Source organism: Cyprinus carpio, chromosome B13 (genome assembly GCF_018340385.1).
Source record: "Cyprinus carpio isolate SPL01 chromosome B13, ASM1834038v1, whole genome shotgun sequence".
Classification (NCBI taxonomy): domain Eukaryota; kingdom Metazoa; phylum Chordata; class Actinopteri; order Cypriniformes; family Cyprinidae; genus Cyprinus; species Cyprinus carpio.
The window spans coordinates 11,620,720-11,681,218 of NC_056609.1; the positions used below are offsets into that span (position 1 = coordinate 11,620,720).

A 60,499-nucleotide genomic window follows, 5' to 3' on the forward strand; every position below is an offset into this window, starting at 1 on the left:
ATAGACATATTACTTTCAATAAAAAAAGAATGATTTCTAAATGTATTACTGTATGATTTGTCAGCTTATAATGAAGGTTTTAGACAAAGCACTGTATATATATTTCTATCTACCTCATCTAACCGCATTAAAGCATGTCTGCAGTCTCTCATAATGTTTAAATAAGACGTCTGTGCATTTTAGTGTAATCCTACACTGCACTGACCCGGATATCTCCCTCAATGATGTGAAAAGCACTAACACAGAACAGGAAGTCCAAGGGAGGCAGTTCCTGCATAGATGTAGTCACCCTGGTGCAGGGTCACTGGAAGCAGCAGGAGTCCTTTAACATGCCAGCATTCACCTAAGAAACTTCTAATACATGCTACCTTTGAAGTTGGATTTTACAAGGCATTCGGAAGGCTGACTGTTCCTTGCGGCAGTTATTTTTTAAAACAATTCTTCATTAAAGCAAATGGAAGTCAATGACCGGACACTAGTTATGAGGTGACAGATGACACGACACAGAAATCTGAGTCTTACATGATATGAGATAAAACTTTTCCATCATCTCAAACATTCAATACATTATGTATACCCATAATAACAGACGTTATTAGATGCACCTGCAGTGGAGCCTATGTGTGTTCCTGTCTTGCTGTACACCCTACAATTACTCTAGCGCTTGGGTTCAAACTCTCACTCTACTGTGAACATCACCATGCTCAGGAATATGTTTGTATAACAGTTCCTCACAGTTGGGAAGAATTTTGTGCAGCACTGGACTACTTTCTGTATCTTACAACACATACATCTGTGGAGTCTCTGAGCTAAATTTATCTTGACATAATAATAAAATATTGAGTAACACTTTATTATAAGGTGTCCTTGTTACATGTCACATGTATTAATTATTATAATAACAATAAATTACATGCAAGTAACAGTAAGGCAAACCCTAATCCTAACTCTAACCATGTAGTAAGTAGATGCAGTTAATGAATATTACTCAGTACTTAAATGTATAATTACACTGTAACAAGGACACCTTAAAATAAAGTGCAACCAAATATTGTAATAAAATATACTGATTTATATTGAATCATTTTTCAATATCTTGCATGTCACATAAACATATTGACTGACACTGTCTTTTTTATTACTAAAATAACTGACCTACAGCCATACCAAGATGTATTTTGAAAACGCTTATTCAACCCCAGATCCTGTAGACTAGACTGTTTATTGTCCAGTAAAAATAAAATATAGCATTCTGAACATAACACAAGTGTTTTTTTTTTCATAACAGAAAATCACACACACATGCACAAAAATAAATGTGCTCAGTCAAAACCTCATTTTGATGAAACACTCTACATTGATTTCTCTCTGACGTCTAACGGACTTCTTAACTGCCTTTATACATCAGATCACACCATAAAGTTTTAACAGGAAGAAGTGAAGAGTGTCTTTGATCTGGTTTACTGCAGGAGGGTACATGTGCACTCATAATGAAAGAGTAATGAAGGAGACATGTTTCAGTTTGAAAAAAATTACTTGAAAATTACTGTCAAAGCCAAGTAAATGGACAAAACATGGCTCTAAGAACTTTATTTTTCCAATTTGTAAATGTTCTAACATTGCACTATAGGCTATACTAAGATTTTCAAGTGTGTGTGTGTGTGTGTGTGTGTGTTTTAAATAATAGACCAACAATACTCACCAGTCCATTAGCTCTAATGGTAATTTACTCTATTTCAACCCCCTGTGGACATCCAAACGTAACTAAAAACTAAAATCCTTCTGTAAAGATAATGAGAACATCTGTGAAGACAGAAAAACTTCTGGTGTTTGGAATATATGAAGAGGTAATTTGCAAAAACAGATTACTCCGTTTTAAAAAAAATATATAATAACATAATAAAAAACATGTTATCTGTTTTTGCAAATAAACTCTTCATATATTTAACACACACACACACACACACAAATCCCAAATGCATTATGAAATATATGCTTTCTCTAAAACAGTATGTTGATTCTGGTTCTGCTGAATTCTTTGTCGGACCATAAAAGCTTTGAATCAAACTGACCTTGGAGAAACTGGATATATACAAAGAGAATGACCAATCCTGTGTGGTTGTGGTCAGAACAGATGCTTTGACTCATGTTAAAGCAGAGGACTGAACATGAGGTCTTTAAATGCGTTGTATGGCAAACTTCCAAAGAGTGTGCGGTCATGCACGTCTACCTTTAACATGATTTATGGTGGGAAGAAGGGATGTATTCTTTACATACACCGAGGAAACACTATATCCTGTTCCACTACCTCCGCTCGCCCTATGGTCATACATACATTTCAGCCACCTTTTGATCTGTCTGTCATATGTTAGTCCTTCAGGTTTGATTTCAGTCATCTAATATATTTTCAGATGTCAAAATTATTTATTGAATTTGCACAAAAAATGGTTACATAATTCATTATATCTCAGTCTCAGTATTCATGCTTCTTTACACAGCACATTACTGATGATAGGGTGATACAGAAGATGTAGGAGAGAATGGAGCAAGTTGTCACATGAGGAAATTAACCTAACTATGTATAAATAGATTATTAAAAATAAAGGTGCTTTATTGGCATTGGTGGTTCCTATGGAACAATTCAAATGTATAAAAGGATCTTTATAGTGGAAAAAGGTTCTTCAGATTATTAAAATGTTCTTCACACTAAGATAAAAAAAATATTTTATTTTAAGAACTGTTCACTGAAAGGTTCTTTGGGAACAAAAATTGTTTTGAAAAATTTAAATATTTAGTTGTTTTATGTTTATATTTTAATCACTAATCTATAATAGTGTGTTTACTGGCAGGTTCCATTGGGACAACTTTCTCCATACTGTGGCCTACTGTGACATTTTTGGCACATAATTGTGGAAATATTTAAGCATTTTGTGTAACCAAAATGTAAGACAAACTGCCTTGAATTATTCACTGGAATAAAAAAATAAAAATAGCTTCACTGTAAAATGTAAGATGGATAAATAGAATAATATTTTGTTCATTTGCTGCTGAAACAGAAGCAGAATCGTTTGATCGTCACGCTTAGGCTACTTGATGTTGTGGTGTAACGACAAAAAATCTCTGCATAAAGCGCCCCATTAAACACCTATTTTCCCTGCACTGTTTGTTTACTGTAGATTATTTTCAATGGCAGTCCAGACGCGAACACGCCCATATAATTAAAGAAGAGTTCTGATTGGTGCGCTGCTGCGCGCCTCCCCTGCGTCAGTTCGTCAGCAGCGGCGGTTGCCTTGGGAGCGTAGACACCAAAGTACACACATGCGGAGTCGAGGCGTCCTGCTCCCCAGAAGTGTGACACATTACAGTCGCTGGATTACGCAGACCGAAGGATGAGGCTATATTCCTGAGACTACATGCAGAAGAGATTCATTTGAAGGCAGAAATGTCTGTACAGCAGCGCTTGGTCCAGCTGTCAGCCGCGTCGCTCGCTGTTGTTCTCTGCCGCGACGAGCACAGCAAACACAGCGCGAGCAGCACCAGCGGACAGGATGTGTTCGCGGACTTTAAATCGCAAAATTCGCGGAGCTTCTGGAATAAAAGACTCGTGAATGCGGTGTCGGAAGTTTCCTTCCAGGGATGGCTGGAGAACTCCGTGCTTCTCGTCCAGGGCAATGCCAATAACCTGGAGGTGTTGAGGGAAGCGTGGATGCGCAGGGCGCTGAGGTCGCCCAAAGGATACACGATCAGAGCAGTGGGTAGGTGATCAGCGTTCGGCTGTCTGCAGGGGTGTTGTGAGATGTGGAAGCACTCGATACTGTAAAGGCTTTGTCTACAGCCCATGGTCACTCTGCAGATTTAACTAAACTTGATCAGAACCAGTGCGTTACAGAAGTGAGTCCCACGAGAGCGAAATCTGAGGAGGGCTTGGGGTTTAACATTTGTTGATGAATGACATGGTAAAATTTGGGCCATGCTGGATGAGGAAACATGCACGGTTGACACTTTTTTCTGATCCTGAATATCCTGAAAATTATTGTCAAATATTGTGACAATTTGTTTTTGTGTCCGGATCTATTAAGTTGTTATCGTTTAAGGCACAATCTTTAGTAATTTTTTTTTTAAGATAACTAGTGAGGCTTTATTTAAAATATGAAAATTTCTATTTGAAAAAAAAAAAATATATAAATGCATATATTTATAAAATAAATAAATAGATAGACAGTTAGACAGGCAGGCCCCCATAAGACCCTCATTACTGTGTATCAAAGTCATGTGTAAAAAAATCACGTATTTTGTTCAAGTCCAATGGAGTTACCCTAAAGTTTATTCATATGGATTCATCAAAAGAGTTTTATCTGTTTGAAAACCTTTTTGAAAGATAATGATTAATTTGCATTCAAAAGTACAGACAATATCTGAGTATATTTTACATGAAGGTTACACCATTTGACAGTTTTAGAGTCAAAGTAGAAAATGACAAATGTTCTCAGAAATGAAAACAACATGAATTTCTTCGAACTTGGCATGTGCTTTAAACTAGATTTTTAAATGATTTCTCCTTTTTTATCATCTCAAAGATCCTTACTAATGTTGACAGATTTCATTAGGAAATCAAAATATAACCTTCTGTGGTGTACATGGATATTTTCCCAGCGGATCTCTATAGGGATCCACATACTTCACTGTCCTTATGAATGCCTCTTCCTCCTCTGTCTTTCTAAAAAGATCCCCAGGTTGTTTTTCCCAAGCTATAATAGAAAACCACATAATTTCCGTTCACTCTAGAAGGTAGCCTCTTAACCTAACCTGACCAACAATTCCCTTTGAGACCTCAACATGCTTTAGGCGTAACTGTGTGCGTGCAACATAAGTGCATTATTTCCAGATGACAGGAAATATGATTTCTGGGGAGCTGTGTAACCCCACTCTCTCCCTCTGACTCAATTCTCACGGCTCAGTTTCAGCCGAAGTGGTTAACTACCAAGAAGATGGGGCATCTTGATTTGGTGTGGCCACAAAATTCATGTTGGTTGTGATTGTGTTTTGATTGGGGATGAAATTGTTTTCGTTGGTCACATGTTGAGGTGACAGACCTTTTGTGACAGTGTGGACTTGTGTTGCCTCAGGTGTCGCTACTTCTGGGAGGCATCTGGTTTGGCTACTGCAAACACGAAGCAGATTGTAAGAACCGCCATTTGCTCTTGCTGTCACAAGCGATGAAGGTGCATGTTAACACACTGGGTATAGTGTGTAACTAAGGCTTTTTTTAAGCTTGGACCACACAATTGTATGGGTCTGGGAGAAGAAGGAGCCAAAACCCACAGCTTTTTTTCACTTGTTTCATTTTCAGTCGGAAATTGGAAGCACACTCTCACACATATAAAAAAAAATGTTAAGACCTCAGGTCAGGTTGGCCGCTGTGGTGACATAGGCCCAGACCCAGTGTCTTTTGTAATTTATTACCTATTCACTAAAGCCCATAGCGCTGAGTTATGTCCTGTCCAGTTTGTCCACCAGCCGGGTTTATAGCTTGGTCACTGGATCCAATGTCCCTTGTTTCATTCTCAGGGTGGTACCATAGAGATGTTTTATTGTTGTCTGGAGACAGCGCCAGGATATTGTGTTGGCAATGATTTAGGTATGGTTTTATGAAACTATTGAATTGATATATAACTGTAAATAAGTTAATAAGGTCATTGGGAAGTAGCACCTCCAAGAGCTTTTTTTTAAACATCATTTTATAAGTACTTTCGGTACTTTGAATACTTTCAGTGTTTTTCTAGGCCTGTGTTTAGTCAGCAGGAAAGGGTTAGTGGCTGTGATTAGCCATCAGCAGATGGGATGATGAATGAGCCTGCCTCCCGCTCTGTCCTCTTGATTATCCGTATACATTAAGTGAAAAGACGGATTGTTCATGGGGTCTGCTGTGCTTTTTTAACCTCTTGCTCATGATACTCATTGACCTTTTCAGCTCAAATTTTTAGGCTTGTGTCTTTTGTGTGCTCTTTAAAATGTAATAAATACATTTATATTGATTTAGACCGCTATTTTCATGACTTATTAGTTAAAAAAAGATAAATCTGTCGTCATTTGCCCACCTTCATGTCTTTCCAAACCCACATCCTCTTATTGTATAATTATAAATGGAGCACAAAATATTCACCTACAAAGTTTTTATGTAGCCTGCATCTGCATGCAGATCCAAAAATACCATGTTGTTTAAGCCAAAACTGCAATAGAAGGTAACAGTTTCTGGATGCAGGTATGGTTAATTTGTTATGTCAAAGCTATTTTATGACTAAAATGTTTTTGGAATATAGTGTACAGGTCAAATGAACTTCTTTTATGATTTTTTTAAATTATTTATTACTTTTATGATATTTTTATGAGTTTTTATTTTATTTTTGATGTTTGTGTCTTTTTTGACAGCCTCTGATTACTATGAACTGCCTTTTTTTTGGGAAGAGGAGCATAAAGATGGCATGTTCCATGGAAATAATAACAGTATACGGGGTCGGGTTGGGAATGGCAAAAGGATGAGAAAATCTTGAAACAATTGTCTTTTTTTTGGCAAACTGTCCCTTTAAGTTTTGAAGAAACTTCAAGAAAATTAAATGTGTGGAGACGGCTCAGACACTTCTGTCTCTGGCCGGTGGCCTTGATCTACAGAGAAATCTTCTTGCGTCATTGATCAGTGAAGCTGATTAGAACTGGAGGCGTAGGAATAATGTGCACTGACCTACAGAAGTTTAGGATGATGACTGTAAAAATCATTTGCAGAAACAAGAAATTCAAGGCTGCCTTACCCTTGTCTGTCTGTCTGTTGAAATCCAAGTTGCTTACAATGGCTGTCTGAAGTCTCTGCATTATTGAGGAGCTGTGGATCATGCCGTCATACTCAGAGGTGTATAACATCTAAGTTCTAATGAGGTGTTCAGTGATGTTGAGCACAATTAACCTCACTTATTTTTACAAAAACATACTATGCCATCTGGTTTAACTTAAGTTTTTATCAGCGGAACCATGTTTGTTAGTGCACATTTATGCTATCTTCATACCTAACTGTGAAAATATACATGTGCCTCTACCAAAGTAGCCTGATTTGTTGGAGGTTTCTCTTCAGATCTCAGCTCATTAGCCGTGACATGGCGTCGTGCTGGACTCTTTTATCCTGAGGTCAACACCCCTTGGTTCTCATGCATTGAAAGGTGCCCTCTTGGTTAACAAGACACCAGAGGTCATTGCTCCCTAGCGCTTTTCTCAAAGATGTCATTGCTGACCACAACACTTCCAGGTGTGCACCGTAAACAGAGGAGGCACAGTTCAGCCAACATGTGTTTGTAAAAGAACAAAAGCTTTCTTATTCACATGAAAGCATATCTTTCTTTAACTTGAGGAAAAACCTAATAAAAGGGAGAAAGAAATTTGCTTACACATAAAAAAACTATTGTAGATTATGATATCATCACAAGAAGATACTCAAGGATAAATAATAAGTAATAGAATAATCCATGTGTGTAGTTATACAGAAAACTATTATAATGTAATAAATTACATAAAAAGTGGCAAGCAGTATCATCACAAGCAGAGAATACAAGATAAACATTTGAGTTATTTATTTTTTTAATAGACACATAAAGAGCTACTGTAATGTTGGACTTTATTTAATTTAACTTTCATCACATCCAGAGATTCCAGGATAAACATGTCAGGTATGTTTATTTATTTAAAAGCTTTTTTAAAGCAAATTATCTAATCTGTGTGGCCAGAATAGAAGAGAGACATGTGCTGTGTACATGCCCAGTTCTGGAAGATAAAGGTGGAGCTGGATCAGGTTTCTAAGAAAGCAACCAATGGAATGTTTTCCAAGATAACCAAACACCCAAACCAAAGACTGCCATGAGCAGCCATGTGTATTTCTTTCAGACTTCTCCATTTTTCACCCGTTGAAATTGTGTATCCTTTATCCATCAGTGTAGTTAAACAGCCCTGACATAACGCTCTTTTCCTAAAACACTCTCCCTCTTAGAGCTCTTCTCTGTCCTCCTGTCTGCTGAAACTAATTTCACGTTGAAAAAATGCATCTCTTCCTGTGACTCCAATTATCTCAATTTCCAAAAATTCAAGCTGCCCATCCAAATGCTGTCCAAATACCACACAAGACTTCTTATTTTCAGCTTGAGAACTCACTATTTGTTTTAAACACATGTGAGTGTGTGTTGGCATGTGTATGTGCCTGTCTGTGTGTTTTTTCTACACTGTAAAACACGATAAGTTCAGAAAACTCAAATATTTTGTGGACACCGATTACCTAATAAAATTTAAAAGTAAGCCAACTCAATTTTTTAAAGTTAACATCAATTATAAATAACAATTAAATTTAATTTGTTTTTGCTTAATGTTTAAGTGCAGTGTACTTAAAATTATTGTTTATCATACGTAATGTTTTTTTTTTATTTACCAATTATTTTGATGCAGTGGTGCTAAATTAAATACAAATACTAACACAAAAAATACACTTATGCATAAAAAACACAGGCACAACTGTGGCTATACAATTCAGGATTTTTTATTGAGCTTTTTTTAAACCGTGTGAACTGTGTATTTTTGAATGTCAAACACTGTAAGATCATCTCATCACAACCGCAGTGCTTGCAGGACTTGTAGTGGTTTCCTTGTCCATGATAACAAAATCAGCAGGAGAGGTGTTTGTGTCAGTGATGTCTGGCTTGCGCAATTCCTCCTGGAATAAGCACAGAGGGTAGAATTTTAACTTCAGAGACTAAAAGTAGACATTTACATGTACTGCCAATAGTGTGGGGGAACTATAACATCAGTACCCGGAAGACTAATTCGCCGTGGGTTCCTTCTAGATATTCCTATCACAGGCAAATCGGTGCTCGTTCACGCGAGTGACAATCACGCAGTGTGAATGAGCAAAGACGGGATCTGAGAGAATCGCCGACGAGTCGCCGATGTTTGTGAGATATTTGGCATGCTAAATATCTGGATCTGTCGGCGATTCAAAATCCTGCTGTGTGAAAAGTGTTCTGACTGAAAACTACATCAGCGATGACCGACAGCCAATGAGAGAGCAAGATCCAGAGCAGCGGGGAGTTCGGGGAGGAGTTATAGACCACAATATCAGCAAGCATGGCTTCTTTTCTTTTTCTTGTTTTCGCTGCAAATCAGCGTACAGGCAATTCGTAATGCAAGCTTCTTGCTGGCTACCATTTTTAATAATAATCCCAGTCTCACGTGAGAACTCCGGTCTTGCACGCCTGATATCGCGTCGTTTCCTGTCACATCTCACGTGTGTTTGGTTGTGAAATGTAGTTTGCATGCCAGACAGAGTTGTCGGCGATTCTTTCTATTGTAAAGTCATGCAGTGTGAAACCTTCTGTCGCCGATCCATTGTGCAGTGTGAACACAGCAGCGACTAAATGCTGGCCAAGATAGTCATGCAGTGTGAAAAGAACAGTGACCCGACTACTTTGAAAATCGTGCAGTCTGAACTCGGCTTTAGATGATCGTAGAAACATCTGCCACCAAATGGTCTCAACAATCGACTTAACGTTAGCTCACGATGCTTTTGAGAAACGCAGCCCTAAACATCGCAGTTAACAGCAGCGACATTCAAAACGTACGTTAGGACTGCGTTTACTGAAAAATACCGGCTAACGTTAACATTATACTATAAGCAGTAAAATAGCATTCAAAATGCGCATTCAAAGGCACTAGGGAAATGCCGCTTTACAGCGCTGTGTAAAAACAGCGTTTCGTTGTTTTGATTTACTTATAAGTTGTTCCATTAAGTCTCCGCCATGTTGAATGGATTCTTCTCCGAAATGTCGGTTAGAGCAACTCAGTAAACTTAAAAATAATAATTTAATTAGAAGAGTTTACTCTCAAAAATGTTGAGTTACACAAAAATAAAACTAAATTCCTCGTTCAGAAAATGTAATTGTTATAAGTTGCATCAACGATTTAACAGACTTTAATTGCAGTGTTCTTATTCTTTATAAGTTAGTAGTACTGTTCGGGTTTACAGTGTATGTGCATGAGTTGTCCAGAGATATTTCGTCATGTCTCCTTGAACATAGCTGACATGGATTTCCCTTATCCGTCCTAATAGGAAGGCATTATATCACATATTTGAGAATCTGACATTTGTCTTAAAGTATATATACTGTTTGCAGCATCCTTTTTCCGTTACACAGGAAGTGAATCCTTGATGAAGTCTGAGCTGGATGACATATTTACAGTATGTGGTTCACAGCCAGGTGGAGATCTAGGCCAGTACAAACAAATGAAAAGGTTATCCTGCTCTCCTTAAGCATTGCAGCTAATGTGTTTGCAATTAGAGGACAGGTCTTCCCTCATATGTCCATTCCTCTCACTAAATAATGCATTTCCTTTCCAAAATGATGTAAAGGGTGTATTTTTGAGTAGACCTGACCTGACTAATCCATTTCCATGCCATGGTCAGAGGAAATAGTTCTCATCTGGTGGAAATTACAAGCATGGAACTTGATTAGCGGTGTAAGAATGCAGTAAATTGTGGCTCCTATAACTTCTAGTAGGAATAGTAGAGACTAGTATTAAACACCTTATCTCATCAAGCTTATAATAAAACTGAATCCTGGACATTCCTTGAGGAATAACAAAGAGTTTATAATAGACACAGACCATCAAGATGATTTTTGGCAGTAGATTTAGCATTTAATTTTACTTGATTATGTATTATATATTATTATGTGTAATTATACTTGATTATGTATTTTAATTAATCACAAATTTGCATGTTTTTGAAGGAATATACACTACTGTTTAAAAGTTTGGGGTCAGGTAGTTTTTTTCTTAATGTTTTTGAAATAAATCTTTTAAGCTCACCAAGGCTGCTTTTATTTAATCAAAAATACAGTAATACTGAGAAATATTATTACAATTATAATGATTGTTTTCTATTTTTATATATTTAAAAATGTAATTTATTCCTGTGATGGCAAAGCTGAATTTTTAGCAGTCATTAATCCTAATATCCTGATTTGGTGCTCAGTAAATATTTATTATTATCAGTACTGAAAAGACTTGCTTAATATTTTTGTGGAAATCGTAATAGAGTTTTTCTGGATTCTCTGATGAATAGAAAGTTCAAAAGAACACGATTTATTTGAAATATTAATCTTTTATTTTGTAGCATTTAAACACTTTTGTAACACAAACTTTACTGCCAATTTTGATTAATTTAGGCTAATCCTTGCTCAGTAAAAATATTCAGTTCAAAAACAAAATCATACTTGCCTTCAAACTTTTGAATGGTAGTGTAGACATTGTTATTCTGAAAACATCACTTTTCATGCTATATGATATTTGTTACTCTTGCTCTATAGACCAAAGGTGTAAGAACATTTGCTTTTCCTCTGGCAGGTAACATGGCCTATTTTTGTATGAACTTCAAAAGGGTTCCTTGTCTTTTGGCTTGAAACCTGAGAGATGCTGCCAACTGCTAATGACCTCCTTTCAGGAGACCTGATACAACATGCTATGTACAAAACATTATTCTCTTCAATACAGGACAGCGAGCTGGTGGGGCTTTCAGAACATGTTTATATGATGTTCTTTGTGACTTCTCACAAAGTCAAAATATTGGTTTAGTCACTTATTTACGTTACACGTTGTGAGTTTGTCAGTGTCCATCACTGAAATGGCTGTATGATGATAAAGTACATACTAATCACATACCATTTGTTCAGAATGACAGCATAAACATGGAGACGTATTACGTCAGCATTGTTATCAGCATGAAGCAGTTTCTTCTGCTTCTTTTAATGAGTACACAAGTCCACAGAGTATCATGAAGAATGTAAACATTGTAAAATGGCTTTTTAATCTGTGTGGGAGGATTGGTTGAAGCACTTCATTTTCCCCTTGGAACATTGGTTAACATTTAAGACAGGTGTTTCATTTCAAAACTACACCAGACACATTCTGTGAGAGGTGTGTTAACTATCAAGAATGTTTGTGAGTGGCTGAAAGGGATACATGTTTAGGGCCTCTTTGGATTTATGGGCCTTTTTAACTTGTGACGTGGCAGGCAAAGCATTGTAAAACCTTCATAGTAAAAATTGTGACCAGGAACCGTACAGCTACTAATGACAGCACAAAAACTTTTTCACTAGTCCACCAACAACATGCAAAACTGAAAAAGCAAAGGCTGAAATGAAAGTGTGCAACATATGACTCTGCTCACTTCATTGTTTCCGTGTTAATAGAGTGTCCCTGCATCAGGGCCAGTGACTGCATGATCTGAATGGAGGTCTGAAGACATGAAAGCTTACTGGGATTAATGTTTCAGTTCCCAGTGGAAGAATTCAAGGAGAACTCAACCATCTCCACAGAAGCGTTAACTGTTATGTATCTGAGGCATATGCATCGCCCTGTTTTTAACTTCTGTGTGAAAATGTAATCATTCATGCATAATTTTTTTGGTGGTAAAATTGATGTTATGATAGTGTATAGTGTTTCAGATGCATTTTAAGAGGGCGTTTTAGGAGGTTGGGGCTCAGTCTTTTAAAGTACCTCATAACTTTCTGGTGGCTATGGGGCATGTCTGGAGATCTGAAAGACAGCTTGGGGCATGGATGTGCATGATTCTCTTTGCAAATTGCTTTTAAGAGTCAAAGTTTTAATGTGAAGAACTTGTGTATTTTTTATGTGAATAAGGCATATCTTTTTCTAAATCAAACATATACTCATTTCCATTAAGAAGTCTACTAAAGTCAAAGTGTGCTTGAAGTCTGTACCATTAGCTCAATCCAGTTTCCTTGAACCATGAACTTGAATGTCTTAAAAAATGCCTCTTGACTTTTTAAGGTCACTGAGCAAAGGCCACAAAAATGTCCAAATAATTGGGCTTTCAAAACTTGTAATATATTGTTTCCACCATATGTTACAGGTTAACCATAGATAACCCATAATGCAGGACTTTCTTTAGTGTTGAGATGGCTTTGTTAAAGGCATGCTTTATAGTAAACTAGTAAAAAAAATAGAAATCAGTTTAATTTTCCTTGATTTTGTCAATATGTCATGTGGGGTCAAAATGTTTAAAACCTAATTAAATCTTCAGTATACTTTTATTAATTTGGCATTTCAGCACTTTTAATGTGTGACACCTAGAAAAGCATATGATTTCAGCCACCTATGAAGCACAGAATTCCTCAGAGGCAGGAAGTTGCCTACAGGGGGTTAAACAACATGTGTGGCATTATCAAGTTACCTTTAATCCATTTTCCCGCCTTCTTTCACTTCAGTCCACTGTGTATTTTTGTTGTTTCAGCCACTTAAGGTGGTTCAGAGAGGATAATGTAATGATGGTTACAGCTGTGACAAGGAATGAACCGTACCACTTTCAAGTCTTGTATTTATTAGTACAAGCACATGGGCACTGAAGAGCACCTTATATGTGGTGTATATGTGTGTTGCTTGAATCAACAGAGCACTTCCACGTTAATTACCTCTGTGGTTTTGACTGTGAAGTTTGACGCCCATAGCTGAACAGGTTGTTTTTAACATAATCTCAAACTATAATTAAGTTGTTTTGGTTAACCTGTCTGCTTCATGACATGAAAAGGCACAGTTTTATTTAATTCCTTTTTTGTATGTAAAATTTGTAAACACAAACCAGTTATCAAAACTGAAATAAAAATATAAAAATGCAATTATTGGTATTTTACTAAAAGAGTTTATAAACTCCTAAAAAATTAACAACTTTGATAATCAGCATTTAAAGTTGATTATCAAATATCTGTGTGGATAGATTATATAGATTTTCCCATTAAACAATAATGCAATATTATTAAATATAGCTATAAAGGATGAAGATATTGCAGTATTTTGTGGATCTTGTAGATCACATGACTGTAGAAATCGTAATGTCTGAAAAATTAAATATATTTTTATTTCAAATTATGTTTTGTTTTCCATATTTTATGTCTAATTTATGATTTTGTGTGGTCAAGTGATCTCATGGCCTTGTTTGTCATTTCAGTATCATGAAAGTGGCCTGCTATGACCTGTGTGATGAGCAGCAAGAGCTGTAGGGTAATGTGATAAAGACAAAATGAGTATTTGAATAGCCATGCACAAGACATTCACATGAGATTTTCAAATCTTGTTTACTCTAATTAATTTATGCTTAAATGTCAACCACTGGTTATTTTTTATATTCATTTGTAATTTGTAAATTAAGAAACTTTTCCTACTCCCTTTCTACATCTTCCTTGCCGCTGTTTGCAGTGTGACACGGCTGCCATGGTATCTGGTGAGGTATTCCTGTGACAAAAGTCTTAATGTTGTCAGAACAGCTTCATGATACAATGAGCCCGGAGTGTTTCCCTGGTGAGATTAATTAAGGGTACATGTGTCCTTAGTAACAACCACATGCCCACATCAGCTCAATTGATTCTGGAACTCTCAATTGTTGTGCAAAACGTTTCCCGCTTTCTCTCTGAAAAGAATATTTGAACTCACTTACTCCTAAAAAGATGTTATTGTAAAATTCAAGAGGGATTTTAGCATTTCTAGCATTGCTTCTGCAGTTAAAGCATCTGAACAATTATATACATTCAAGTGTGTTCTGTTCCCACGTTTACACCACTTCCCTGAAAATTTCAGTGCATGCATCGTCTTTCCTCTTTTTTCACTTCTCAAACTACATGTGGTCAGAGACCTTAGACAGGATGTTTCCTGTTTGAGACCCTGGACAGGATGTTTTTCCCGTGGAAAACAGTGTCAAAAGTGGAAGGCGATGTTTCAGCTTACTATTATTACTGGGCTCCTCCCAAACAAAGGCGAATGGATTAGTTGCTTAGCACGCAGAAAGTCAGACATTTGATGTGAACTAGCAGAGGAATGAAGCTAAAAGTGCAGGTCAGGAATAGAAGGGGCTACTTGTAAAACTGACTATGCCTCTTTCATTTACTTTTGCATATATAAAACTAGTAATGCAGTAAAGTATATTTTGTTTTACAAACATATTTTACATTTGATTTTTTTGTGTATATGTGTGTGTAAAAAGAAATCCTATAGCCAATAGACACTGGCAAAAACAAGTGGTCCAAGTATGTGAGGGTCACAATTGTTTACAATAGTGCCTGCAGTAAGCAAAAAGAGGCACATAAAAAAGGCCTCTGGCAGTAGATATATGGCAAAAAAGATGAACATGAAGGATTGAACATTCACTGACTCGCCATAAGTGATGTTTTTCACCTAGATGTTCTTACTACAGTATGTGTAATGACAAATTATGATGAGCTGTATATGAATCAACCAATAACATTTCCAGGTTTGAGTGCGTTTGGCCCTTTAGTTACTGATGAACTCTATGGTGGGAGTAAGTTTTACCTGGGCTTTGGCTAATTAATCAACAACAGAATGGAAAGTCAGTGCTGGCAAGTGTCCAACATGTAATGCAGTCATCCCTTGTTAATAATCTATACTTAGGCTCTATCTATGGTCACAGATAACTGAACTTCTGATCAGTGGTTAAAACAGAAAAGTTTGAAAATGCATTAGATGTTGACAATGAAGTAAACAGATTTGACATAAATACTTGACCACTTATATGTTGTTTGTTCCAAAATATTTCCACAATCAGCAAGTTTTAATGTTTAATCAGTACTTACCTACTTGTGGAAATACCGTGAAACAAGCAACTTATGCTTTAGGACACATAAGCGTGAGTTCACATAGATTTCTTCATTAACGTAGACACTAGGATTTGTTGTTTTCTATCAATCTCATGGTATATTTAAGAGCTGCTTTATCAATTAAAGAATATTTTATAATCTATTATGTGTAAAAATGTATATAAAATACATATTTAAATGACACTGACTTCAACTGACCATGCTCTATTTTTTTTTTCACAGGTGATCTGTCCCCTGTGCAGATGTCACCAATTTCCCAGTCTCAGTATATTCCACTGTCTGAAATACTGTGCTCTGTCATATCGGACATGAATGCCTCCAATGTGGTTGTTAATCAGGAAGCATTGATCAATCACATGATGAAAGCACACCCAGGTAACACAATATTACGCTGTTTCACTTTACTGTGCTTACTTGTGCTTACCTTATTACATTTTTGTTTTAATACATATACATTATAAAACAGCTATATTCACACAAATATTCACACATATTTCAGGAATGACCATTCCCACTCAAGACATCCTGTACAGTGCTCTGGGGGCTCTTATCAAGGAGAGGAAGATCTATCACACTGGTGAGGGCTACTTTGTAGTCACCCCTCAAACATACTTCATTACCAACAACATGGTGAAAGAGAGGAATTGGTTGAGTGCTGGCGACAATGACCTGCCATCACCACCTCCGATCACGTACCTGGTGAGCAATGAGAGCTGCATGGACACCTCTACTGAGGTTCCTGTCATGGCCCACTGTAAGTCCTGTAGCTGCTTCACCTCTCCATCCATTATACCTCCATCTGTCCAAGATCACCAATCCATCGGCATTAGTGAGTGCACTGGAAAAAGCCTGAAGTGGCCCAAAGAACACAAACCTTCCATTCAGAACCAGTCCACGTCTACCACAGCAGACTACCAGGCCAGTGAGATTAGTAAATCCACCAACACAAGCCGCAAGGACAAGGAGAAAGCTGGACGCAAATTTGGGCTTAACCTCTTCCGACGAAACACGGGGAAGAAGGAGAACAAGTTGAAGAAAGAATATGCCACGTTCTCTGGACAATTCCCACCGGAGGAATGGCCTGTCAGGGATGAGGATGACTTAAACAACCTCCCCAGAGATCTAGAACATGCCATCATCAGACGGATCAACCCAGATCTGACAGTAGACAATCTAGTAAAACACACGGTTCTTATGAAGAAGCTTGAGGAGAAATCTGAGAGAGCAATGGAGAAAGCTGTGGACAAGGGCATTTCCACTGAAGGTCTTCTGTCTAAGCAGAGGCATCATACCTCAAAGCCTGTGGGGAAGAAATCAGCCCCTAGAGCTACTCGCAACAGGAGAAGAGTACCTACATCCAAAGAGAAACAAAGGGCAAAGTGTAAAACCTTGCAATGTGCTGAAGATTTAGAGGCAGATGATCAAATTCTACCTCACCACAGACCAGAGTTTGCTTTGGATGAACCTAACAATCAGGAAGAAAGTACCAGTCTGAATCCAAAATGTGTTCACAAGAAACGGATAGACAACCCGTTTCTGGGATTGCCAGGAAGAGATGTGGAAACAAACATCAGCCATAAAGAACAAAGGAGGAGAGAAGCCAAGATTCCAACCTCTGGACACCGGGAAAGACCAGGTCACAGGTCAAAGTCCTGGGACCCTCACCGGGCCAAAGCAATCGCTGACAGCGTGGAGAAATCTCACACACTGAAGGACGCAGCCTGTGAACCACTCCATGAATGTGCACCGACTGTAGACTCCACCCTGGATGTTCAACCAGTTCAAGAGCTTTGTGGAGATTACAGCTCGGCATACCCTGAGAGCAGCACTTTGAGGATAGAGGACAAAATTAGGCTGAGAGAGAATAAAGTCCGAAGCAGGGAGTTCAGAAATGGCAGAGTAAGAGAAATTAAACGTCAGGGTGGAGACTTGAGACATGTTCCTGACCAAAAGAACATTGTCGATCATGCTACACATTGTGATACAACAGAAGTACCCCTCTCATGGCCTAAACCTACAATCCAACGTAGACTTTCCCTACATCTACTTAACAGTAAAGAAGAGTCTCATCACCGTCCTGATCTGCTGTCCTCACACCAGCAAATTGGCAATATTACTAGCCATCAGCTGTCAGATGGTCAAACATTGGACAGAAACACAAGCCAGACAGAGAGTGAAGTTTATACAGATGATGAATATCGCATCTATCAAAAGACAGTGGAGGACGAGGATGGATGTAGCTCTGTCTGCCTGAATGAGGAATGCGTTCTTGACCGCGAGATATCACAGACCGGCACAGCTCGATGCAATGAGCCTGTCTGTGCAGATAGTGGTTGGGATAAACATTTTGTAGAGGAACATGCTCATCGAAAACCCACCAGAACCACATACAGGTCGCATGAGTACAGGTGGCAGTCTTCTAATCATCAGATCCAGCAGAAAGGTGCTAACTCCAAACAAGACATCCAGGGTCTGAGGAAAAGACCACAAGAATCCAGTTTGGCAGATGATGAACATACCGAAGCCCTGGAAAGCAGCATTTTTGATTACTGTCAGACAAGTGAAGTGGAGTCCAATTCTGAGACCATACATAAATCTGCAGATGAAGCAGAAGCTGGGAAATCTAACCACTGGATCTGTCACCCAGAATTAAAAAACTGCCATCAGAGAACAAATGAGACATCTGAGGATGCTGGCAACATCATTGCAAGCCTAAATGACCCTGCAGGGGCCTGTGCAGGAGAAACCACAGAGAGTCAGAGTTACACAGCTGATAGTGGGATTGACTCTCCAAGGTTAGTCTGAGGTCACTCATGTGCATTTGATACATAAATGTAATCACTTAAAGGGATAGTTCACCCAAAAATGAAAATTGTCAATAATTACTCGCTCTTTTGTCATTCCAAACCCGTAAGATCTTCGTTCATTTTCGGAACACAAACACTGGCTCCAGTGTCAGCAGCACCAAACGCATGTGTCGTTTACTCTAGTAAACGAGCGTCAAAGATTGACACAGAAGAGAAGAAATTGTTGAATTATTTTCTTTGCGCACAAAAAGCATTCTCGAAGTTTCATAACTTTACAGTTGAACCACTGATGTCACATGGACTGTTTTAACGATGTCCTTACTGCTTTTCTGGGCCTTGAACATTTTAAATGCGTTGCTGTATATGGAGGGTGATAAAGCTCTCAAATTTCATCAAAAATATCTTAATTTGTGTTCCAAGATGAACAAAGGTTTTACGGGTTTGGAACGACATAAAGGTGAGCAATTAATTACAGAATTTTCATTTTTGGGAGAACTATGTTTGCTACAATTGAAGGATCTACTTAAAGCTGCAGTCTGTAAGTTTTGCCTATTTGTCGCCATCTCTGTTTGAAAACCTGCAATTACATGGTATGTGTGCCATTCAGTCACCGCATCGGTGTGGATATTCACTGTACTTCGCAATCACAGATTCTAGCCTACATCTTGGAAGTATGACCTAAATAAGAATTTTCACCATCTATTGTCATCTGAACAAGCAAGTAACAAGTCTGCCATGTTTGTTCTGACCAACTAAGGAAAAAAACATTACAATAAATTTTGCTACAAGAGGTGATTTAATCTAAAGATTGGTTAGCTCATATCACATCCACCGTGCAAATTATTATTATTGTTATACTTTATTCTCAAATTATTCATGTTAACAACGTCAGTATTGCGTGACTATGAGTATAGTGTGTATTAGTGTGTAGATTTCAATTTCAGTACCGTCTAATCTTTAATTGTCATACCATTCGAATTTCATAGTAAGACTTTTTTTTTTACCTAAAAAGCAAACTATGCTCCCCCCCTCGAACTGGTTGTCTTTAAATTACAAATCTTGTGTAATCTCAGGCTATCTGTAATCAGAAGCACATTTAAAAGTATAATTATAATTTGATTATAATTTACACTTAAATACACTTGATTATAATTTAATTTCATTCACATGTGTTTCATAAACACATAATCCCTTCTGGTTAACAATCCGCCATAAAAATTATACATTTAATTATTCTAGCTACTGTGAGAAAAGGCTATAAACGATCCGCCACCTACAGGATCCTCACATGTGATAGCATAGTTGCCATAAAGCAGTTAACTTCTTTATGTTTACAGACATGACGCAATTACAAAATTTTGAATTTCAGATGTCTAATCTCCCGTGAAAACCTACCCGTACCACTCGAATTAGCAAATTTGAGTTATTATTAAGTTTAGTTATTATTGAGTTATAGTTATTATTATAAGCTAACCATTGTGAATTGGGCTAAAGGCGATAGTTTTGAACACTGGCTGGTTATGTTCTTGCTCAAATATTGATTTCGGGTAATTTTTAACCAAAAAAAGTTATGGAGTGCAGCTTTAATTATTTCTACTGCGAACAAAACCAAGCTCTAAGTACAGCTCAAGGGTTCATGGTTGCCAGTAACACTTGCCATTTATTTACATTTGGAGATGCATATTTGGAAGTTTTGTGGATTTCATCCAAGATTAAATATTTTGCTTTTTCATTGATTATTTGCAGGACACATATGAGTGTAACCTCCAGTAACTCAGCAATACTTAAAGGACTGAAGGATCGTGGTTTCCTTCAGAACCTTGAAAACCTCCACTCCAATGGCATTCACCCTCAGAGTTCACTCCTCAAACTTACGCCTGTCATGAATGTTTAAGCAAATTAAAATGTAGCTCAGCATCTGGGTATAGTTATATGATGTAAAAAATGTATATAATCCAACAAATGTAAATATACCACCCCACCCCCCATGAAAAAAACTAGGAACTGAATGTGGGTAGTGCATTTATATAGTTAATTTGTTACAGTTTTACATTTATATTAACATATTAATAATGTTAATGTTTTTTTTTTCCTGAAAACATCTTTTTGTACATGGATCCTTTGTTGTTTAGAGAGAAAGTCTGAATATTACGAGAAATAATCCTCTATGATCTATGCAGTGCTTGAAGTGGACAAAAAGAAGTGCCGGTACCCCACCCCCTCAAAAAATACTTAAATACATTTTCATAATTCCCAATGTATGTGTATAATGCCGAAAGAAAACTGTTTAGAGCATTTTAAATAAAAATAAAAAATGGAACAGTTTAAGCTGCGATACCAAACAGGACCACAGGGAGACGCTAGAAGACCACTAAACCTGCTGCCTTAAAGGAATATTCCACCCCAAAATGAAAATTTTGTCATTAATCACGTACCCCCATGACGTTCCAACCCCGTAAAAGTTTTGGTCGTCTTCGGAACACAATTTAAGATATTTTGGATGAAAACCGGGAGGCTTGTGACTGTCCCATAGACTGCCAAATAAATAACACTGTCAAGATCCAGAAAAGTATGAAAAGCATCATCAGAATAGTCCATCTGCCATCAGTGGTTCAACCGTAACCGCCACAAGGATGCACTGTTTTCTTTCAAATCAAAGAGTAAATACACATAGAAAGAATATCCTTGTGGCGCGGCTGACACAGAAGAGCGTACGCTGCCTGCTTTCAGCTCATATTCTCCAAAATGGCGCTATGGTGATACGGAGAGACAGAGGAGATGAATTGTTGAATAAAGTCGTTATTTTTGTTTCCTTTTCGTACAAAAAGTATTATTGTCACTTCATGACGTTACGGTTGAATCACTGATGGCAGTTGGACTATTCTGACGATGCTTTTCATACTTTCCTGGGCCTTAACTTGACTGTACAGTAGATGCTACTATACGGATCCATTCAGAATAACTAAACCACTGACCAGTGCATAATCTAAAACACCTTCAGCCGGCATTCATTATAAAACACCCAGACACTGATGCTTTGACTGTCAGAAATGCCGGTACGCACAAAAAATTGCCAGTACGCTAATGACTAAAATATTGAAGTGCCGTTACTGCGTACCGGTGCATACCGGCCCACTTCAAGCACTGGATCTATGTACAAATGGTAGGTAATTTGCAGAAATAAAATGTTGATTAATGGTGTCAATCTCTTTTTTTTCTTGTTGTTAGATATTCTTCTAGCCTCGAATAAACAATGTACACAAATGGGTCAAACCTGAATTATATTTTGCAGGGGAACAGACATGGCCTCGAAAAAATATCTGAACAAGACTGTTAGCATGAGAAATAAGGCATACGTTTTTGTATTTTAACATGAAAATAACATTCCTCAACTGCTTAATGTGTTTTCTAAATCAAGCGATGTTTAAGAATATATATTTAATCATACTATAATGTAACTCATACCACTCAAGACATACTGCAGTGTGTAATCTAAATATGATAATTTCTAATAAACTAATCTGAGCCTGAAGCACACATACAGGTTTTTACATCTAGTTCCTCACATTATCTTGACATTATATTTTTCATCTGTACCTCTACGAATGAACAGATTGGCATCCAGTACAGTTGAATGTTTGTAAATACGCTGCATTCATCAAAATGTTGTTTGTGGTCTTTGTTGACTTATTACAACAAAGCTTGCCTTTACAATGGCACTGCCATTGACGGTCATGAAAAATTCACGATCGGCCTGCAGTTAATCCAACATTCACACTGACAAAGGCAAGCAGAGGTAGCCGTTACAAGCCGTTGTAAGATGTGTGAAACACAGACATTATATGGCACTGAAAAGAAATTGGGATGGGACATGGGACATGCACCCATCTATTTTAGATTCACTTCTAAGCCAAACACAGTTGGATTCCAGCACTTTTGAGGTGAGAGGCTCTACAGGTTCAGGCAGGAGCTCAGCAGATGGGGTTGCTGAATGACAGGTATTGAATGATGGCTGACTGTGTCATGTTTCATTCAGCCTCACTGGCAGAGAACAAAGGCTAAATCCTTCCTGTGTTCATAAAAGACAGCACAAGCATACTGTAGACTAAAAACCACTGTTATTTATGAGCTCAGTGACATTAAATCTGCATGATGTAGCCAGCACTCTAGATTTCTAAATTGACAAATAATAGCACAAATACACAAGCTTGTTTTAAGGTGTTGTGTTTCTCTTTTAAATAACATACCAACACTGTATTTCTCTTTACCCTTTCCCTCAGAAATGGTCAACAAGCATTGGTTCTTGTGTTTCTCAAACGTTTTAAGGAAAAGGGCGCACCCTAGTGCTCCCTGATCACAGTGGGAACAGTCTGTGTTTCAGGAAGTCAAACTTTGCTCATGCCCACAGCATATCCACTCATCCTTTTAATGTTAGGGTTAATGTTTACTCCTCCCTCACATGATTTCAGCCATGGTGGCAACACATCCTGACAGTTATTTCTAGCATGAAAAGATCACATTAAAAAAAAAAAAGTGGTTTCACATGTTTTTTTTTCTGTAAGATTAGCTATGCATGAAAAAGATTAGAGTTTAAAATGCTGATAGCTCATTTTGAGCAGGCAGGTCAGATCAAGAAGACTGACCTTTATGGCTCACAAAGTCAGTGTTTTGTCAACGTTTTAATTTATTTTGAGTTGCTGAATGTAGGCCACAGTATACTTTTATATGGAAATCATTTAAGTATCAGCCAAAGTTGACTTAGAATAAGGTAAGCAATGCATTGCTATTTTGGTAACGCTTTAAACAGGTTCAATTTATTACTAATGCATTAGATACAAACAAACAATTAGCATTTAATCATAACATCTAGATTCAAGTATTGTTTAGGTCAGTTCATAATTACATTCATGTTAGATTATACAGCTTCAAATTTTTAAAAAAGAAATTAATATTAACCAAGTTTAATAAAAGCCTTAATAGTATTATTCATTGTTAGCCCATGATTTCTCATGCAATAACAAAGCGAATCCTATACTGGAAACTGGTTCAGTCATTTAGTCGGGTCTGAAGGCGAATATGCATTCCTCCAGGACGATAGGGGGCGATCGAGCCCTTTTTTCCCCTCACCGCTTTGTTGTTTTTTTGTGCTCATGCGCTCCAACATAGTTGGCGCCAGATGATCCGCAGCGCCATCCCGCTACGTCCGCACGGAGGAGGGAGAGAGAGAGAGTGACAGAGTGCACACCGCAACCAGGCAGTACAGACGCGACCGAGCGAAGATCTTCAGGCCGCGGACTACGCCTCGACGACCAGCAGCGCATCTCGCAATAGAGCCTTTAAAGGGCAAAGAGGTCGGAAATGTTTACACAAATACGTTAATATATGCCCGTTTATTGTGTATGTGCGTCAGGGTTTTTAGATTACCTCTGCTAGTTAACTTAGCTGGCTAACTAGCGTGCTATAATACGATACATGGTTGTTATTTAATTAACGTTATGTCATCCGTCGTGGCGAATACTGTATCTTGACACAGTTTATGAGCTCGTTGCGATTAGTGGCGCTACCGATTAATTGCGGACGTCACGAAGTTCGGCGGTGTTGTGTAGCAATGGCGGCGGGGGCAGCTAGTGTTCCGCTAGCTGTGCAGCTTAGCAGGAAGACGGGCCATGTTTGTTTCACGCAGCTAAAAATGGGCTAGGAGTGTAGCATGATGAGCGCAGCTTACAACAACGCTATGCTCGTTTCAAATGATTCGGGCAATTTCAGAATGGCGTATAGCCTCCAGAGACGTTGGGAACATGGTATTTTGTTTTTGATTCGACGCCACCAAACAAAAACACGTTATGTAAGAAGGGGGCGCCTTTCCCGGGCTTTCGCGAATAGCGTACATCTGTGATTAGCCATTAACTCGAGCTGTTTGGCTTGTTTATATCCCGATATCTTGACTTTTTTGGAGCTTTGACAGCACAGCTTCCCCGCGAGCGATACAACGAGTCGACTAACATGACCTAGTTTATTTGCATTTGCTCACGTCGTGTGCTGCCTCTGCGTGCTTACAGGAGGGGCGGAAGCTAGGCGCGGCGGCCATCTTACAGCTAGTTAGCTGATCCAACCTCTGGCGCACAAGATGCCCCCCGTTTAACGCCTTGTGTTTTCTCCAAGCTCTCCTATCAGACTCTACATGGCTTGAACGCAACTAAGACGTGTATGTATGACTGAGAAATGATGAGTAAGCGTTACAGTTTAAGGCGGGCTGTCAGCTTACTTACCAATTCAATATTTTGTGATCTAGCTGTAGTGCTAGTTAGCCAGCTAGTTAGCTGATAATGCATGCTCAAGGAAGCTAAATAGCAGCTATTTAGCCAGCTAACCTAGCCAACAGCGACAAACCAGCTGTGTGAAAGGTGTAAAGATGTGTTTAAGTATAATCTAAATTGATGGCATGTTTAAAGGTTTCTTTGTTGATCAGTGTTCATTTGGCATGAGGCATTTGAGTATCTGAGCTGTAGATTCATGTATACCTAGCCTGTCAAGTTAGCCAAATATAAACCGCACATAGGCTAACCTTAGCCGGTTTGTAGCCAAAGATATTTCTGCTAACTAGCTTTTAGGTTGTTTCTAGAGCAGCCTCATATTTTGTTTACAATTTGTAATCAAATGTTCTTGCAAGCTGTGCTGCATATAGCCCAGGTCCCAGTTCTGCTGGTCTATGCAGCCCTTTTATCTACCTAAAAGAATGTTGTTTGTTGTGTTTGTGTAAGCCTTGTAACATGTGTAGGGTTCAAGCTTATGTCAGAATGTATAATTTGCCCATTGTTCATTGACGGGGGTGTCAAACTCAGTTCCTGGAGGGCTGCAGCCCTGCAGAGTTTAGTTCCAACCCTGCTGCAACAAACAAACCACACCATGTAGTTTTCAAATAACCTTCAAGGACTTTATTAGCTGGATCTGGTGCATTTAATTAGGGTTGAATCTAAACTCTGAGACACTGAGTTTGACACCCCTGATTTATTTAAAGCTGTTTATTTGTCACATGAAATAGCAGAACTTCACTTAATGTAATGGTTTTATTTAATTTATAAAAAAAAGTAGTTAGACCTTTACTTAAATTTTTTCTCAAGCAGTGAAGTCTGTCGTTAGATGTTTTGAGCTGAAATATTTCATTGTGATTATGCAGTTGAGTTTAAATAATTGCTGTCTTCCGACAGGCAGGACTGATCCTGACTCGAGAACTGACTGAGCCTGCAACGGGCGACCTTTCACGTTTCTTTGCGGGAAAGCGGGGCTCGTAGAGCAACGCTAAGTTTCACTTAACCGGGAAGACGGAAGTCGTCAGGCTGGAGTGCGTCCTGATGGCTGAGTCAGAGACTGACTGTGACACACCAGGTCTCGATACGTTGGGATCTGAGTGTGTCATCGCCCATACACAAGTCGGTGACTTGCATTATGGAGCGGAGACTGAGATTATGACTCAAGAGGACAAAAGACTTGACCTAGAGGCTATTCACGGTGATTTAGGGGCAGTGACATGCGTGGATGTGGTAACGGAGACAGACCATGACTATATTAAATCTGAAATACACCACGATCATCATCATTACTTCAGCAGCGCAGAAATCAAAGGCAATGAGCATTTGCTCGGTGAAGTGCTGTTAAAGACTGAGATAGGTGGTGGAGAACACATTGTAAAGGTGGAGTCTGACCATGGAGGGGAGCTTACAGTGGAGTCAGAGAATGGCGTTATCATCCACGAAGCCCATGGCCTGCAATGCAGTGAGTGTGGGGAGATTTTTGGCTGTATGTCTGATCTGCACGAACACTTTGAAATCCACAAAGCTACTCATCCCTACATTTGCATCCACTGTGGTGAGAGCTTCGCTGTTGAGGCTAGCCTAAGAAGTCACATGAGGATTCACATGAAAGAGAAAAGTTATACCACTGGACTTGAGATGGTTGGTAAAGGAGTCATTGATGCGTTCAACTTGAAACCCCACCAGATGATGCACTCTCCTGAAAAGCCGCACAGATGTTCAGAGTGTGGCAAAAGCTTCGCTGCTGCCATCACTCTCCGGGAACACATGAAAATGCATTCGGATGACAAACCTTACAAATGCACCCAATGCCGAAAAAGCTTTGTGCGCAGACGCCATCTGAAAAAACACCAAGAGCTGCATGCCCATGACAAGCCGTTTACCTGTCTTCAGTGTGGTAAAGGCTTTACGACGGCTTCCAATCTCAAACAGCACCAGAAGACTCACGCTGGTGAGAAGCCGCACAGATGCACCCAGTGTGGAAAGTGTTTTGCGGCAGCAGCCACGTTAAGAGAGCATCAGAGAATCCACTCGGGGGAGAAGCCCTACAAGTGCACCCAGTGTCGGAAGAGCTTCGTCAGGAAACGCCACCTCAAGAAGCATCAGCTGGTCCATCAGGGTGGAAAGCCCTACCGCTGCTCTCAGTGCGACAAGGGTTTCAACCATTCCTCCTCCTTGTCACGACACCACAAGGTCCACCTGGAGGCCAAGATGTACGCCCAGGCGGATAAGGATTTCCCCTTCGATACTACGCTGAAGAGGGGAATGCACACGGGTGAAAAGCCATACAGCTGCAACCATTGTGAGAAGAGCTTCAATCACTCGTCATCGCTATCCAGGCATCAGAGGACTCATTCTGATGGAAAGTCCTACACCTGTGCTCAGTGTGGGAAGAGGTTCAATCATCCCTCCTCTCTCGCAAGGCACCAACGGGTTCATTTGGAGGATAAGTCAACTTACAGTGCTATTGCAACAGGAAAGGGATTCCCCCACACTACTATCTTGAAACAGAGAATCCTTCAGAGTGAGAAACCATATAGGTGTGCTCAGTGTGGAAAGGGTTTCAATCATTCGTCTTCTCTGTCTAGGCATCACAGAATTCATATTGATCAGTAAGCCTGCTTTCCTCTCCCACAAGTGGTGCGCTACCATTCATCCCATGATTCAGGCCAGCTTGTAATGTTAGAGTTTGGCAAAAGATGCAAGAAAATCCAGAAAGTCGGCTTGGACCTGCTCTGAGGGAACTTAGAAAATCAAGTCCTTTGACTTTTTAAAAGCAAAGAATTTCAATTTGGTATGATTGACACTGAAATCCCCTGTGTAATGTGCACATGACTAGATGCATACACATCATTCTGGAACATGGTGTGTGATTAAAACTGTAGACACAACTTCCATCATCACTGATTTGTGCTTTAAGCTGGAAGTTTATTGAAGCCTGGCACAATCTTGAACTGAGTATTAGGTCAAGTTGGTTTTGAATGGTAGATAATTAAGCAAATAGGTCTAGACACAACTATTCACTCCCCTAGTTTGTATCTTTTACCCATCTCTGTGTCATTAATGGATGGATAAACTGATATCACGTGTAAATATATGTTGATTTCCTTTTATATAGATATATAGGTGAGTAGTGTGCTGTTCTTTTCTGAAAAGAAAAAAAAAAAAGAGCATTTTTGATGTATGGTCCTGTAAGTCTTATCCATCTCTTGTAGGTGAAGTGGGATGGTGCTTTTAGGGGATGACACTAGTTTTGAACAAGCTGTCCAATATAAAGGCTTTATTAATTATCATAAACCCTTTATGATACAAACCAACAGAGTCTGCATCCTAAAACAGCTTATTAACTTGACTAACCCCTGGAAATTCGCTCAAGAGATCAGCACAAAAAGCGAGGGGCACAAAATGTTGTTTTGACATTAAGTCAAGTTGAGAAAAGTAGATCTTGATCATAAAAGATCAAACCAACAAGATCAGATATTTTGTTGGGAGATTCGGTTTTTCAACACAACTGAATTGCACAGCTGATTTTTATATTATGCAGACTTGGTACAGCCTAAGCATTCCCCTAAATGTCTAAAGTGCTTCTCCCTGCAATGACCAACTGCGCATTGAAGATTTTCCCAGTCATTGCTCAAGTCAGACAGCAAAGTATAGCATTTAGTTGTATTCTGGATACATTTTGCAGAGTATCAACATTTAATAATAATAATAGATTGTGTATACTTTAATGCAAATACAAAATATAGCTTGCTTTTTTGAAAATTGATTTGTTCCCCCACCAACCCCTTTAATTCCATGGTTTTTGTTTCTATTTACAGTTCTGTGTATGGAGAAAATCTTTTACAAACGGATGTATTTTTTTAATAAGGTTTGGGTAATTGAAAGGGAAATGAAAGGAATAGTGTTTTTATGGGAGTGAATGTTGTATCAGAACTATTCTCTTTCTTTTCCATTGGATAACAATTGTGCTTTATCACGTAGCATAGGTTTATTCATTGTGTTAGTTAGGTGCCTTATTGCATGCCATGTAGAAATGTATGCTGAGCTGTAATAGAAAAAAAATAAGGTTCTGGCTCCTGCTCCCTTTTTGTTTCTTCACATACTAATCAATGTTTTAATTGGACTTTTTTTTGTTTTGCTTCTCTGTACATGAATGTTTACACTGTTACTTCTCTTTTAATTTACTTGTCTGTCAACAAGCCTCTTTGTAGAACAGAGGTTAAAGATAGTTGCAATGCCATTGATCCATATGTTGATTGCCCTCTATAGTGATCAGTTCTTGTCCTATTTGTCTATTCCCCCATCTTTGAGTGGCTCACATATATGGATAAATAAAGGTTGTTGACTATCAACAAGTTCATACAGTGTTCTTATAGTACCTTTCTGTTTTTGTCAAGGTTTGCTGTGTAGTGTATTTATTAACATTGGAAAGTTTTTTTTATTTATCATGTTGATGAAGACGCATTATTGGTGATTTAATATTTTAAATTTAATCTACAGGATTGTTTTTAAAATCTGAATGTCAGATTATATTAAAAGTGTAATAGCTGAGTTACCCTTGTAGCAAAGTGAACAGGATATTGAAGTTTCTGACTGAAGTGACCTTGTGTTAGATGTGTGTGCAGGGCCATCTGCTGGTAGCTCATGTTTATCATTCTACTGTGGGCCCTTTTTTTTTTTTTTTTTTTTTTTTTTTTTTTTCTTTTTTTTTTATAAAGGATTAAACATTTTGTTTCCAGTAGTTGATTGGAAGATTACATTTGTAGATATTTTTCTAACCATTACAGTGGACTTGCTTTTCACATTAGGGCCAGTAGATTATTTTTCAGTCAAGGTCCTGAGCAGTCAGTTACATGTTGACGATGTTGTTGGTGATTGTGTTATAATGGTTACTGGATATTTAGTAATGTAAATGTCAGTTTCAACAGTTCATGTTAGATTATGAATTACAGAGGTAATTATTTTCTTTATGAAACTTTTTTTTTTGTTCTTTTAAATTGATTTTCAATTATTTTTAAATGTTTCTTTTTTTTTTTTTATTCATTTGGGATGTTTAGGAAATGAATGACTTGTTCATTACTTCTCTATGTATTTTCAGCCAAAATCCCTTATTGTTTAAAACCACAGCATTAGTTCCTCATATTCAGTGACCTCAAACAAGGCTGGCTTATTTTATGGCAGGTTGAGAATATCTTGATTAGAGGAGTCCAGATAAATTTCTTCACTATTGGTTCTTTCATTATATATTTTTTCTATTGGGGCTGGACAATCGTGCACAAAAGTAAGTTTTCTGAATTTAAATGTATTCTTAATTACTGGTAAATACATATTTTTATTTTTATTTTTATTTTAATTGACATGAAATTTTTTCCTTTTAACTGAAGATTAATGACCATCTGCACTACTCATGCATGGGAAGAAACCTCAGCTACATACCATCCAGTATTCCTACCTTGAAACTCTGGATTTCAGTTTTAATGTTTTGAAACACTTGAAGACTGTTTTCCCAGTTTTCTTTTTTTGCGAGCCCTTGATCTGTCAAGGTAAGAAATTTTGTTACCATTTAAATACATTGTATAATGTGTTGCTGCTCTATAAATTATACTAAATGTATGTACTTGCTTTCAGATGCCTAATCAAGCACATTGAAAATGATACTTTCTACAATGTGAAGAATTTGACAACTTTGATTCTCACTGGAAACCCTATTACATATTTTGGACCTGGATGCTTGAATTCTTTACATAATCTACAAAGACTAGTTCTTGTGGATGTTGGTCTCTCATCATTAATGCTTCAAATGAATGACCTAACCAAGCTGCAAGAGCTTAGAGTTGGGGACAAATAACATTGAGTCCATATCTCTCCCTCCATTTATGAGCACCTTCAAAGAGTTCAGTTTACTTGATCTACATGCCAATAATATATCCATCATCAAAACTGATCACACTGCAGTGTTGCGAGAGTTCGGCAGAAACATGACTTTGATTCTCTCTAGGAATCCATTATTATACATTGAACCAGGAGCTTTCAAAGACATTTATCTTAGAGAACTGAACATCTGATCTGCCTTTGTTTCGCTTGCTGCTCAGCAAGCTGGTCTAAAAGCTCTGTACGGTCTTAATGTCAAAAGGCTGAAATTTGGGAAAGCACAAGGACTGTTTCAGATTTCACTTTTCAGATACTGACTTTTTAGATGGTGTGCGCTCTATTTCAGGAGGTATATTATTACATTATGGAGAAGCCTAGTGAGCTAATTTCTGTCTTTCGCTGTATGATTAACACAAGTAAACACAGCTTTCACATCTCCATACTTCAGAAAAACTAGTAATTACACAACAGTTCACCTATTGGGCTGATGCCGTCATAGACATGCCTAAGCTTCAGTATTTGGATTTTAGCTCTAACTGAATTAGATTAAAACAATGCTGCACCTCACTTTTGTTTGCCACCCCTCAAATCAGATATTTGAATTTGAGTAGTAACGCAGAATTTGGCCTTGACTTGGGAGGAATTGAGGGATTTGATTCACTTGAGATTCTAGATTTCCACCAAGCAACTGTTGTACGAGTTGGATACCTTTCAGTTTTGTCTAACTTAAAGTGCTTGAGGTATCTGGATGTTTCTTATTCAAGTATCACCTTTACTAACATATTCAGCTTTTATGGGTTGAAGAACCTTGATGTTTTCAAGATTGCCGGCAATAATTTTCAAAGTTATGTATGAAGATATTTAATAATCTCACTTTTCTAGAGCACCTTGACACTATTGTAGTGTTACATCCAAGCTCACTTCCTCTTCAAATCTTCAGAATCTCAGAGGTAACCATTGAATGACTATAAATTTTGTCTTATCCGGACCAGAAACAATTTCACTTTATGTCGATAAAAACAGCATTACTAGCATCCCACTTCATGTTCTCCAATCATTGCCCACAAACCTTTTGGAGTTTGATTTATCCTCTAACCCCGTTGATTGCTCCTGCTCTCAGACAGATTTTATTTTGTGGATTATCCAAAATCAGAAAGTTTTGAAGAACCCGGACAAAATTTTTTGTAAAACTTTTTCACCAAGCTCAGATTTTAGAGCAAAAGACTTTGACATTCACAGCTGTGTGCACAAGAAAAGACTCACAATTTTTTGTATCTGTATGTGTTTGTTACAGTAGTAGTTCTTTTGTCATTCTTGGTTTATAGGTTCCAGTTTTATCTTCAGTATTGCTGTATTCTACTGAGAGGCTATAGATCACCTGGACAGCAAGAATGTTCCTATGACGCATTTGTGATTTTCTCCAGCTATGATGAAGTCTGGGTCATGAATGAACTGATGGAGAATCTAGAGAACGGTGTTCCACCTATTCAGCTTTGCCTTCATATGAGGGACTTTCAAGCAGGGAAGTCCATTGCCTCCAACATTATCGATGAAGGAATAATGGGCAGTCGTAAAATCATTGTGGTCGTGTCTCAACACTTCATTGATAGTGCCTGGTGTCGCTTTGAGTTTGAGTTAGCTCAGTGTCGCTTTATAATGGAACGCAATGCCAACATCATCATCATCATTCTGGAAGATGTGGAAGAGAGAAAGACTAAGAAAGTGTTTGGACTTCATAAGCATCTGAAAAAGAACACGTACCTAAAGTGGAGCAGAGACCCTTTGAGTAACCAGATTCTTGATACACCTCAGGAAAGCTATTATTGCCACAAACCAATAATATTAATTTAGAAAACATTTCAGTATGGTTTTCCAGTCATGTTACATTTTCATAGCAGCTTTTAGTAACAGTTTTAATATGATCATTGTGTGTATTCTGATTAAATAAAGTGGGGCCTCATTTTTGAATCATGGATTTAAAGTATTATTGCATTTTATTCAACCATTTTTGGCAAAGATGCCATTGTTAGTTGTACAGTAGATACTGCAAACAATGGGCTTTCTACTCTTGAATGCACTACAGAAGTTAACAAATTCCCCTTTAAAAAAAACAACAAAAAAAACTTTTTCTGCAGGAGAAGCACAACAATGGTGTAAACAGGTTTGTCAAATGCGGTTCGTGTTACAGTAAAAGAGATTTGAGCCCCACACTCAGTCATGATTGAATTTGTTAATGGAAAAATACCTAGGTTATTATATGATTTTGTAGCTGAATTTCCTCGATCCTAACTGTTCTTTGTTTGAGTTTTCCGCAGATTTTAAAGGATCTTATCTTACAATGATTGCATCACAGGAAAATTACTTTGCTTAATTATAATTATGGTACATGCAGGAAAAACATTTGATTGGGGTGAATGCACTAAATTTATGTGCCGTTGCCACAAGTTTCCATAGCCCCTCCACCCACCCCTCTACTCCACCCCCCTAGGGGTCAGCCAGCTGTTTTTTTTTCCGGTTTTTGTTTTCCATTTATATATATATATTCCATATATATATATATATATATACACATATATATATATACACATATACATATACAGAATCTGAATTAAAATGTTTTATTTAAGCCTACATTTCAAAATTTTGTGTCATAAAATTATATCGCGCATACAGCTCAACTAACGCGATCGTTATAAAGGTGTTTAAACAACAATACACTTCCACTTGCATGTATTTGACAATTGGAATATCAGATATTTCATGCCATAGCTAACACATTTGTGAATATTCTGAATAAAAAAGGAAAAATGACAAAAGCAGATCATCATTCAATCAGCGTGGTCGTGGTTGTAGTCTCTCCAGTTGACTGTTTTCAATCTATCAAATATCACCCAAATCCTCTTTTTTTCTTCATCTTGTTCCTGGTAACCGTGTTAGGGAGCCTCTAACCTAACCTGTTCCATAATATTGAGTGAAGATATTGCAGGAATATCCTCAAAATCTTGCTTGTTTGGAGTGAGGTCTGGAGTAGGCCGAAGCCTTTGAGCTATCCAGGACTTTCTTGGTTTTACACCCAGGGCCCAGGTGGACGCATAGGGTAAGAAACAACATGCCTTACAGACAATCAAAGGCTAAACCACCAGAGGATGAGTCACTGGTGACCATGAGCCTCTTCACTCAGACGCTTGAGCAGCAAAAAGATTTTTACATAGACATGTTACAACAACAACAGGACAATTTTAAAACTTTTGTGCAGCTCATAATTGATGGCACCAAAAAACGCTTAGATGATGTATTTAACGATGTTCAAGGAATCAAAATCAGCCTGGAATTTACTCAAGACAAAGTTGATAAATTGGCTAAAGCACAAGAAGAAATGAATAAGTTGAAGAAGCTTGAAATGGAAATACTTAAATCAAAGGAGGAGCTGGACAAGATGGCTACAAAGCTGGATTTTATTGAGAACCAGTCACAAAGAAACAACCTTATAGTGGATGGCATTCCTGAGGAAAGAGGAGAGAGTTGGGATGTTTCCGAGAAGAAAATCAAGGACATGATGGTCAGTAAAATGGGTCTAAATGACAACAATATTGAAATTGAATGGGCCCACAGGATTGGCCAGCATCAGGAGGGTGGAAGACCCAAACAGATAATTGTCAAACTCCTGCGATTCAAGGACAAGCAGACCATTTTTTCCTCTGCAAAGAAATTAAAAGGCACACGCATCTACATAAATGGGGACTTCTCTGAGGCTGTAATGAAGAAAAGAAAAGAACTGCTACCCAAGCTGCAAGCTGCCCGGGAAAGAGGAGAAATAGCCACTCTGAAATATGATAAACTGGTTATAAAATCCAAGAGTGGAGGAGGCTAGTTAGAAGTATGTAAACTTTTTTTTTTTTTTTTTTTTTTTTTTTTTTTTTTTTTTTTTTTTGTGTGTTTTTATTTGTAATTTAGATCATGGCTATCGACTTGTGTCATTCAGCTTTTCCAATTAAGGGTATTACAATAGCGCACTTGAATATCTGCAGTTTGAGATCCAAAACTAATGACATATATATGATTTTGCAGTCCAATAGTATTGAAATTTTAGCTTTGTCTGAAACACACTTAGATTCTAGCTTCACGGATGCTGATGTGAAGATAGACGGTTATAGATTATTTAGGAGGGACAGAAATGGACATGGTGGTGGTGTTGCATTCTGTGTTAAGGATAACATCCCAGTTAATGTTCGAAATGACCTCATATGGCAGAATATTGAAGCATTATGGGTACAAGTTCATTTACCACACATAAAGCCTATCTTAGTTGGGTGTGTATGTAGACCTCCCAGTGCCAATACTCAATATTTGGATGACATATGTGAAATGCTTGATGCTGTTTGTGATCAAAACAGAGAGATATTTATTTTGGGTGATTTTAACATTGACTGGTTGTCACCAAACTGTCCAATGTACAAGAAGCTTAAATCTACAGCTACAATATGTGGCCTAAAACAAATCATAACTCAACCCACTAGGGTTGCTACCAGTACATTGGTTTTATCTGCAACATGTATAGATCATATATTTACAAACGCTTTTGAACAATGCTCCAAAGCAGTCTCTGTGCCCACTGGTTGTAGTGACCATAATATCATAGGAGTCACAAGGAAAACTGAATCGCCTAAAGGTGGCTGTAAAATAATTCATAAAAGAACTTATAGATATTTCAACCAAGAGCAGTATGTGGGTGAAATTCAAGGTGTGGACTGGTCAGAAGTGCGTGGAGATCGTGACCCTGACTCAGCCCTTAATAGGTTTATGGATATATTAATTAAAATAGTCGACAAGCATGCTCCTCTCAGAAAAAGAGCTGTGAGAAATAAAAGTGCCCCTTGGTTGGACAAAAATCTTAAAAATGTAATGCTGTCTAGAGACAACGCTAAAATAAAAGCTAATATCTCTTGCGAATTAGCTGATCAAAAACAATACCGAACTCTTAGAAATAAAGTAGTCAAAATGAATAGAAAGAAGAAAAAAGAGTACTTCCAGGAAAAGATTAATGAAGCAAAAAATGATGGTAAAAAACTATGGAACACTTTAAATCAAATAATGGGCAGGAGTAAGCACTCAGCTGCTTTATATGTTGAAAATGATGGAGTGTTCATTACAGATCCAGAGGGAATTGCTAATTATTTCAACAATTACTTTATTAGTAAGGTAGAGAAATTTCGATCTGGTATGTGTCCAAATACCTCAGCATCTTATGATGCAATATTAAGTAAGATAATGAGTGAGAAGAACCATTCTGTCACTTTCTCGTTTAGTCAAGTTGACAGAGGTTCTGTTGGAAAAATTCTTGCAGCTCTTCCTGATGGAAAGGCATCAGGCATGGACCATTTGGACTCCAGGCTTATCAGGGTGGCTGCTGAAGCTCTGTCCTTTCCCATTGCTCATTTGGTCAACTTAAGTTTGCTGCAGGGCATATTTCCAGAGAAATGGAAGGAGGCTAAAATTATACCATTGCCTAAAAATAAAAGAGCCACATTTACAGGACAGAATAGCCGACCTATCAGTCTATTACCTTTACTCAGCAAAGTCATGGAAAAGATCGCTTTTGAACAAGTTTATAAATATATTTTTTTTCTAATAGGCTGATCACTAAGTACCAGCATGCATATCGAGAGGGTCACTCCACATGTACTGTTTTAACTCATATGACCGACAACTGGTTAGAAGAAATCGATGCAAACAGATTAGTAGGAGCAGTGATGTTGGACTTCAGTGCACCGTTTGACTTGATAGATCATAAAATACTGCTTCAAAAATTAGAATGCTATGGGTTTACACCTTTGTCTCTGTCATGGATGGGGAGTTACCTATCCAATAGGAAGCAGCGGGTGTTCTTTAATGGTCAATATTCATCTATTAAGACAATACATTGTGGTGTGCCCCAGGGTAGCTGCCTTGGGCCTTTGCTATATTCGATCTTTACAAATGATTTACCTTTTATTGTGAAACATTCAACTGTTGTCATGTATGCAGATGATTCCACACTGTACTGTTCTGCAAAAACTCCTCATGATGTTTCAAATCTATTAAATCATGACTTGCAGAATATAGGCAAGTGGGTAAAAGATAACAAATTAGCTTTAAATGTAGACAAATCAACATCTATGATATTCTGGAAAAGATCAAAACTAATCACCGAGCCTTCTCTGAACTTGTCAGTCAATGGGCTGCAGCTAAGACAAGTGATGCAAGCCAAGTTATTGGGCGTCACCTTGGATTCTTACTTGTCTTGGTCAGCTCATATTGATGGAATGATAGTTAAAATGGGGAATGGTATTGCAATGTCCAGAAAATGTATGTCATATATTCCTATGTCCATTGCTAAACAGGTTGTCCAGTCTCTTGTTCTGTGCCATTTAGAAAACTGTCCAATTGTATGGTCGTCTGCATCACAAAAAGACCTACGTAAGCTTCAAGTGGCACAAAATAGGGCAGCTAGTAGTGTAATAAATTTATATTTTAAGAATTATTTGGGAATGATGAATATACACGCCTTTCTTGGCTTACAGTTGATGATAAAATCAAACTACGATTAACTTTAATATTGTGGAATGCAGTATTTATGAAACAGCCACAGTTTCTTTCTGAGCAGCTTGTTTTTGTAGGAAGTGGACACCTATATGCCACCAGACAGGCACTAGGTGGTGACATAAAACTTCCGCTTCCCATGACAAATTTTCTGAAACGCACATCATTTTACAGAGCAATATCTATTTGGAATCGACTTTCTGTCTCATCACGCAGAGTTCAGAACAAATATAAATTTAAGAGGACAGTAACCCAGGAACTGCTGCAAATGACCTCGTGAAAGCTGGAAATTGTCATGTTCTTTTAATTGATAATATTTTGAATGTAATTGTAATGTTTGAATTTTCTTGATTGTAATTTGTGTTTGTTTTGTGTAATTTTATGTTGTGACGATTTTTAAAGAGGACCCCAGGAAGACTAGCTGCCATTAAATGGGCCGCTAATGGGGATCCTAATAAAACAATAAAAACAATAATCATTCATTCAGCGCTGTTGCTGCTGCGGTGTGTCACGTGACAAGCAATGACGCGTCACCATGGAAACCATAAAATAACGGTTGCCTTGAAAAATGTAAATTTACGTGTGAAAGGGTTAGCCTATATGTTGTATGCGCAGCCGCAGCGGAGACATAATTTAAGAGCGCGAGTCCCGCAAGAATATGACACAAAATGACACAAAAAAGGATTTCAAATTTCTTTTCTAAAGCTCCCACAGCAAAGCGAATAAGAGAAGGGGGGGCAACATCACTGGATTTCACATCCGATTCATCGTTATGTGCAGCACCACCGGCAGAAAGCCGCCGGGATGAGCAGCGACAGCTGACCCAAGTGAGTGAACCCACCACCGCCACCCTCACTATGAGCCACCCTCATCCCTCGTCGCCACACGCTGATAGTCAAAAAGCAGATGCAGGTGCACAGTCCTTCAGGCCTCCGCTTGATTATAATTTTCCAGTCAAAAAAAAAAGTGGGGAGAGCTTTGCACGCAGCTGTAGGGCATCCTGGTTCCGAGAGTGGAAGTGGCTGGAATATATTTCGGACAGTGATGGCATCGTGTGTGGGGTGTGCAGATCGGCTGTCAAAAGTAAACTGCTGTGCCCAACCACCGACAGTTTGTTTTTAAAAGATAAGGGATTTTCAAATTGGAAAAAGGCAACAGAGAAAATCAGAGACCATGAGAAATCTAAAACTCATTTAGATGCAACCCAAAGATTGGCAGGGTTGAAAAACACTCCAATAAATGCACTACTCTCTGACGCCAAGGCAAAGGAGCAGAGAACAGCGCGGAAAATCCTCGAACTTATTTTCAGCTGCGTAAGATTCTTGGGGCGCCAGGGGCTTCCACTGAGAGGGGATGCCAATCGGGATGGAGTCTTATGGCAGCTAATGCAGGAGCGAGTGCGCGATGATCCTGACCTTGATAAGTGGCTGAAAAGGAGAGACAACTGGATGTCAAACAACATCCAAAATGAGATTCTGGAACTATTTGCGCATGACATATTGAGAACAATTGGAGCAACAGCATCAAAAACTGACTTTTTTGGGTTAACTGCGGATGGGACAACAGATATCAGTGGCAAAGAACAATTTTCAATTAGTCTGCAGTTCAGCAATGACCACCTAGAAGTTCAAAATTTCTTTCTTGGCTTTTACAACGCCCCTGACACAACGGCTGAAATCTTATTTCTGTGCATAAAGGATGTCCTGGTGCGCCTCCATTTGCCACTGGAGCGACTGAAGGGCTACTGCTTTGATGGAGCCAGTAACATGTCAGGGAGGTTCAATGGGGTGCAAGCTAAACTGAAGGAAGTATGTCCCGACTCTGTTTTTGTCCACTGCGCAAATCACTCACTGGATCTGGTGCTGCAAGAAGTGGCTCGTGAAGTGTGTCTTGTTGCTGATACGCTAAACTTTGTGCGTGAAGTCACTGTTATAATCAACGATTCAGCAAAGAGAAAAGCGTTGTATCAGTCCCTATTTGGAGATGGAGACGTTGTGAACTTCCTTGGCCTCTGCCCAAATCGGTGGTGCGTCAGAGTTGTGTCAATGTCACGTTTGCTGGCCTGCTACGGAGAGATGATACAGACTTTCAGATCCTTGGAGAGTGACAAAGCTGTGAAAGGGGACACCCGTGCCAAAATTGCAGGATTGCTAACAAAGGCCACAACTATGCGCACAGTGTTTGGTTTGTTTGCCTGCGTAACCCTATTTACCCCATGTGAAGCAGTGGCACGATCACTACAAGGAACCAAAGTAACAGCTCTAGGATCCATGGAAGCTGGCAAACTCCTTTGCAAACAACTGGGCACACTGCGACAGGATGAAACCATCACTGACCTTGTGGCCAAGACCAAGCAATATGCAGAGCGTTACGGCCTGAAGCCGCCACATCCAGTGCGCAGCAGCAAGACACCTGCACGCTTTCGCTATACACAAGAGGAGGAGGCCAATGACCAAGAGTGCAGCGAAGTGGAGGGTAAATGTTTGTAATAAAAAATACACAATTGGTCTTTTCAGTTGTAGTAGGCTAAGGTTATTTATGTTATATTTCTGTATTCAGTGTATCCGAATGTGTGGAAAAGGGAGATGTTTGAGGCGCTGGACCTGGTGCGCTCAGAAGTGGAGAGGCGTTTTGACCAGGTCGGAATCCAAGTTGCTGCAGGGCGAGAGCAGGCGATCATTGAGGCAGCTCAAGGAAAAAAAGTTAATGTGACTTCTCTGAAACTCACCGGTTTTACAAGAGAGCGACTGAGTCATGAGTTGGACATACTGCGGGATATCTGTACAGGGCGTGAAGTTAACACAATTCGGGATGTTGTGTCCATTCTCCAAACCATGCAACCACAAACAAACCCGTTCCATGCTGTCAGAGGTGGAAAAGCTCATCAAACTATGCCTGTGCCTGCCCTTATCTGTCGCTGCATCAGAGCACTCCTTCTCGACTTTGCGCAGGTTGAAAACCTGGCTGCGTAACACAATGTCACAGGAGAGACTAATGCACTTGGCCATTATGAATGCCCACAGTGATCTCCTGGATGAAATCGATGTCTAAAAAAATGTATAAGTCGAACAACTGAAAGAAGATCCACCTTTGGAAATGCATGAATTCATTTTGTTGGTTTAATGCACTTTTTGAGTAGCGTATGTGTCTACTAGCATGTTCATAGCTACGCATGAAACGCAGCCCAGGTATGATGCTTCATGCGTAATGGAGATTCCAAAGCGCTCTTCTTTGGTTAGAACCATGGAGAGCGATCGCGGATAGGTCTGTCCTATGCACCAAAACTTTTAACAATGCAACAAAATACTTAAAGAGCATCAAGATATTAAAATCTATATTATGTATACGCACAGAAAATATAACAGTAGGCTATATTAGTCAATATTTTTTATTAGGTTAAGCAGTGATTGGATAACGTTTTTTTTTTTATTTAACATTTTTAATTTAAGGCCCACCCACAATTGGTCTGGCCCATCCAAAACTGGAATCCTGGCGCCGTGCCTGGGCTACACTGAGCTGTGCGTAATGCCCTCAGACATGAAGTGGGAACGAGACAGAGGCTGTCCTGTACTGTCTGAAATGGTTAACTCTGTGGCGATGCATGTGCAAAACAGATTTAACTAATCATAAAGTCAATCAGGATACATAACACAGCCTACTATAGGCCTACACTAACACCCCCCCCCCAAGAATCCCGCCCCCCCTCTCACAATATAGTTCCCACATCCCTGCATGTTTCTGTGCAAAAACCTGCAACTTACTAACCTCAAGCAATGTAAAGTTTAACCAGCCACTTAATGTGTAAACCAGTTTTGAAAGGGAGACACTGCAGGCAAAAACAGTTTTTTCATGCACCTGTCAGATTTGAGATTTTGGACTTTTAAGACTAGTGGAAAGAAAACATACAAAAGACAGTGTTAAGTGTTTATTTTATAGCACTTTTTCTATTTGTGTCGATAAAGGTCATTTTCTCAAAACAAGTTTTTTTCTCCTAGACTGAGCCATAAATCTCCACTTCAGTAGCACTTTAACATAAACTTTACATTTTTATTCCTGTCTGTATTAAGAAGGTTTTTACTGAGGGATTTGTTCATATACAATTTGCTTGATTATATACAACATTTTATTCCTCAAAAAATTGTGAAAATATGTTTTCTGTCTGTTCGAAGAATTTTCTGAATTACTGAGTGACAAAAATGGGAAAAAAGCAAGAATTTCACTGGACTTCATCCAGTGTTTGATTTTTATACTAGAAATGTATGCAATTGATCACATATTTCATTAAATAATGCCTAATACCTGCAGTCTCTCGCCTTAAGATTATTACAAGGCTCTCTTGAATACTTGATTCTGATTGGTCATTTGGGCATATATTTCTGAATAATCTCTGCTCATTTAAGTAAAGAGTCACGCCATGGCATGAGAAATTACAGACCCAACTAAACTGCAACCCATAGTTTAAAGTTTGTGTGTTCATTGAATTTAGAAGTGAATCTGACATTTACATCCTCATCTGTTTAAATGTCGCTATGAGCAAACTGGCAGGTCAGAGCCCACCAAATAGAACCCCATCTCATATTCTGGTACTTCTTAGGCCTAGATCTGTCATATCAGCACACACGGTCTCTCTCGATTTCTTTCGTCATACAAACGCAACTAGAGTAGGCAATTGGTGCCATTTTGCTTTTCACACTGGTAAAATTCAGATGACCATCAGAAGACTTCTGTATTGCAATTGCTTGATGACAGCTATAATTAAAAGAAAATAAATAATTTTAATTTTTGGACAGAAGCTTAAGAGTCTCTAGTTAAAGCAAAGAGAAAAAAACAAACAAACAAGAATCTGGTAAGCAATACACAAAACCTAAATGAGAACTTGTAGAAACTAGCCTACAGGAGAACCTATAAAGGAAGAAAAGTGTATCTTAAATTACAATGACAGCTTGTAAAAGAGTTTGGCAAAATATGCAAGAAAATCCGGTAAGTCATGTGGACCTGTTTTAAGGGAACTTCTTTAAAAAACACATGCACTAATTAGGTCTTTTAACTTTTTGAGAGCAATGAATTTCAATTTGGTATGACTGACACTGAAACCCCGTGTTATGTGCTGTGCACATGACTAGATACTGTACATAAACGTCATTCTGGCATATTATGCCATTTTGACATAGTATTAGAAATTCCTTATTTATGAATTGGGAATTATTTTCTTTACTAAACGTTCATTTGGTTTTAGTAGTTTGTAAACCTTTCTTATTGTTAATTCATTGTATTCTGAAAATGAGTTACTCATTCTAGATTTACCGGAATAAGCACAGGGTTTTGACCTTTTGATTATATAGTATTCACCAAAATCCCTCATTGTTTAAAACCACAGCGATAGTTCCTCATATTCAATTACCTCAAACAAGGCTGGCTTATTTTATGACAGGTTGAGAACATCTTGATGAGAACAGTCAAGATGAATTTCTTCACTATTAGTTCTTTAGTTATATATTTTTCTGGGGTTGGAGAATCATGCACAAAGGTTAGTTTTATTAATTTAAATCCCTTCTTTATTGCTTTTTTTTAACTGATGTGACATTTTTATTTATTTTTTTTAAACTGAAGATTACTGAGAATCTGCACTACTCATGCATGGGAAGAAACCTCAGCTTCATACCATCCAGTATACCTTCTTCTGTTCAAACTCTGGATTTCAGTTTTAATGTTTTGAACCGCTTACAGAGGACTGTTTTCCCAATTTTGTCTTTTCTGCTAGTCCTTGATCTGTCAAGGTAATCAATATTGTTACCATCTAAATATGTTGTATAATGTGTTGCTCTATATCAAATTTATGTATTTGTTTTCAGATGCCAAATCAAGCACATTGAAAATGATACTTTCAACAATGTGAAGAATTTGACAACTTTGATTCTCACTGGAAACCCTATTACATATTTTGGACCTGGATGCTTGAATTCTTTACATAATCTACAAAGACTAGTTCTTGTGGATGTTGGTCTCTCATCATTAATGCTTCAAATGAATGACCTAACCAAGCTGCAGGAGCTTAGAGTCGGGACAAATAACATTGAGTCCATATCTCTCCCTCCATTTATGAGCACCTTCAAAGAGTTCAGTTTACTTGATCTACATGCCAATAATATATCCATCATCAAAACTGATCACACTGCGGTGTTGCGAGAGATCGTTAGAAACATGACTTTGATTCTCTCTAGGAATCCATTATTATACATTGAACCAGGAGCTTTCAAAGACATTTATCTCAGAGAACTGAACATCCGATCAGCCTTTGTTTCATCTGCTGCTCAGCAAGCTGGTCTAAAAGCTCTATATGGTCTTAATGTCCAAAAAATTATTTTTGGAAAATACAAGGGAGAATTCCGATTTCAGTTCTCTGATGCTAATGTTTTAGATGGTCTTTGCTCTATTTATTTCCAGGAGGTCTATTATTATATTAATGAAAGGCCAAGTGTGCCAATTTATATCTTTCGCTGTATGATTAATGCCACAAATGTATTAGTAAGGAATGGTATGATTGATGAGATGGAGTATGTATTTTTTCGTGAAATCAAGGAGCTTTACTTGGATTATGATCATTTAGGAACTTTACCAGGTAAACAGCTTTCACATCTCCATACTTTAGAAAAACTAGTAATTGCACACAACATTGAACCTATACATGCTGGAACCTTCATAGACATGCCTAAGCTTCAGTATTTGGATTTAAGCTGTAACCGAATGACATTAAAACAATGCTGCACCACACTTTTGTCTGGCACCCCTCAAATCAGATATTTAAATTTGAGTCGAAATGGAGAAATTAGTCTTGATGTAGGAGGATTTGATGGACTTGATTCCCTTGAGATTCTAGATTTCCAACATACAAGGGTTGTAGGTATGGGATATTTTTCAGCTTTGTCCAACTTAAAGTATTTGAGACATTTGGATGTTTCTTATTCAGCTATAACATTTACAAACATACATTGCTTTTATGGGCTGAAGAATCTTAATGTTCTCAAGATTGCCGGCAATAATTTTCAGGGTGATGTAGCAAGATATTTGTTTAATAATCGCACTTTTCTAGAGCATCTTGACATGTCATATTGCCATGTGGTAGAGTTACATCCAAACTCATTCAAAAATCTTCAAAGGCTTAGACTTTTAAATTTGAGAGGAAACTATTTAATGACTATAGATTTTCTGGCTCTTCCAAACCTGAAACAATTAACATCACTTTATGTCGATAAAAACAGCATTACTAGCATCCCACTTCATGTTCTCCAATCGTTGCCCAGAAACCTTTTGGAGTTTGATTTATCCTCTAACCCCATTGATTGCTCCTGCTCCCAGACAGATTTTATTTTGTGGATTATCCAAAATCAGAAGGTTTTGAAGCAACCTGAAAATATTTTCTGTAAAACGTTTTCACCAAGCTCAGATTTTAGAGCAAAAGACTTTGACATTCACAGCTGTGTACACAAGAAAAGACTCACAATTGTTTTATCTGTATGTTTTGTTACAGTAGTAGTTCTTTTGTCATTCTTGGTTTATAGGTTCCAGTTTTATCTTCAGTATTGCTGGATTCTACTGAGAGGCTATAGATCACCTGGACAGCAAGAATGTTTCCTATGACGCATTTGTGATTTTTTTCTCCAGCTATGATGAAGTCTGGGTCATGAATGAACTGATGGAGAATCTAGAGAACGGTGTTCCACCTATTCAGCTTTGCCTTCATATGAGGGACTTTCAAGCAGGGAAGTCCATCGCCTCCAACATTATCGATGAAGGAATAATGGGCAGTCGTAAAATCATTGTGGTCGTGTCTCAACACTTCATTGAAAGTGCCTGGTGTCGCTTTGAGTTTGAGTTAGCTCAGTCTCGCTTTATAATGGAACGCAATGCCAACATCATCATCATCATTCTGGAAGATGTGGAAGAGAGAAAGACTAAGAAAGTGTTTGGACTTCATAAGCATCTGAAAAAGAACACGTACCTAAAGTGGAGCAGAGACCCTTTGAGTAACATGAGATTCTGGATACGCCTCAGGAAAGCTATTATTGCCACAAACCATTGACAGTTTTTTGGAAAATGGATAGTTCTTGTGTATACCTCAAGATAGTTTGTCAGTACAGCTTTCCAGTTATTTTCACAACAGCTTGACCTGATCATTGTGTGTGTAGTAGCTTCCCTATATTCAGGACAGGATGCTAAGTTGTTTTTGACTCATAGGTTGGAATAAACCATGTCCACACAGTCTGTATCTTGACTTGTTCATTTATTAAATGACACAACAAAAACAACGAAAAACACATGCACTAAAAACATGTGTAGCTATGGTAAGAACCATATGTTCCCATCACCCATACATGTCTAATACAACTTCAACGGAAGGTAAATATCGCTTGATGTGAACAGGTGACGTACTTATGCACTGAAGTGCACATCGCCCTCTAGTGGTGAAATAATCATTGCATTTTGGGTCCTACAGTGTGTATTTTGATTAAATAAACTGGTGCCTCATTTTTAAACTATGTATTTAAAGAAAAATGTAATTGCTTTTTTCTATGTTGTATTCAACAGGTTTTAGCAAAGATACCACTGTTGTAGATAATGTGAACAATTCGCTTTTTTCTATATTTCTTGTGCATTCTTATTCTAAATGCACTTCAGATAGTCCATTCCTGAGTACAACAATAATGGGTATCACTTTAGAACGCTGTTCCATCATTAATGAATAACTACACAAGAACTCACGAGTAACGCAATATTAGCACTCTAGTAACTACTAACTAACAAGAAACTCAGATTAATGAATTAGTAAGTGATAGTTCTTTGTAGAATGTGGTAGTTCACTATTAGCTAATCAGTAACTATTTTTTCATACCTCCCTAAGAACTACTAAGAAATACTGTATACAGGTTCATAATTAACATGAATACTACATAATGTATAATTAATTCTAAAGTAAAGGTCATGGTAACCCACTAGTAATGACTCAAGTATTTCCAAATTTTTCAGAAGGAATTACTAATTATTTTATTATTTAACTTTGATTCTCGCTGTTGCTGCTGCCGCCATGTTGTGGAGGTGCTGTGTGTTTCGTTGTGAAAGCGAAACTACTTTGTTTGGTCTTCCAAAAGAGGACACAACTAGAAATCAGTGGTAAAGTTGTAGGCTATTTACAACGCTGTTCCAGAACAGTTCAAAGCAAATATTCAGATGTGTGCAGCACATTTCCTGATCCTGGGAGAGTAGATTACAGAATGCCGGCTGTTCTGACTCACAGTCTGTAAGTATGTTTACATATGTAAAGGATTTGCCACTGATGATTCAAACACGAGTTTTGAGCAGTGTAGAGCAGCACTTGTTTGTCATTTCTCCGATCACAAATGCAGACATGGTTTTATGTTTATGTAGTGTGATGCAACGCAACACGTAAAAAGACAGTATAAGTCAGCGGTTCTCAATTCCAGTCCTCGTGCCCCCCTGCTCTGTACATTTTGTATGTTTCTCTTAAAGTGCCCCTATTATGGGTAATGAAAGGTTCATATTTTGGTTTTGGGAGTCCCCAACAACAGATTGACATGCATGCAAGGTCAAAAAACACTTTCATTGTCTTAAAATATGAATTTATTTTTTGCTCAATGATTCTGAAACGATTCGTTTAACGCATGCAGAGTATGCATGCATGCGCATGCATACTCTGTGTACAACGGTTCAAGACTAAAACTCCCAACACTTTTCTCCTCCTACTTTAAAATCGTCCTACATCATTGTTTACATTTTTTTAATTTTTTTTGGAAAGAGTGTTTGACCATCCTTGCACGTTCACTTTGTAAACACTGGGTCGGTACTTCTACAGCGATTTTGGATGATATTGGAGTTGGAGGAGAAAATTAGTTTTTTGATATACCCTAACTGTACCCCGACGGATTTCCCTTCACAGTGCAGAGCACAGCCTCTTCTCCACAGGAATCCTCCTCGGTGTTTGAGGGAGGGGAGGTTCAAGTTTTCCCGGGTCTGTGCGCACAACAAGTGGGCGGGCATAAATATGCTAATGTTTCAGTTTGACATCACTTTGAAACAGCTAAAAATTTGTTTTAAAAACGACTCGTTTTCATGACTCGGAGTCGACTCTTTCTTTTGAAAGACAATAACTTTATACACGGTGCACTTTAAGATTAAAAACAATGCAGGCTGTTTTCATTCACTTAGAGCTGTGTTACACAATGCATCAAAGATAATTTTCAAAAATCCATAACTGGGGCACTTTAATGCTTTAGACGTTTGTTCTATTTAACGTAGGCTAAGTGCCCTGCGAAATGGACATCACAGGATATTCCGCAATGATTCCAGTTTGAAGAGAATGTATATGTTCCATTCAAAGTGCATTAAAGTGTGCGAGACGTGAATTTAAATTGTATTTATTTACAGAGGTATATGATGTCCCAGTTGTCCGTGTGTGAAGACGTTGCGCAGCACAAATCTGTGAATGAATGTTCCGAAGTGAGGTAAGCATCAACAGATTTCCCTGCTCATGGAGTAGGGAGCAATGAACACTGTGTAGGGACCATGTAAATGGGAACACAGCTCATGCACGAAGCTCACTTCTAACGAGCTGATTATCTGAATCAGGTGTGTTAACAAAGAGACACATGCAAAATATGCAGAGCTGGGGGGCACGAGGACTGGAATTGAGAACGTATTGTCATTATAATCTGTAATTATGTTCCCACTGTATGCAACAAATGCCTCGTTTATAATGGGTTTTAATGTTTTTGTCTCGGCGCTCCAGAACACACGGCATCACAGCTAGTAAGGGTCGTGACATTTCTGTCTCACGCTTGAGGTATTCGGTCAATCACAACGCGCTGGATAGCTGGCCAATCAGTGCACACCTCGCTTTTCAGAATGATGAGCTTTGTAAAAATCGATGTGTTTCAGAAGGCGGGCATAGAGGAGAAACAATAATGTACAGTATGTGGAAAATAATGTGTTTTTTTTTTTAACTTAAATTGCATAAACACATTTCATTACACCAAATAAACAAAATAATGTTATTTTTAGCAACATCATATGACCCCTTTAAAGTATATTGAACAATGCCCTAAAACAAAATAAAGTTTCTGATGCACTTTTAAGGGGCGGGGGGGTGGTCTAATGCCACATCATGCATTTTGAGTTATTTATACTGTTAACCAGTTGGATTCTCATTCTAAACATGGCCTAAGTTTAAAAAAAAAAACAAATTGGACAAATGACAGAAGAATTTCTGTGCCAAATACACTCCTTCTGGGATCATACAAGTTTCTGAAAGTTTTTTTCAAGCATGGCTCCTCATGACGTTATGAAGGGTGGAATTTCTTGTTTGGGCATTTCTCCCAGAAGAGTGTTCACACAGCAACCAGAGCAAGAGCAAGAGTATGCCCATCAACATGTTCATTCGGCTGCACTGCAAGGGACTTGCTTGGGAAGAATGTCTCCAAAGAAGTATGTTTTTGGTTGTAAGGGAAAGATAACCTTGTTCAGCTTCTCAAAGAACCCAGTGTTATGTAAACAGTGGATGCAGTTTGTTCTTTTCTGGAAGCAACTGAGTTTCGCAAATATGTTGTTTATAAAAAAAGGCCCAGTTCGACTCTGGATTTGCACATGGTTTGATATAGTGATGTGTCGTTCATGAACGAATCTTTCATATGACTCGGGAACATTGAGTCGTCTCATCGAGGGATTCGTTCATTTCTGGTTTAACGCAACATCCTATAGGTTCTTTACAGGAAACAGAATTGATTAGTTAACCCATCGAGTCCTCGGGTTCGGATTCGAGTTGTTCGAGTGTGTGTGACTCTTTAGCCCACCGGATTCGAGTTGTTCGAGTGTGTGTGACTCTTTAGCCCACCGGATTCGAGTTGTTCGAGTGTGTGTGACTCTTTAGCCCACCCACGGTGCGCCTTCAGGAGCTCGGCTGTTTTTGGAGAGATCATAAAGCTTTATCTTTCATTTACAAATATGATAAAACTAAAGACTCGTTGGAGATATGAAGGGTGCAAGACTGCTCTATAAGTACTCAAGATTAAAGAGATAGTTCTCCCAAAAACGAAAATTCTGTCATTAATTACTCACCCTCATGTCGTTCCAAACTGTTAGATCTTTGTTCATCATCGGAACACAAATTAAAGGGTTAGTTTGATCAAAAATAAAAAAATTAGCCAAAGTTTTACTCACCCTCAAAGCATCCGAGGTGTATATGACTTTCTTCTTTCAGACAAATCTAATGGGAGTTATATTAAAAATTGCTCATCCAAGCATTAGAATGGGAGTAAGCGGATGTTTTTGTTCAACAGTCCAAAAGACGTCAAATAAAGCACACACATCCATAATAAAACGTGCCTCATGCAGCTATGGGGGTGAATAAAGGCTTCCTGTAGTGAACTGATGCACTTGTGTAAGAAAAATACCCTTATTTAAAATGTTATAAGCACTTTTCATTCACTTCCACTGACTGCTCATGTGTGCAAGCCTTTCCGGATGGATGATGTAGGACATATCATCACTAATGCTACCTTCACGTGCTATCGGAAATGATATATTTCCTACTTATGAAGTCGTGATTAGGAACTTGTCGCATTCAAGTGCTTTAATGTTGAAAAAAATAAAATGTAGCATCCCATTGGTTGACTATCATAAACATTCACATGCTTATTTCACTGCTTATAAAACATACAATATGCTTCAAATATCTAGCCTATAAATATACTACTTTAGCAACAAGAAAAAGTGATGTAGTTGGTGTGAGAATAGCATTGACAGCAGCAATGGTTGTCCCCTCCCTCTAATGCTGCCTTCACATGCTATCGGAATTATCGTAAATACGAGTTTCCTAATTGGAAATTAGACGTGAACACCTCTCAAATCGTATTTACTACTGGGAAATTCATAATCTTTAGACATGGTGGAGGGGACAACTATTGCTGCTGTCAATGCTGTTCTCACAGCAACTACATCCCTTCGTATTGTCGCTAAAGTAGTATATTTATGGGCTAGATATGAACGATCATTCGAAGCATATTGTATGTTTTATAAGCAGTGAAATAAGCATATAGGCTTTGACCAAAATTCCAGAATAATCAGCAAACTGCATGTGTAGTGTGTAGTGTGGTAAATGTTTATGATAGTCAACCAATGGGATACTACATTTTATTCTTTCCGACATTAAAGAACTTGAATATGACAAGCTTGTAATCACGACTTCACAAGTGGGAAATAGGAAATTTCCAATTACACGTGAAGACAGCATTAAAACCGTGAAGACCAACACGCCTCAATCAATGAGCCACACATGTGTGCTCAATGACACGACGCAACAATGCCAGTGGGTGTGTCTTGCCATTGGAGATGTACACAAACATTATGAGCAAACATTAAAAAAACTAAACCCATCACACATGACTAATTTATCCAGTGAACATAATGTACAGTGCCTCTGAATATACTGTAGCCCACTAAACCTAACATAGTAATCAAAATGAAAATGAATGATACCTATTTATTAATTTTTTATACCTCGGGTTTCTGAGACCCGGAATATAAGTAAGCTTTATGGAGGATGTTGGTGCCATGCTATCAAGTTAAAATTTTGTTTTAAAATGGTGAAAAATGTAATGACAATCATAAATGTGATAACGCTGTGGACATCTGCTGGTCAAAATCATATGTAAATGCATTGGCAAGACTCAAGCAGCTACAAAATTAATTTCAACAATATAACAATATTATTTGTTACAAATAAAGTCTATGTTCAAACTAATACAATATTTAAGTGTTATCTATATAGTCAAAAAATCAGTGCTGAGCCCCTTGCTCTTCTTGACCATTATCTCCTGCTCAGCCTTCCATATTTTTCAGTTGTTGCACTGAGAGTGCCATATTTAATCAAGTGATGAGCATCTATTCCACGCGGAGCACTACACATTTATTTATTTTTTTACTTGCAGGAAGTTGAAAAATGTTCAGTGGTTAATGACAATAGAGAAGTTAATATTGCTTGTCTCTGGCCATCCATTTATGTACCAGATGATATCCCAGCCTACAATATTAATGCTTGGGGGAACATTTTGTTCACCATTAGACTACAGGTAAGCAGCTGCTAAGTTATAGCAACCAAAGGGATCTCAACCAGTTCAACTTGCTGATGCACATTTATTCTCGATAACATAAGGAAAATCAGACCTGTTGTGGCTGCAAAACTCTAGACCTGCCACTGGTAAACTACTCTTCTGCAGTGGTGTACTTGCTGGCCTTCCAGGTTCAGAAGAACTAGGGTACTTTGGATAAAATCTTGCCTAGATAAATAAATGTGCACATATTTTTTTTGTTGCTGTTGTTGTTGTTGTTTTTTTTTGTTTTGTTTTTAGTTTTAAATTAAAAATGTAAAACTGAAAACTAAAATTAATATTATATATAATTGTATAGGAAATTGGATTTTAATATTACAATTAATCTATTCAGAAAGGTACTTCTTCATTTAAGATTTACGAAATAAAGCACAAGCCTACTTCCCTTTGACATCCTTTCACCCATAGTTCCCCATTGTTGAAAATCATGGCATTTGTTCCTCATAATTGATGACCTCAACCAAGGCTGGATAACATTTTTATGACCGGTTGAGATCACTCAAGATGACTTTCTTTACTGTAAGTGCTTTCATGATATATTTTTCCATAAGTGCTGGAGAATCATGCACAAAAGTAAGTTTATCCCATTTAAATCTGATATATATATTTTTTTTTTACTGTTGTGAAATGTATTCATTTTATTTATTTATTTATTTAGATTACTGAGAATCTGCACTACTCATGCATGGGAAGAAACCTCAGCTTCATACCATCAAGTATACCTTCTTCTGTTCAAACTCTGGATTTCAGTTTTAATGTTTTGAAACACTTAAAGAAGACTGTTTTCCCTGTTTTGTCTTTCCTGCAAGTCCTTGATCTGTCAAGGTAAGTAATATTGTTACCAAATAAATAAGTATGTGTTGTAAATAATATTAACTGATGTATTTGCTTTCAGATGCCAAATCAAGCACATTGAAAATGATACTTTCTACAATGTGAAGAATTTGACTACTTTGATTCTTACTGGAAACCCTATTACATATTTTGGACCTGGATGCTTAAATTCTTTACATAATCTACAAAGACTAGTTCTTGTGGATGTTGGTCTCTCATCATTAATGCTTCAAATGAATGACCTAACCAAGCTGCAAGAGCTTAGAGTTGGGACAAATAACATTGAGTCCATATCTCTCCCTCCATTTATGAGCACCTTCAAAGAGTTCAGTTTACTTGATCTACATGCCAATAATATATCCATCATCAAAACTGATCACACTGCGGTGTTGCGAGAGATCGTTAGAAACATGACTTTGATTCTCTCTAGGAATCCATTATTATACATTGAACCAGGAGCTTTCAAAGACATTTATCTTAGAGAACTGAACATCCGATCTGCCTTTGTTTCATCTGCTGCTCAGAAAGCTGGTCTAAAAGCTCTGTACGGTCTTAATGTCAAAAGGCTCATGTTTGGAAAGTACAGGTGTGATTACAAGATTTTGTTATCAGATGCAAATTATTTAGATGGTCTTTGCTTTATTAATTTTCATGAGGTATATTATTACATGAAAGAAAAGCATGATGTGCCAGTTAGTATCTTCCGCTGTATGATTAATGCAACAATTGTAGCTGTGAAGGGTGGTATAATTCGTGAAATAGCAAATGTGCCATTTTATGAAATCAAGGAGCTTTATTTGATTTCCAATCAATTAGATACTGTACCAGGCAAAAAACTTGCACATCTCCATACTTTAGAAAAACTAGTATTTACAAACAACGTTGCAACCCAAATTCCAGACTTCATAGACATGCCTAGTCTTCAGTATGTGGATCTGAGTTCAAACCAAATTACTTTAACATCATGCTGCTCATTTTTTTCTGGCACCCCTCAGTTGAGGTATTTAAATTTGAGTCTAAATCCACAAATCGGTCTTTCTATAGGACCATTTGATGGACTTGATTCCCTTGAGATTCTAGATTTCCATCATACAAGGGTTGTAGGTATGGGATACCTTTCTCTTTTCTCTAATTTGAAGTATTTGAGATATCTTGACATTTCTTATTCAAGTATCACCTTTATTAACATATATTGCTTTTATGGACTGAGGAATCTTAATGTTCTTAAGATTGCCGGCAGTAATTTTCAGGGTGATGTAGCAAGATATTTGTTTAATAATCTCACTTTTCTAGAGCATCTTGACATGTCATATTGCCGTGTGGTAGAGTTACATCCAAGCTCATTCAAAAATCTTCAAAGGCTTAGACTTTTAAATTTGAGAGGAAACAATTTAATGACTATAGATTTTCTGGCTCTCCCAAACCTGAAACAATTAGTTTCACTTTATGTCGATAAAAACAGCATTACTAGCATCCCACTTCATGTTCTCCAATCGTTGCCCACAAACCTTTTGGAGTTTGATTTATCCTCTAACCCCGTTGATTGCTCCTGCTCTCAGACAGATTTTATTTTGTGGATTATCCAAAATCAGAAAGTTTTGAAGAACCCGGACAATATTTTTTGTAAAACCTTTTCACCAAGCTCAGATTTTAGAGCAAAAGACTTTGACATTCACAGCTGTGTGCACAAGAAAAGACTCACAATTTTTGTATCTGTATGTTTTGTTACAGTAGTAGTTCTTTTGTCATTCTTGGTTTATAGGTTCCAGTTTTATCTTCAGTATTGCTGTATTCTACTGAGAGGCTATAGATCACCTGGACAGCAAGAATGTTCTTATGACGCATTTGTGATTTTCTCCAGCTATGATGAAGTCTGGGTCATGAATGAACTGATGGAGAATCTAGAGAACGGTGTTCCACCTATTCAGCTTTGCCTTCATATGAGGGACTTCCAAGCAGGGAAGTCCATCGCCTCCAACATTATCGATGAAGGAATAATGGGCAGTCGTAAAATCATTGTGGTCGTGTCTCAACACTTCATTGATAGTGCCTGGTGTCGCTTTGAGTTTGAGTTAGCTCAGTCTCGCTTTATGATGGAACGCAATGCCAACATCATCATCATCATTCTGGAAGATGTGGAAGAGAGAAAGACTAAGAAAGTGTTTGGACTTCATAAGCATCTGAAAAAGAACACATACCTAAAGTGGAGCAGAGACCCTTTGAGTAACATGAGATTCTGGATACGCCTCAGGAAAGCTATTATTGCTACAAACCAATAATATTACATATACTGTATATATGTTGCATAAACGTTTTAAATAAATAAACTTTGCCTCATTTTCAACCACAAAGTTAAAGAAGGATTATTGCATTTTTTGCACTGCAAAGCTCCATTTAAAATGGCAAATAAAAGGCTTTCTATGGACAATAGGAATGCATGTTGGAAATTAATAACTTCCCCTTTGAAACAAAGAGGAGAAGTGAGAGTAGCTTGCACACATGCAATACTAAGACAATAGAACATAAACAGATTTTTCAAATGTGCTTTAAATCTAAACAGATCACAGCTTCACACCAGCTGATGTTTGAATTTAAGTTTCAGAAAAAACTTGACAGAAAAGCTCCTAGTTTTTTGTTTGATCTAGAGTCTCCTGACTGACAGTGTGTTCTTTCTCACACCAAATTTTCAATAGATCTCACGCGAGATCATTATTAACAATGATCATGTCATATGGGGAACGGATGATTTTCCTAGGCTCAGTCTTATTTTTGGTGATTTCTGGACAAGGACAGAAATATACCATGGAAAGACCAACACAATATAGTTAATAAAGTTTATATTTATGTTTAAAAGCTAGGTTCTCAGAGAATACTGTTTGTTTATGCAGGCCCAGTAATACAGTATTATTTATATTAAGCTATAGTATTATAAACATGCAGGGCTTCTGAACTTATTTTGTATTAATTTGGCTTATGTCCTGCTGAGATTTTCCCAGAAACCAAAATATTATATTATATTAGTTATTTTAGAATATAGTATATTAGTTATTTTAGAATTTAATATATTAGTAATTTCAAAGTTAAAGTTGATTCAAGGTAAGGGAAAATGGAAATTCCATAGAACATAGTTTTGCACTTTTTTAGCTTGACTTTAGTCTTTATCCCTTCCAGGGGACTTGAACTGAGTCTCTAGTGGTCACCATGTGGAACGCCTTCAGCGTGACTGGTGTCTGAAGCACATGTTTAAACACGACAATAACATTGGCCGGCGACAGCCCATGACGTCACTACCAGCATGACCATAGTGTGCTGATCCGTGTGACATGTCCCCGTTTTCTGACACCTGACGACACATATGATCTTTGCATGTGTGATCTTTGTGATGCCTTGCGTCCGTTTGGGTGAGGAGGATGCACGTGTTGTCCTCGAGGAGGCAGCATGTATTTATTTTGAGCTTTTACTATGAAATAGTAATCGTTTGTCTCTCTTTTCGAGGGAGGAGAGACAGCCATTGGTTCCCCATGGTTCAGGACCTGCTGCTGCTAATGCATGGAGGAAAATGAAATCATGGAGTTCTCAGGTGGACCTGGCTGAAGAGTTTTAATAGGGTCTTTCTTTTTACGCTGTTCAGCCTCGAATGAGAGTGAACTGCTGGATGAGGATGTGCTGTTCCTCACATCCTCTGACCTAGTGGCAAATGCTCTGCTGGACTCCTACTTTGTGTATGCAGAGCTACTTGAGGTTTTGGAGCCCGCCATGGTGAGGCTGGACTTGCCGTGAAGGTGAGTCAGGGAGGAAGTCACTCAGGGTTGCTTGGATGAATGCTTCTTTTCTGGCCATAACCCTCCAGATCAAGTGAGCCTTCCGTTCCTTCCCAATTTCCATGTTGAGATCGAGAAGGCTTTTTAAACTTTTTGGCATTTCCATTTAGACAGTGGTCGAGAAGTTTAAGGAGGCAAAAATGTGCTCAGCTGCCTTGAAGTCCTTCATCACTCGAAGGCCCAGGTCTGAGCCCTCGAGAGATAACGGACTTGAAGGCAGCTGAGCATGAGTCAAAAAGAAAGAAGCAAGACTTGAGGGAGGTGATTCAGACAAGGTGCTCTCAATGCTCTTGTAAGTCCCCTATGCTGGACCAATGATGTTTTTGGCTGTTTCTATCTACATAGAGCTGCCTGTTGATAGTCTGAATCTAGGTTGACTCCAAGTGTGGTTCCTCCAACCATGTCTCCAGAAGATATTTGCAAGCCTTAAAGGGGTCATATGATGTTGCTAAAAAGAACATTATGTTGTGTATTTCGTGTAATGCGATGTGTTTATGCAGTTTAAGGTTCAAAAAACAAATTATTTTTCGCATAATGTACATTATAGTTGCTCCTTTATGCCCGCCGTTCTGAAACGCATAGATTTGTATAAAGCTCATTGTTCTGAAAAGTACGCTGATTGACCAGCTATCCAGTGCATAGTGATTGGCTGATACGGAAATGTTACGCCCCTTGTTATGCCATGTCCCAGTGCGATGAGACAAAAGCAATAAAACCCATTACAAACGAGGCATTTGTTGCATCCAGTGGGGACATAATTACTGATTATAATGACTAATACTGTCTTTTTACGCGTTGCGTTGTGTATTGCGCCGCATAAACATAAAACCATGTCTGCATTTGTGATCGGAGAAAAGACAAACAACAAGCACTACTCTACACTGCTTAAAACTCGCATATGAATCATCAGTGGCAAATTCTTTAAATATAAAAAACATGCTTACAGGCTGTCAGAAGTGCCAGACTGTCCTTGCAAAGTTGGAACTGCCCCACTTTATAGAAACAGCCTTTGAGCACAGACACATTGTAGGCTACTCTGCCAGGTTCAGGAAACAGTCCTCCATAAAATGTGCTGCACACATCTGAATATTTGGGTTGAACTGTTCTGGAATAGTGTTGTAAATACAACTTGACCACTGATTTCTAGTTGCGTCCTCTTTTGGAAGGCAAAACAAAGTAGTTCTGCTTTCACAATGAAACACACAGGGTCACACATGGCGGGCTTGAGTGAGGGGAAGCCGGCGGGCTAGAGTGAGTGGCAGGCTTGGGTGAGGAATGGCCGGCGGGCTTGAGAACGGTGCAGCCAGCGGATTTGAAAAAGGAGTGGCCGGCGGGCTTGCGGTAACCACATGTGACGACCCCGGGCTGGACTTCGCTTCATCCTTGGTGAAAGCCAATCTGGCGATCCACAGTGCAAAGTTGATGTATTTCCTCAGCAACCAGCAGGGATCAGCTCTAGGCATGACGAAGCGGATATCGTCGTCTTTTGGAAGGCCAAACAAAGTAGTTTCGCTTTCACAATGAAACACAGCATCTCCACAACATGCCGGCAGTGGCAACAACAATACTACAACGAGAATAAAAGTTACACCTTCTTTCTATGTGTGACCATTTAGGCGGTGTTATGCAAATCTTCCCACACTGTGACGTAGACATGTGGGGGCGTGTTTAAACGAGCCGTTTTAGGAGGGCGTGGACAAATCTTAACTTTTATATAGAATATCTCTTTGGATTTGAGACTTTAGTCTTTGGAACTTTACAGATCTTCTTTATGCACCAAGAGCTTGTAACACTCCAAAGAGAAAGGAAAAATTGAAATCGCATCATATGACCCCTTTAAGATCTGTACATGGGAGCTACAGTGGGTGAGTAAGATCCATTTCATTACCTAAGGTTATTAGCCTCCATTCTCATCTCTGTTACTGCTAGTATTCTTGCATCTCATATGTATGTTATGCTTACCTCTTGCAGCACATCTGGGTTTCAGCATGAATGTAACAAAGTTTGTAGTCACAGGAAGAAGGAGGCGGGAACCGGCGAACATTCAAATAAAACTTTAATAATAAAATAAACACAAAAGAGCACAAACAGAAACAAAACAAAAAATAAAGTCCAGGCCTGGTCCTCTCTCGTCCTTCACTGTTGTTACTCCTCCTTTTATCCTTCCGGAGCTCCTCCATGGGACTCGAGGCTGGTGAGTGGTGCAGGTGTTGCTCATTTTCAATTACTCCACCAGCCTAGCTCCGTTTCCCACGGCTCTCTGCCCTACCCCACTCTTCACATATTTATTTACAGAGGTATATGATGTTACACTCGTCTGTGTGTGAAGACGCTGCAGGCAGCAGCACACCGCAGCGCAAATCCATGATTGAATGTTTGGAAGTGAAGTAAACTTTAACAGATTACCCCTGCTCAGGGAGTAGGGAGCAATGAACATGGTGAAATGTGCAGGGATCATATCAATCGAACGCAGTTCATGCACGTAGCTCTCTTCTAATGGGCTGGTCATATGAATCAGGTGTGTTAATTAAGAGAGACATAAAAAATAAGCAGAGCAGGGGGGCGCGAGGACTGGGATTTGGAACCGCTGCGGTAAGGGGCATAACATTTCCGTCACATGCTTGAGGCATTCAGCCAATCACAACGCACTGGATAGCTGGCCAATCAGAGCACACCTCACTTTTCAGAATGATGAGCTTTGTAAAAATCGTCACGTTTCAGAAAGGCAGGGCATAGAGGAGAAACAATAATATACATTATGTTGAAAATAATGTGTTTTTTGAACCTTAAACCGCATAAACACATTGCATTACACCAAATACACAAAATAATGTTCTTTTTAGCAACATCATATGACCCCTTTAAAAAGAAGGGTTATGATCAGGCAAGAGGTAGGACCTGCTTAAATATCGGAGCACCTTTCCAGCAGTGGAGAGAACTCGAAGAGTGGGAAGGCCTGGAATCAGATGCTGAGGTTGCGTTGTTACTTCTTGATAGGTGAGTAACTTGTCTGTGTTGGCTTTTGTTTGAATGTGCTTGTGTGTCATCTTTGCTTGTTTCCACAATTGTTGTTGCCATGGTAGTGTACGTATGTGTGGGGTGGAGATATCAAAATAGGACGAGGTCCTGTTGGGTAATGCCGAGTAACTCCTCTCCTGGACGTTCCGCTCTGCAGTCATGACAGGTTGTCATACTCCTTGTTATACTGCCCATAGGGCCTTAGGGTAGAACTGGTGAAACTCCCCTCTCTCTTAGAGCAATCTTGAGTAAATCTTTTCCCCTGAGGTATGAGTGTGATGGTACTCCCTTCATTACTAAAGGTCGTTATTAAGAACTCGCTATGAGGAGCCCTATCATGTGCATAAATGGCTTAGAGTCCCAAGTTGCTGCTACAACAGGTTGCTAGGCCCTGGACTGGGCTCCCTGGTATACTGTCTTGAGGTTGAGCTGGCATTGCTTCCATTAGTCAAGTCAAGTCAAGTCACCTTTATTTATATAGCACTTTTAACAATACAGATTGTGTCAAAGCAGCTTTACAGTATCAAAAAGTAATCAAAATAGTGTGTCAATAATGCAAAAGGACAATAGTAAACACTCAATTTTCAGTTAAAGGCAGTTCATCATTGAATTCAGTGATGCCATCTTCCAGCTCAGTTCAGTTTAAACAGTGTCTTTGCAATCAAGTCGATGATATCGCTGGAAATTAAGTGTACCCAACTAAGCAAGCCAGAGGTAACAGACAAGGAACCAAAACTCCATCGGTGACAGAATGGAGAAAAAACTTTGGGAGACACCAGGCTCAGTTAGGAGGCCAGTTCTCCTCTGGCCAGACGAAACCAGTTGGTTATAGAGCTGTAGTCAAGTCCAGCTTTGTTGAGTCCAAGACAAGTCCAAGACCAGGACTAGTCGGGACCTAGTCAAGACCGAGTCCAAAGAGGTTAGAGTCCAAGTCAAGTCCAAAAGTTTCGAGTCCAAGTCAAGACCGAGTCCGAATGAGAGAAAAAAAAGGATCCTCTTCAAAGCCACATACTTAACTATTGATAATGTATGTGATGCGAAAGACAGCATATCTCCTATTCTAAGAAAATCAGTTTACATTATTATTTGTAATTATCAAAAAGCATGTGCAAAGTAAAAACTTTGTAGGACAGGGGTCTCCAAACTAGATCCTGGAGGGCCAATGCCCTTCAGAGTTTAGCTCCAACTGGCCTTAACTGGAAGTTTCTAGTGTGTCTATTAAGAGCTTGATTAGCAGTGTGTTTAATTAGGGTTGGAGCTAAACTCTGCAGGACACCGGCCCTCTAGGACCGAGTTTGGAACTGTAGGATCAAATTATTTTTTTATGTACTTTATTTACATTTTATTTACTTTATAATGCTGCTGTTT

The 60,499-nt window shown here is 38.4% G+C and overlaps 5 protein-coding genes and 2 pseudogenes across 9 annotated transcripts; all 7 read left to right on the forward strand.

The window, feature by feature from the left end:
* Positions 1-3,275: 3,275 nt before the first annotated feature.
* Positions 3,276-21,110, forward strand: LOC109100575 (storkhead-box protein 1-like). The gene is made up of 4 exons (XM_019114015.2): positions 3,276-3,755; positions 15,933-16,085; positions 16,210-18,505; positions 20,264-21,110. The coding sequence occupies exons 1-4, from the start codon at positions 3,443-3,445 to the stop codon at positions 20,409-20,411; spliced, it is 2,910 nt and encodes a 969-aa protein (XP_018969560.1). The 5' UTR covers positions 3,276-3,442; the 3' UTR covers positions 20,412-21,110.
* Positions 21,111-23,676: 2,566 nt separating this feature from the next.
* On the forward strand, positions 23,677-29,191 carry LOC109100569 (zinc finger protein 501-like). 3 transcript variants are annotated; one of them, XM_042736539.1, is made up of 2 exons: positions 23,677-23,868; positions 25,730-29,191. In XM_042736539.1, exon 2 carries the CDS (start codon positions 25,870-25,872, stop codon positions 27,442-27,444), a length of 1,575 nt encoding a protein of 524 aa, XP_042592473.1. In that variant the 5' UTR covers positions 23,677-23,868; positions 25,730-25,869; the 3' UTR covers positions 27,445-29,191. The 3 variants fall into 3 exon arrangements, with proteins under 3 accessions (XP_042592473.1, XP_042592472.1, XP_042592474.1); XM_042736538.1 differs by having other exon boundaries at positions 23,679-23,868; positions 25,726-29,191; XM_042736540.1 differs by lacking the exon at positions 23,677-23,868 and adding an exon at positions 23,919-24,722 and having other exon boundaries at positions 25,726-29,191.
* LOC109086387 lies at positions 28,401-31,490 on the forward strand (annotated as a pseudogene).
* On the forward strand, positions 30,892-32,675 carry LOC109086386 (annotated as a pseudogene). The gene has a single exon (XR_006156245.1). The product of XR_006156245.1 is annotated as a toll-like receptor 4 (transcript).
* Positions 32,676-37,245: 4,570 nt separating this feature from the next.
* LOC109063433 (zinc finger MYM-type protein 1-like) lies at positions 37,246-40,796 on the forward strand. Its single transcript, XM_042736541.1, has 2 exons — positions 37,246-39,756; positions 39,841-40,796. The coding sequence occupies exons 1-2, from the start codon at positions 37,950-37,952 to the stop codon at positions 40,251-40,253; spliced, it is 2,220 nt and encodes a 739-aa protein (XP_042592475.1). The 5' UTR covers positions 37,246-37,949; the 3' UTR covers positions 40,254-40,796.
* A 1,908-nt stretch (positions 40,797-42,704) lies between these two features.
* Positions 42,705-45,670, forward strand: LOC109066036 (toll-like receptor 4). The gene is given in 2 exon segments (XM_042736542.1): positions 42,705-44,910; positions 44,912-45,670. Coding segments are annotated over 2 exon segments (2,064 nt in total). The 5' UTR covers positions 42,705-43,296; the 3' UTR covers positions 45,362-45,670.
* A 6,292-nt stretch (positions 45,671-51,962) lies between these two features.
* On the forward strand, positions 51,963-54,629 carry LOC109066037 (toll-like receptor 4). Of its 2 annotated transcripts, XM_042736544.1 has the most exons (3): positions 51,963-52,031; positions 52,117-52,283; positions 52,354-54,629. In XM_042736544.1, exons 1-3 carry the CDS (start codon positions 51,963-51,965, stop codon positions 54,569-54,571), a joined length of 2,454 nt encoding a protein of 817 aa, XP_042592478.1. In that variant the 3' UTR covers positions 54,572-54,629. The 2 variants fall into 2 exon arrangements, with proteins under 2 accessions (XP_042592478.1, XP_042592477.1); XM_042736543.1 differs by lacking the exon at positions 51,963-52,031 and having other exon boundaries at positions 52,084-52,283.
* The last annotated feature ends 5,870 nt before the right edge of the window (positions 54,630-60,499 follow it).

Coding starts and splice junctions, on each gene's coding strand:
- LOC109100575 (XM_019114015.2), top strand. CDS start 3,443: ATGTCTGTACAGCAGCGCTTGGTCCAGCTGTCAGCCGCGTCGCTCGCT. Junction 16,086..16,209: donor CATGATGAAAGCACACCCAG/GTAACACAATAT, acceptor CACATATTTCAG/GAATGACCATTCCCACTCAA. Junction 18,506..20,263: donor AGTGGGATTGACTCTCCAAG/GTTAGTCTGAGG, acceptor GATTATTTGCAG/GACACATATGAGTGTAACCT.
- LOC109100569 (XM_042736539.1), top strand. CDS start 25,870: ATGGCTGAGTCAGAGACTGACTGTGACACACCAGGTCTCGATACGTTG.
- LOC109063433 (XM_042736541.1), top strand. CDS start 37,950: ATGACACAAAAAAGGATTTCAAATTTCTTTTCTAAAGCTCCCACAGCA. Junction 39,757..39,840: donor AGAGTGCAGCGAAGTGGAGG/GTAAATGTTTGT, acceptor TTCTGTATTCAG/TGTATCCGAATGTGTGGAAA.
- LOC109066037 (XM_042736544.1), top strand. CDS start 51,963: ATGACTTTCTTTACTGTAAGTGCTTTCATGATATATTTTTCCATAAGT. Junction 52,032..52,116: donor CTGGAGAATCATGCACAAAA/GTAAGTTTATCC, acceptor TTATTTATTTAG/ATTACTGAGAATCTGCACTA. Junction 52,284..52,353: donor CAAGTCCTTGATCTGTCAAG/GTAAGTAATATT, acceptor ATTTGCTTTCAG/ATGCCAAATCAAGCACATTG.